Genomic DNA, 68,917 nt, shown 5'->3' with positions numbered 1-68,917 from the left:
CTGGCAGCAGGTACAGTGATGTTTCAGCAGGTGCTGGCAGCAGGTACAGTGATGTTTCTCTAGGTGCTGGCAGTAGGTACAGTGATGTTTCTCTAGGTGCTGGCAGTAGGTACAGTGATGTTTCTCTAGGTGCTGGCAGTAGGTACAGTGATGTTTCTCTAGGTGCTGGCAGCAGGTACAGTGATGTTTCAGCAGGGGCTGGCAGCAGGTTCAGTGATGTTTCTGTAGGTGCTGACAGTAGGTACAGTGATGTTTCAGTAGGTGCTAGCAGCAGGTAGTGATGTTTCTCTAGGTGCTGGCAGTAGGTACAGTGATGTTTCTGTAGGTGCTGGCAACAGGTACAGTGATGTTTCAGTAGGTGCTGGCAGCAGGTAAATTGATGTTTCAGCAGGTGCTGGCTGCAGGTACAGCGATATTCTGTAGGTGCTGGCAGCAGGTACAGTGATTTTTCTCTAGGTGCTGGCAGCAGGTACAGTGATGTTTCTCTAGGTCTGGCAGTAGGTACAGTGATATTTCTGTAGGTGCTGACAGTAGGTACAGTGATGTTTCAGTAGGTGCTAGTAGCAGGTAGTGATGTTTCTCTAGGCTCTGGCATTAGGTACAGTGATGTTTCTGTAGGTGCTGGCAGCAGGTAAAGTGATGTTTCAGCAGGTGCTGGCAGCAGGTACAGTGATGTTTCTCTTGGTGCTGGCAGTAGGTACAGTGATGTTTCTCTAGGTGCTAGCAGCAGGTACAGTGATGTTTCAGCAGGTGCTGGCAGCAGGTACAGCAATATTCTGTAGGTGCTGGCAGCAGGTACAGTGATGTTTCTCTAGGTGCTGGCAGCAGGTACAGTGATGTTTCTCTAGGTCTGGCAGTAGGTACAGTGATGTTTCTGTAGGTGCTGACAGTAGGTACAGTGATGTTTCAGTAGGTGCTAGCAGCAGGTAGTGATGTTTCTCTAGGTGCTGGCAGTAGGTACAGTGATGTTTCTCTAGGTGCTGGCAGCAGGTAAAGTGATGTTTCAGCAGGTGCTGGCAGCAGGTACAGTGATGTTTCTCTTGGTGCTGGCAGTAGGTACAGTGATGTTCTCTAGGTGCTGGCAGTAGGTACAGTGATGTTTCTCTAGGTGCTAGCAGTAGGTACAGTGATGTTTCTGTAGGTGCTGGCAGCAGGTACAGTGATGTTTCAGTAGGTGCTGGCAGCAGGTACAGTGATGTTTCAGTAGGTGCTAGCAGCAGGTACAGTGATGTTTCAGCAGGTGCTGGCAGTAGGTGTAGTGATGTTTCTCTAGGTGCTGGCAGTAGGTACAGTGATGTTTCAGCAGGTGCTAGCAGCAGGTACAGTGATGTTTCTGTAGGTGCTGGCAGCAGGTACAGTGATGTTTCTGTAGGTGCTGGCAGCAGGTGAAGTGATGTTTCAGTAGTGGCTGGCAGCAGGTTCAGTGATGTTTCGGTAGGTGCTGGCAGCAATTACAGTGCTGTTTCAGCAGGTGCTGGCAACAGGTACAGTGATGTTTCAGTAGGTGCTGGCAGCAGGTACAGTGATGTTTAAGCAGGTGCTGGCAGCAGGTAAAGTGATGTTTCAGCAGGTGCTGGCAGCAGGTACAGTGATGTTTCTCTAGGTGCTGGCAGCAGGTACAGTGATGTTTCTCTAGGTGCTGGCAGTAGGTACAGTGATGTTTCTGTAGGTGCTGGCAACAGGTACAGTGATGTTTCAGTAGGTGCTGGCAGCAGGTAAATTGATGTTTCAGCAGGTGCTGGCTGCAGGTACAGCGATATTCTGTAGGTGCTGGCAGCAGGTACAGTGATTTTTCTCTAGGTGCTGGCAGCAGGTACAGTGATGTTTCTCTAGGTCTGGCAGTAGGTACAGTGATATTTCTGTAGGTGCTGACAGTAGGTACAGTGATGTTTCAGTAGGTGCTAGTAGCAGGTAGTGATGTTTCTCTAGGTGCTGGCATTAGGTACAGTGATGTTTCTGTAGGTGCTGGCAGCAGGTAAAGTGATGTTTCAGCAGGTGCTGGCAGCAGGTACAGTGATGTTTCTCTTGGTGCTGGCAGTAGGTACAGTGATGTTTCTCTAGGTACTGGCAGTAGGTACAGTGATGTTTCTCTAGGTCCTGGCAGTAGGTACAGTGATGTTTCTGTAGGTGCTGGCAGCAGGTACAGTGATGTTTCAGTAGGTGCTGGCAGCAGGTACAGTGATGTTTCAGTAGGTGCTAGCAGCAGGTACAGTGATGTTTCAGCAGGTGCTGGCAGCAGGTACAGCAATATTCTGTAGGTGCTGGCAGCAGGTACAGTGATGTTTCTCTAGTTGCTGGCAGCAGGTACAGTGATGTTTCTCTTGGTGCTGGCAGTAGGTACAGTGATGTTTCTCTAGGTGCTGGCAGTAGGTACAGTGATGTTTCTCTAGGTGCTGGCAGTAGGTACAGTTATGTTTCTGTAGGTGCTGGCAGCAGGTACAGTGATGTTTCAGCAGGTGCTGGCAATAGGTGCAGTGATGTTTCTCTAGGTGCTGGCAGTAGGTACAGTGATGTTTCTCTAGGTGCTGGCAGCAGGTACAGTGATGTTTCAGCAGGTGCTAGCAGCAGGTACAGTGATGTTTCTGTAGGTGCTGGCAGCAGGTACAGTGATGTTTCTGTAGGTGCTGGCAGCAGGTAAAGTGATGTTTCAGTAGGGGCTGGCAGCAGGTTCAGTGATGTTTCTGTAGGTGCTGGCAGCAAGTACAGTGATGTTTCTCTAGGTGCTGGCAACAGGTACAGTGATGTTTCAGTAGGTGCTGGCAGCAGGTACAGTGATGTTTAAGCAGGTGCTGGCAGCAGGTACAGTGATGTTTCAGCAGGTGCCGGCAGCAGGTACAGTGATATTCTGTAGGTGCTGGCAGCAGGTACAGTGATGTTTCTGTAGGTGCTGGCAGCAGGTACAGTGATGTTTCTCTAGGTCTGGCAGTAGGTACAGTGATGTTTCTGTAGGTGCTGACAGTAGGTACAGTGATATTTCAGTAGGTGCTAACAGCAGGTAGTGATGTTTCTCTAGGTGCTGGCATTAGGTACAGTGATGTTTCTCTAGCTGCTGGCAGCAGGTACAGTGATGTTTCAGCAGGTGCTGGCAGCAGGTACAGTGATGTTTCTCTAGGTGCTGGCAGTAGGTACAGTGATGTTTCTCTAGGTGCTGGCAGTAGGTACAGTGATGTTTCTCTAGGTGCTGGCAGTAGGTACAGTGATGTTTCTCTAGGTGCTGGCAGCAGGTACAGTGATGTTTCAGCAGGGGCTGGCAGCAGGTTCAGTGATGTTTCTGTAGGTGCTGACAGTAGGTACAGTGATGTTTCAGTAGGTGCTAGCAGCAGGTAGTGATGTTTCTCTAGGTGCTGGCAGTAGGTACAGTGATGTTTCTGTAGGTGCTGGCAACAGGTACAGTGATGTTTCAGTAGGTGCTGGCAGCAGGTAAATTGATGTTTCAGCAGGTGCTGGCTGCAGGTACAGCGATATTCTGTAGGTGCTGGCAGCAGGTACAGTGATTTTTCTCTAGGTGCTGGCAGCAGGTACAGTGATGTTTCTCTAGGTCTGGCAGTAGGTACAGTGATATTTCTGTAGGTGCTGACAGTAGGTACAGTGATGTTTCAGTAGGTGCTAGTAGCAGGTAGTGATGTTTCTCTAGGCTCTGGCATTAGGTACAGTGATGTTTCTGTAGGTGCTGGCAGCAGGTAAAGTGATGTTTCAGCAGGTGCTGGCAGCAGGTACAGTGATGTTTCTCTTGGTGCTGGCAGTAGGTACAGTGATGTTTCTCTAGGTGCTAGCAGCAGGTACAGTGATGTTTCAGCAGGTGCTGGCAGCAGGTACAGCAATATTCTGTAGGTGCTGGCAGCAGGTACAGTGATGTTTCTCTAGGTGCTGGCAGCAGGTACAGTGATGTTTCTCTAGGTCTGGCAGTAGGTACAGTGATGTTTCTGTAGGTGCTGACAGTAGGTACAGTGATGTTTCAGTAGGTGCTAGCAGCAGGTAGTGATGTTTCTCTAGGTGCTGGCAGTAGGTACAGTGATGTTTCTCTAGGTGCTGGCAGCAGGTAAAGTGATGTTTCAGCAGGTGCTGGCAGCAGGTACAGTGATGTTTCTCTTGGTGCTGGCAGTAGGTACAGTGATGTTCTCTAGGTGCTGGCAGTAGGTACAGTGATGTTTCTCTAGGTGCTAGCAGTAGGTACAGTGATGTTTCTGTAGGTGCTGGCAGCAGGTACAGTGATGTTTCAGTAGGTGCTGGCAGCAGGTACAGTGATGTTTCAGTAGGTGCTAGCAGCAGGTACAGTGATGTTTCAGCAGGTGCTGGCAGTAGGTGTAGTGATGTTTCTCTAGGTGCTGGCAGTAGGTACAGTGATGTTTCAGCAGGTGCTAGCAGCAGGTACAGTGATGTTTCTGTAGGTGCTGGCAGCAGGTACAGTGATGTTTCTGTAGGTGCTGGCAGCAGGTGAAGTGATGTTTCAGTAGTGGCTGGCAGCAGGTTCAGTGATGTTTCGGTAGGTGCTGGCAGCAATTACAGTGCTGTTTCAGCAGGTGCTGGCAACAGGTACAGTGATGTTTCAGTAGGTGCTGGCAGCAGGTACAGTGATGTTTAAGCAGGTGCTGGCAGCAGGTAAAGTGATGTTTCAGCAGGTGCTGGCAGCAGGTACAGTGATGTTTCTCTAGGTGCTGGCAGCAGGTACAGTGATGTTTCTCTAGGTGCTGGCAGTAGGTACAGTGATGTTTCTGTAGGTGCTGGCAACAGGTACAGTGATGTTTCAGTAGGTGCTGGCAGCAGGTAAATTGATGTTTCAGCAGGTGCTGGCTGCAGGTACAGCGATATTCTGTAGGTGCTGGCAGCAGGTACAGTGATTTTTCTCTAGGTGCTGGCAGCAGGTACAGTGATGTTTCTCTAGGTCTGGCAGTAGGTACAGTGATATTTCTGTAGGTGCTGACAGTAGGTACAGTGATGTTTCAGTAGGTGCTAGTAGCAGGTAGTGATGTTTCTCTAGGTGCTGGCATTAGGTACAGTGATGTTTCTGTAGGTGCTGGCAGCAGGTAAAGTGATGTTTCAGCAGGTGCTGGCAGCAGGTACAGTGATGTTTCTCTTGGTGCTGGCAGTAGGTACAGTGATGTTTCTCTAGGTACTGGCAGTAGGTACAGTGATGTTTCTCTAGGTCCTGGCAGTAGGTACAGTGATGTTTCTGTAGGTGCTGGCAGCAGGTACAGTGATGTTTCAGTAGGTGCTGGCAGCAGGTACAGTGATGTTTCAGTAGGTGCTAGCAGCAGGTACAGTGATGTTTCAGCAGGTGCTGGCAGCAGGTACAGCAATATTCTGTAGGTGCTGGCAGCAGGTACAGTGATGTTTCTCTAGTTGCTGGCAGCAGGTACAGTGATGTTTCTCTAGGTCTGGCAGTAGGTACAGTGATGTTTCTGTAGGTGCTGACAGTAGGTACAGTGATGTTTCAGTAGGTGCTAGCAGCAGGTAGTGATGTTTCTCTAGGTGCTGGCAGCAGGTACAGTGATGTTTCAGTAGGTGCTGGCAGCAGGTACAGTGATGTTTCAGTAGGTGCTAGCAGCAGGTACAGTGATGTTTCAGCAGGTGCTGGCAGTAGGTGCAGTGATGTTTCTCTAGGTGATGGCAGTAGGTACAGTGATGTTTCAGCAGGTGCTAGCAGCAGGTACAGTGATGTTTGTGTAGGTGCTGGCAGCAGGTACAGTGATGTTTCTGTAGGTGCTGGCAGCAGGTGAAGTGATGTTTCAGTAGTGGCTGGCAGCAGGTTCAGTGATGTTTCGGTAGGTGCTGGCAGCAATTACAGTGATGTTTCTCTAGGTGCTGGCAACAGGTACAGTGATGTTTCAGTAGGTGCTGGCAGCAGGTACAGTGATGTTTATGCAGGTGCTGGCAGCAGGTACAGTGATGTTTCAGCAGGTGCTGGCAGCAGGTACAGTGATGTTTCTCTAGGTGCTGGCAGCAGGTACAGTGATGTTTCAGCAGGTGCTGGCAGTAGGTACAGTGATGTTTCTGTAGGTGCTGGCAACAGGTACAGTGGTGTTTCAGTAGGTGCTGGCAGCAGGTAAATTGATGTTTCAGCAGGTGCTGGCTGCAGGTACAGCGATATTCTGTAGGTGCTGGCAGCAGGTACAGTGATTTTTCTCTAGGTGCTGGCAGCAGGTACAGTGATGTTTCTCTAGGTCTGGCAGTAGGTACAGTGATATTTCTGTAGGTGCTGACAGTAGGTACAGTGATGTTTCAGTAGGTGCTAGTAGCAGGTAGTGATGTTTCTCTAGGTGCTGGCAGCAGGTACAGTGATGTTTCTGTAGGTGCTGGCAGCAGGTAAAGTGATGTTTCAGCAGGTGCTGGCAGCAGGTACAGTGATGTTTCTCTTGGTGCTGGCAGTAGGTACGGTGATGTTTCTCTAGGTGCTGGCAGTAGGTACAGTGATGTTTCTCTAGGTGCTGGCAGTAGGTACAGTGATGTTTCTGTAGGTGCTGGCAGCAGGTACAGTGATGTTTCAGTAGGTGCTGGCAGCAGGTACAGTGATGTTTCAGTAGGTGCTAGCAGCAGGTACAGTGATGTTTCAGCAGGTGCTGGCAGTAGGTGCAGTGATGTTTCTCTAGGTGCTGGCAGTAGGTACAGTGATGTTTCTCTAGGTGCTGGCAGCAGGTACAGTGATGTTTCAGCAGGTGCTAGCAGCAGGTACAGTGATGTTTCTGTAGGTGCTGGCAGCAGGTACAGTGATGTTTCTGTAGGTGCTGGCAGCAGGTTAAGTGATGTTTCAGTAGTGGCTGGCAGCAGGTTCAGTGATGTTTCTGTAGGTGCTGGCAGCAATTACAGTGATGTTTCTCTAGGTGCTGGCAACAGGTACAGTGAGGTTTCAGTAGGTGCTGGCAGCAGGTACAGTGATGTTTAAGCAGGTGCTGGCAGCAGGTAAAGTGATGTTTCAGCAGGTGCTGGCAGCAGGTACAGTGATATTCTGTAGGTGCTGGCAGCAGGTACAGTGATGTTTCTCTAGGTGCTGGCAGTAGGTACAGTTATGTTTCTGTAGGTGCTGGCAACAGGTACAGTGATGTTTCAGTAGGTGCTGGCAGCAGGTACAGTGATATTTCAGTAGGTGCTAGCAGCAGGTACAGTGATGTTTCAGTAGGTGCTAGCAGCAGGTAGTGATGTTTCTCTAGGTGCTGGCATTAGGTACAGGGATGTTTCTCTAGGTGCTGGCAGCAGGTGAAGTGATGTTTCAGTAGTGGCTGGCAGCAGGTTCAGTGATGTTTCGGTAGGTGCTGGCAGCAATTACAGTGATGTTTCTCTAGGTGCTGGCAACAGGTACAGTGATGTTTCAGTAGGTGCTGGCAGCAGGTACAGTGATGTTTATGCAGGTGCTGGCAGCAGGTAAAGTGATGTTTCAGCAGGTGCTGGCAGCAGGTACAGTGATGTTTCTCTAGGTGCTGGCAGCAGGTACAGTGATGTTTCTCTAGGTGCTGGCAGTAGGTACAGTGATGTTTCTGTAGGTGCTGGCAACAGGTACAGTGATGTTTCAGTAGGTGCTGGCAGCAGGTAAATTGATGTTTCAGCAGGTGCTGGCTGCAGGTACAGCGATATTCTGTAGGTGCTGGCAGCAGGTACAGTGATTTTTCTCTAGGTGCTGGCAGCAGGTACAGTGATGTTTCTCTAGGTCTGGCAGTAGGTACAGTGATATTTCTGTAGGTGCTGACAGTAGGTACAGTGATGTTTCAGTAGGTGCTAGTAGCAGGTAGTGATGTTTCTCTAGGTGCTGGCATTAGGTACAGTGATGTTTCTGTAGGTGCTGGTGGCAGGTAAAGTGATGTTTCAGCAGGTGCTGGCAGCAGGTACAGTGATGTTTCTCTTGGTGCTGGCAGTAGGTACGGTGATGTTTCTCTAGGTGCTGGCAGTAGGTACAGTGATGTTTCTCTAGGTGCTGGCAGTAGGTACAGTGATGTTTCTGTAGGTGCTGGCAGCAGGTACAGTGATGTTTCAGTAGGTGCTGGCTGCAGGTACAGTGATGTTTCAGTAGGTGCTAGCAGCAGGTACAGTGATGTTTCAGCAGGTGCTGGCAGTAGGTGCAGTGATGTTTCTCTAGGTGCTGGCAGTAGGTACAGTGATGTTTCTCTAGGTGCTGGCAGCAGGTACAGTGATGTTTCAGCAGGTGCTAGCAGCAGGTACAGTGATGTTTCTGTAGGTGCTGGCAGCAGGTACAGTGATGTTTCTGTAGGTGCTGGCAGCAATTACAGTGATGTTTCTCTAGGTGCTGGCAACAGGTACAGTGATGTTTCTGTAGGTGCTGGCAGCAGGTACAGTGATGTTTAAGCAGGTGCTGGCAGCAGGTAAAGTGATGTTTCAGCAGGTGCTGGCAGCAGGTACAGTGATATTCTGTAGGTGCTGGCAGCAGGTACAGTGATGTTTCTCTAGGTGCTGGCAGTAGGTACAGTTATGTTTCTGTAGGTGCTGGCAACAGGTACAGTGATGTTTCAGTAGGTGCTGGCAGCAGGTACAGTGATATTTCAGTAGGTGCTAGCAGCAGGTACAGTGATGTTTCAGTAGGTGCTAGCAGCAGGTAGTGATGTTTCTCTAGGTGCTGGCATTAGGTACAGGGATGTTTCTCTAGGTGCTGGCAGCAGGTACAGTGATGTTTCAGCAGGTGCTGGCATTAGGTGCAGTGATGTTTCTCTAGGTGCTGGCAGCAGGTACAGTGATGTTTCTCTTGGTGCTGGCAGTAGGTACAGTGATGTTTCTGTAGGTGCTGGCAGCAGGTACAGTGATGTTTCAGTAGGTGCTGGCAGCAGGTACAGTGATGTTTCAGTAGGTGCTAGCAGCAGGTACAGTGATGTTTCAGCAGGTGCTGGCAGTAGGTGCAGTGATGTTTCTCTAGGTGCTGGCAGTAGGTACAGTGATGTTTCTCTAGGTGCTGGCAGCAGGTACAGTGATGTTTCTGTAGGTGCTGGCAGCAGGTACAGTGATGTTTCGGTAGGTGCTGGCAGCAGGTACAGTGATGTTTCAGTAGGTGCTGGCAGTAGGTACAGTGATGTTTCTCTAGGAGCTGGCAGCAGGTACAGTAATGTTTCAGCAGGTGCTGGCAATAGGTACAGTGATGTTTCGGTAGGTGCTGGCAGCAGGTACAGTGATGTTTCAGCAGGTGCTGGCAGCAGGTACAGAGATGTTTCAGAAGGTGCTGGCAGCAGGTACAGTGATGTTTGTGTAGGTGCTGACAGCAGGTACAGTGATGTTTGTGTAGGTGCTGGCAGTAGGTACAGTGATGTTTCAGTAGGTGCTAGCAGCAGTTACAGTGATATATCAGCAGGTGCTGGCAGTAGGTACAGTGATGTTTCAGCAGGTGCTGGCAGTAGGTACAGTGATGTTTCAGTAGGTGCTGTCAGCAGGTACAGTGATGTTTCAGTAGGTGCTGGCAGCAGGTACAGTGATGTTTCAGCAGGTGCTGGCAGCAAGTAAAGTGATGTTTCAGTAGGTGCTGGCAGCAGGTACAGTGATGTTTCAGTAGGTGCTGTCAGCAGGTACAGTGATGTTTCTGTAGGTGCTGGCAGTAGGTACAGTGATGTTTCTTTCGGTGCTGGCAGTAGGTACAGTGATGTTTGTGTAGGTGCTTACAGCAGGTACAGTGATGTTTCTCTAGGTGCTGGCAGCAGGTACAGTGATGTATCTGTAGGAGCTGGCAGTAGGTACAGTGATGTTTCTTTCGGTGCTGGCAGTAGGTACAGTGATGTTTCAGTAGGTGCTGGCAGCAGGTACAGTTATGTTTCAGCAGGTGCTGGCAGTAGGTACAGTGATGTTTCAGTAGGTGCTGGCAGTAGGTACAGTGATGTTTCAGTAGGTGCTGTCATCAGGTACAGTGATGTTTCAGTAGGTGCTGGCAGCAGGTACAGTGATGTCTCTGTAGGTGCTGGCAGCAGGTAAAATGATGTTCTGTAGGTGCTGGCAGCAGGTACAGTGATGTTTCTCTAGGTGCTGGCAGCAGGTACAGTGATGTTTGTGTAGGTGCTGGCAGCAGGTACAGTGATGTTTCAGTAGGTGCTGGCAGCAGGTACAGTGATGTTTCTCTAGGTGCTGACAGCAGGTACAGTGATGTTTCAGTAGGTGCTGGCAGCAGGTACAGTGATGTTTCTCTAGGTGCTGGCAGCAGGTACAGTGAAGTTTCAGTAGGTGCTAGCAGCAGGTACAGTGATATTTCAGCAGGTGCTGGCAGTAGGTACAGTGATGTTTCAGCAGGTGCTGGCAGTAGGTACAGTGATGTTTCAGTAGGTGCTGTCAGCAGGTACAGTGATGTTTCAGTAGGTGCTGGCAGCAGGTACAGTGATGTTTCAGCAGGTGCTGGCAGCAAGTAAAGTGATGTTTCAGCAGGTGCTGGCAGCAGGTTCTGTGAAGTTTCAGTAGGTGCTGGCAGCAGGTAAAGTGATGTTTCAGCAGGTGCTGGCAGTAGGTAAAGTGATGTGTCAGCAGGTGCTGGCAGCAGGTACAGTGATGTTTCGGTAGGTGCTGGCAGCAGGTACAGTGATGTTTCAGTAGGTGCTGGCAGTAGGTACAGTGATGTTTCTCTAGGAGCTGGCAGCAGGTACAGTGATGTTTCAGCAGGTGCTGGCAGTAGGTACAGTGATGTTTCGGTAGGTGCTGGCAGCAGGTACAGTGATGTTTCAGCAGGTGCTGGCAGCAGGTACAGAGATGTTTCTGAAGGTGCTGGCAGCAGGTTCAGTGATGTTTCTGTAGGTGCTGGCAGCAAGTACAGTGATGTTTCTCTAGATGCTGGCAACAGGTACAGTGATGTTTCAGTAGGTGCTTGCAGCAGGTACAGTGATGTTTGTGTAGGTGCTGACAGCAGGTACAGTGATGTTTGTGTAGGTGCTGGCAGTAGGTACAGTGATGTTTCAGTAGGTGCTAGCAGCAGGTACAGTGATATTTCAGCAGGTGCTGGCAGTAGGTACAGTGATGTTTCAGCAGGTGCTGGCAGTAGGTACAGTGATGTTTCAGTAGGTGCTGTCAGCAGGTACAGTGATGTTTCAGTAGGTGCTGGCAGCAGCTACAGTGATGTTTCAGCAGGTGCTGGCAGCAAGTAAAGTGATGTTTCAGCAGGTGCTGGCAGCAGTTTCTGTGATGTTTCAGTAGGTGCTGGCAGCAGGTCCAGTGATGTTTCAGCAGGTGCTGGCAGTAGGTAAAGTGATGTGTCAGCAGGTGCTGGCAGCAGGTACAGTGATGTTTCGGTAGGTGCTGGCAGCAGGTACAGTGATGTTTCAGTAGGTGCTGGCAGCAGGTACAGTGATATTTTAGCAGGTGCTTGCAGCAGGTAAAGTGATGTTTCAGCAGGTGCTGGCAGCAGGTACAGTGATATTCTGTAGGTGCTGGCAGCAGGTACAGTGATGTTTCTGTAGGTGCTGGCAGTAGGTACAGTGATGTTTGTGTAGGTGCTTACAGCAGGTACAGTGATGTTTCTCTAGGTGCTGGTAGCAGGTACAGTGATGTATCTCTAGGTGCTGGCAGCAGGTACAGTGACGTTTCTTTCGGTGCTGGCAGCAGGTTCAGTGATGTTTCTGTAGGTGCTGGCAGCAAGTACAGTGATGTTTCTCTAGATGCTGGCAACAGGTACAGTGATGTTTCAGTAGGTGCTTGCAGCAGGTACAGTGATGTTTGTGTAGGTGCTGACAGCAGGTACAGTGATGTTTGTGTAGGTGCTGGCAGTAGGTACAGTGATGTTTCAGTAGGTGCTAGCAGCAGGTACAGTGATATTTCAGCAGGTGCTGGCAGTAGGTACAGTGATGTTTCAGCAGGTGCTGGCAGTAGGTACAGTGATGTTTCAGTAGGTGCTGTCAGCAGGTACAGTGATGTTTCAGTAGGTGCTGGCAGCAGCTACAGTGATGTTTCAGCAGGTGCTGGCAGCAAGTAAAGTGATGTTTCAGCAGGTGCTGGCAGCAGTTTCTGTGATGTTTCAGTAGGTGCTGGCAGCAGGTCCAGTGATGTTTCAGCAGGTGCTGGCAGTAGGTAAAGTGATGTGTCAGCAGGTGCTGGCAGCAGGTACAGTGATGTTTCGGTAGGTGCTGGCAGCAGGTACAGTGATGTTTCAGTAGGTGCTGGCAGCAGGTACAGTGATATTTAAGCAGGTGCTGGCAGCAGGTAAAGTGATGTTTCAGCAGGTGCTGGCAGCAGGTACAGTGATATTCTGTAGGTGCTGGCAGCAGGTACAGTGATGTTTCTGTAGGTGCTGGCAGTAGGTACAGTGATGTTTGTGTAGGTGCTTACAGCAGGTACAGTGATGTTTCTCTAGGTGCTGGTAGCAGGTACAGTGATGTATCTCTAGGTGCTGGCAGCAGGTACAGTGACGTTTCTTTCGGTGCTGGCAGCATGTACAGTGATTTTTCAGCAGGTGCTGGCAGTAGGTACAGTGATGTTTCAGTAGGTGCTGGCAGCAGGTACAGTGATGTTTCAGCAGGTGCTGGCAGCAGGTACAGAGATGTTTCAGAAGGTGCTGGCAGCAGGTACAGTGATGTTTGTGTAGGTGCTGACAGAAGGTACAGTGATGTTTGTGTAGGTGCTGGCAGTAGGTACAGTGATGTTTCAGTAGGTGCTAGCAGCAGGTACAGTGATATTTCAGCAGGTGCTGGCAGTAGGTACAGTGATGTTTCAGCAGGTGCTGGCAGTAGGTACAGTGATGTTTCAGTAGGTGCTGGCAGCAGGTTCTGTGATGTTTCAGTAGGTGCTGGCAGTAGGTACAGTGATGTTTCAGTAGGTGCTGTCAGCAGGTACAGTGATGTTTCAGTAGGTGCTGGCAGCAGGTACAGTGATGTTTCAGCAGGTGCTGGCAGCAGGTAAAGTGATGTTTCAGCAGTTGCTGGCAGCAGGTACAGTGATGTTTCAGCAGGTACTGGCAGCAGGTACAGTGATGTTTCAGTAGGTGCTGGCAGCAGGTACAGTGATGTCTCTGTAGGTGCTGGCAGCAGGTAAAATGATGTTCTGTAGGTGCTGGCAGCAGGTACAGTGATGTTTCTCTAGGTGCTGGCAGCAGGTACAGTGATGTTTGTGTAGGTGCTGCCAGCAGGTACAGTGATGTTTCAGTAGGTGCTGGCAGCAGGTACAGTGATGTTTCTCTAGGTGCTGACAGCAGGTACAGTGATGTTTCAGTAGGTGCTGGCAGCAGGTACAGTGATGTTTCGGTAGGTGCTGGCAGCAGGTACAGTGATGTTTCAGTAGGTGCTGGCAGCAGGTACAGTGATATTTCAGCAGGTGCTGGCAGCAGGTAAAGTGATGTTTCAGCAGGTGCTGGCAGCAGGTACAGTGATATTCTGTAGGTGCTGGCAGCAGGTACAGTGATGTTTCTGTAGGTGCTGGCAGTAGGTACAGTGATGTTTGTGTAGGTGCTTACAGCAGGTACAGTGATGTTTCTCTAGGTGCTGGTAGCAGGTACAGTGATGTATCTCTAGGTGCTGGCAGCAGGTACAGTGACGTTTCTTTCGGTGCTGGCAGTAGGTACATTGATGTTTCAGTAGGTGCTGGCAGCAGGTACAGTTATGTTTCAGCAGTTGCTGGCAGCATGCACAGTGATGTTTCAGCAGGTGCTGGCAGTAGGTACAGTGATGTTTCAGTAGGTGCTGGCAGCAGGTACAGTGATGTTTCAGCAGGTGCTGGCAGCAGGTACAGAGATGTTTCAGAAGGTGCTGGCAGCAGGTACAGTGATGTTTGTGTAGGTGCTGACAGAAGGTACAGTGATGTTTGTGTAGGTGCTGGCAGTAGGTACAGTGATGTTTCAGTAGGTGCTAGCAGCAGGTACAGTGATATTTCAGCAGGTGCTGGCAGTAGGTACAGTGATGTTTCAGCAGGTGCTGGCAGTAGGTACAGTGATGTTTCAGTAGGTGCTGGCAGCAGGTTCTGTGATGTTTCAGTAGGTGCTGGCAGTAGGTACAGTGATGTTTCAGTAGGTGCTGTCAGCAGGTACAGTGATGTTTCAGTAGGTGCTGGCAGCAGGTACAGTGATGTTTCAGCAGGTGCTGGCAGCAGGTAAAGTGATGTTTCAGCAGTTGCTGGCAGCAGGTACAGTGATGTTTCAGCAGGTACTGGCAGCAGGTACAGTGATGTTTCAGTAGGTGCTGGCAGCAGGTACAGTGATGTCTCTGTAGGTGCTGGCAGCAGGTAAAATGATGTTCTGTAGGTGCTGGCAGCAGGTACAGTGATGTTTCTCTAGGTGCTGGCAGCAGGTACAGTGATGTTTGTGTAGGTGCTGGCAGCAGGTACAGTGATGTTTCAGTAGGTGCTGGCAGCAGGTACAGTGATGTTTCTCTAGGTGCTGACAGCAGGTACAGTGATGTTTCAGTAGGTGCTGGCAGCAGGTACAGTGATGTTTCTCTAGGTGCTGGCAGCAGGTACAGTGAAGTTTCAGTAGGTGCTAGCAGCAGGTACAGTGATATTTCAGCAGGTGCTGGCAGCAAGTAAAGTGATGTTTCAGCAGGTGCTGGCAGCAGGTTCTGTGAAGTTTCAGTAGGTGCTGGCAGCAGGTAAATTGATGTTTCAGCAGGTGCTGGCTGCAGGTACAGTGATATTCTGTAGGTGCTGGCAGCAGGTACAGTGATTTTTCTCTAGGTGCTGGCAGCAGGTACAGTGATGTTTCTCTAGGTCTGGCAGTAGGTACAGTGATATTTCTGTAGGTGCTGACAGTAGGTACAGTGATGTTTCAGTAGGTGCTAGTAGCAGGTAGTGATGTTTCTCTAGGTGCTGGCATTAGGTACAGTGATGTTTCTGTAGGTGCTGGTGGCAGGTAAAGTGATGTTTCAGCAGGTGCTGGCAGCAGGTACAGTGATGTTTCTCTTGGTGCTGGCAGTAGGTACGGTGATGTTTCTCTAGGTGCTGGCAGTAGTTACAGTGATGTTTCTCTAGGTGCTGGCAGTAGGTACAGTGATGTTTCTGTAGGTGCTGGCAGCAGGTACAGTGATGTTTCAGTAGGTGCTGGCAGCAGGTACAGTGATGTTTCAGTAGGTGCTAGCAGCAGGTACAGTGATGTTTCAGCAGGTGCTGGCAGTAGGTGCAGTGATGTTTCTCTAGGTGCTGGCAGTAGGTACAGTGATGTTTCTCTAGGTGCTGGCAGCAGGTACAGTGATGTTTCAGCAGGTGCTAGCAGCAGGTACAGTGATGTTTCTGTAGGTGCTGGCAGCAGGTACAGTGATGTTTCTGTAGGTGCTGGCAGCAATTACAGTGATGTTTCTCTAGGTGCTGGCAACAGGTACAGTGAGGTTTCAGTAGGTGCTGGCAGCAGGTACAGTGATGTTTAAGCAGGTGCTGGCAGCAGGTAAAGTGATGTTTCAGCAGGTGCTGGCAGCAGGTACAGTGATATTCTGTAGGTGCTGGCAGCAGGTACAGTGATGTTTCTCTAGGTGCTGGCAGTAGGTACAGTTATGTTTCTGTAGGTGCTGGCAACAGGTACAGTGATGTTTCAGTAGGTGCTGGCAGCAGGTACAGTGATATTTCAGTAGGTGCTAGCAGCAGGTACAGTGATGTTTCAGTAGGTGCTAGCAGCAGGTAGTGATGTTTCTCTAGGTGCTGGCATTAGGTACAGGGATGTTTCTCTAGGTGCTGGCAGCAGGTACAGTGATGTTTCAGCAGGTGCTGGCATTAGGTGCAGTGATGTTTCTCTAGGTGCTGGCAGCAGGTACAGTGATGTTTCTCTTGGTGCTGGCAGTAGGTACAGTGATGTTTCTGTAGGTGCTGGCAGCAGGTACAGTGATGTTTCAGTAGGTGCTGGCAGCAGGTACAGTGATGTTTCAGTAGGTGCTAGCAGCAGGTACAGTGATGTTTCAGCAGGTGCTGGCAGTAGGTGCAGTGATGTTTCTCTAGGTGCTGGCAGTAGGTACAGTGATGTTTCTCTAGGTGCTGGCAGCAGGTACAGTGATGTTTCTGTAGGTGCTGGCAGCAGGTACAGTGATGTTTCGGTAGGTGCTGGCAGCAGGTACAGTGATGTTTCAGTAGGTGCTGGCAGTAGGTACAGTGATGTTTCTCTAGGAGCTGGCAGCAGGTACAGTAATGTTTCAGCAGGTGCTGGCAATAGGTACAGTGATGTTTCGGTAGGTGCTGGCAGCAGGTACAGTGATGTTTCAGCAGGTGCTGGCAGCAGGTACAGAGATGTTTCAGAAGGTGCTGGCAGCAGGTACAGTGATGTTTGTGTAGGTGCTGACAGCAGGTACAGTGATGTTTGTGTAGGTGCTGGCAGTAGGTACAGTGATGTTTCAGTAGGTGCTAGCAGCAGTTACAGTGATATATCAGCAGGTGCTGGCAGTAGGTACAGTGATGTTTCAGCAGGTGCTGGCAGTAGGTACAGTGATGTTTCAGCAGGTGCTGTCAGCAGGTACAGTGATGTTTCAGTAGGTGCTGGCAGCAGGTACAGTGATGTTTCAGCAGGTGCTGGCAGCAAGTAAAGTGATGTTTCAGTAGGTGCTGGCAGCAGGTACAGTGATGTTTCAGTAGGTGCTGTCAGCAGGTACAGTGATGTTTCTGTAGGTGCTGGCAGTAGGTACAGTGATGTTTGTGTAGGTGCTTACAGCAGGTACAGTGATATTCTGTAGGTGCTGGCAGCAGGTACAGTGATGTTTCTGTAGGTGCTGGCAGTAGGTACAGTGATGTTTGTGTAGGTGCTTACAGCAGGTACAGTGATGTTTCTCTAGGTGCTGGTAGCAGGTACAGTGATGTATCTCTAGGTGCTGGCAGCAGGTACAGTGACGTTTCTTTCGGTGCTGGCAGTAGGTACATTGATGTTTCAGTAGGTGCTGGCAGCAGGTACAGTTATGTTTCAGCAGTTGCTGGCAGCATGCACAGTGATGTTTCAGCAGGTGCTGGCAGTAGGTACAGTGATGTTTCAGTAGGTGCTGGCAGCAGGTACAGTGATGTTTCAGCAGGTGCTGGCAGCAGGTACAGAGATGTTTCAGAAGGTGCTGGCAGCAGGTACAGTGATGTTTGTGTAGGTGCTGACAGAAGGTACAGTGATGTTTGTGTAGGTGCTGGCAGTAGGTACAGTGATGTTTCAGTAGGTGCTAGCAGCAGGTACAGTGATATTTCAGCAGGTGCTGGCAGTAGGTACAGTGATGTTTCAGCAGGTGCTGGCAGTAGGTACAGTGATGTTTCAGTAGGTGCTGGCAGCAGGTTCTGTGATGTTTCAGTAGTTGCTGGCAGTAGGTACAGTGATGTTTCAGCAGGTGCTGTCAGCAGGTACAGTGATGTTTCAGTAGGTGCTGGCAGCAGGTACAGTGATGTTTCAGCAGGTGCTGGCAGCAAGTAAAGTGATGTTTCAGTAGGTGCTGGCAGCAGGTACAGTGATGTTTCAGTAGGTGCTGTCAGCAGGTACAGTGATGTTTCTGTAGGTGCTGGCAGTAGGTACAGTGATGTTTCTTTCGGTGCTGGCAGTAGGTACAGTGATGTTTGTGTAGGTGCTTACAGCAGGTACAGTGATGTTTCTCTAGGTGCTGGCAGCAGGTACAGTGATGTATCTGTAGGAGCTGGCAGTAGGTACAGTGATGTTTCTTTCGGTGCTGGCAGTAGGTACAGTGATGTTTCAGTAGGTGCTGGCAGCAGGTACAGTTATGTTTCAGCAGGTGCTGGCAGTAGGTACAGTGATGTTTCAGTAGGTGCTGGCAGTAGGTACAGTGATGTTTCAGTAGGTGCTGTCATCAGGTACAGTGATGTTTCAGTAGGTGCTGGCAGCAGGTACAGTGATGTTTCAGCAGGTGCTGGCAGCAGGTAGAGTGATGTTTCAGCAGTTACTGGCACCAGGTACAGTGATGTTTCAGCAGGTACTGGCAGCAGGTACAGTGATGTTTCAGTAGGTGCTGGCAGCAGGTACAGTGATGTCTCTGTAGGTGCTGGCAGCAGGTAAAATGATGTTCTGTAGGTGCTGGCAGCAGGTACAGTGATGTTTCTCTAGGTGCTGGCAGCAGGTACAGTGATGTTTGTGTAGGTGCTGGCAGCAGGTACAGTGATGTTTCAGTAGGTGCTGGCAGCAGGTACAGTGATGTTTCTCTAGGTGCTGACAGCAGGTACAGTGATGTTTCAGTAGGTGCTGGCAGCAGGTACAGTGATGTTTCTCTAGGTGCTGGCAGCAGGTACAGTGAAGTTTCAGTAGGTGCTAGCAGCAGGTACAGTGATATTTCAGCAGGTGCTGGCAGTAGGTACAGTGATGTTTCAGCAGGTGCTGGCAGTAGGTACAGTGATGTTTCAGTAGGTGCTGTCAGCAGGTACAGTGATGTTTCAGTAGGTGCTGGCAGCAGGTACAGTGATGTTTCAGCAGGTGCTGGCAGCAAGTAAAGTGATGTTTCAGCAGGTGCTGGCAGCAGGTTCTGTGAAGTTTCAGTAGGTGCTGGCAGCAGGTAAAGTGATGTTTCAGCAGGTGCTGGCAGTAGGTAAAGTGATGTGTCAGCAGGTGCTGGCAGCAGGTACAGTGATGTTTCGGTAGGTGCTGGCAGCAGGTACAGTGATGTTTCAGTAGGTGCTGGCAGTAGGTACAGTGATGTTTCTCTAGGAGCTGGCAGCAGGTACAGTGATGTTTCAGCAGGTGCTGGCAGTAGGTACAGTGATGTTTCGGTAGGTGCTGGCAGCAGGTACAGTGATGTTTCAGCAGGTGCTGGCAGCAGGTACAGAGATGTTTCTGAAGGTGCTGGCAGCAGGTTCAGTGATGTTTCTGTAGGTGCTGGCAGCAAGTACAGTGATGTTTCTCTAGATGCTGGCAACAGGTACAGTGATGTTTCAGTAGGTGCTTGCAGCAGGTACAGTGATGTTTGTGTAGGTGCTGACAGCAGGTACAGTGATGTTTGTGTAGGTGCTGGCAGTAGGTACAGAGATGTTTCTGTAGGTGCTGGCAGTAGGTACAGTGATGTTTGTGTAGGTGCTTACAGCAGGTACAGTGATATTCTGTAGGTGCTGGCAGCAGGTACAGTGATGTTTCTGTAGGTGCTGGCAGTAGGTACAGTGATGTTTGTGTAGGTGCTTACAGCAGGTACAGTGATGTTTCTCTAGGTGCTGGTAGCAGGTACAGTGATGTATCTCTAGGTGCTGGCAGCAGGTACAGTGACGTTTCTTTCGGTGCTGGCAGTAGGTACATTGATGTTTCAGTAGGTGCTGGCAGCAGGTACAGTTATGTTTCAGCAGTTGCTGGCAGCATGCACAGTGATGTTTCAGCAGGTGCTGGCAGTAGGTACAGTGATGTTTCAGTAGGTGCTGGCAGCAGGTACAGTGATGTTTCAGCAGGTGCTGGCAGCAGGTACAGAGATGTTTCAGAAGGTGCTGGCAGCAGGTACAGTGATGTTTGTGTAGGTGCTGACAGAAGGTACAGTGATGTTTGTGTAGGTGCTGGCAGTAGGTACAGTGATGTTTCAGTAGGTGCTAGCAGCAGGTACAGTGATATTTCAGCAGGTGCTAGCAGCAGGTACAGTGATGTTTCAGTAGGTGCTGGCAGCAGGTTCTGTGATGTTTCAGTAGGTGCTGGCAGTAGGTACAGTGATGTTTCAGTAGGTGCTGTCAGCAGGTACAGTGATGTTTCAGTAGGTGCTGGCAGCAGGTACAGTGATGTTTCAGCAGGTGCTGGCAGCAGGTAAAGTGATGTTTCAGCAGTTGCTGGCAGCAGGTACAGTGATGTTTCAGCAGGTACTGGCAGCAGGTACAGTGATGTTTCAGTAGGTGCTGGCAGCAGGTACAGTGATGTCTCTGTAGGTGCTGGCAGCAGGTAAAATGATGTTCTGTAGGTGCTGGCAGCAGGTACAGTGATGTTTCTCTAGGTGCTGGCAGCAGGTACAGTGATGTTTGTGTAGGTGCTGGCAGCAGGTACAGTGATGTTTCAGTAGGTGCTGGCAGCAGGTACAGTGATGTTTCTCTAGGTGCTGACAGCAGGTACAGTGATGTTTCAGTAGGTGCTGGCAGCAGGTACAGTGATGTTTCTCTAGGTGCTGGCAGCAGGTACAGTGAAGTTTCAGTAGGTGCTAGCAGCAGGTACAGTGATATTTCAGCAGGTGCTGGCAGCAAGTAAAGTGATGTTTCAGCAGGTGCTGGCAGCAGGTTCTGTGAAGTTTCAGTAGGTGCTGGCAGCAGGTAAATTGATGTTTCAGCAGGTGCTGGCTGCAGGTACAGTGATATTCTGTAGGTGCTGGCAGCAGGTACAGTGATTTTTCTCTAGGTGCTGGCAGCAGGTACAGTGATGTTTCTCTAGGTCTGGCAGTAGGTACAGTGATATTTCTGTAGGTGCTGACAGTAGGTACAGTGATGTTTCAGTAGGTGCTAGTAGCAGGTAGTGATGTTTCTCTAGGTGCTGGCATTAGGTACAGTGATGTTTCTGTAGGTGCTGGTGGCAGGTAAAGTGATGTTTCAGCAGGTGCTGGCAGCAGGTACAGTGATGTTTCTCTTGGTGCTGGCAGTAGGTACGGTGATGTTTCTCTAGGTGCTGGCAGTAGTTACAGTGATGTTTCTCTAGGTGCTGGCAGTAGGTACAGTGATGTTTCTGTAGGTGCTGGCAGCAGGTACAGTGATGTTTCAGTAGGTGCTGGCAGCAGGTACAGTGATGTTTCAGTAGGTGCTAGCAGCAGGTACAGTGATGTTTCAGCAGGTGCTGGCAGTAGGTGCAGTGATGTTTCTCTAGGTGCTGGCAGTAGGTACAGTGATGTTTCTCTAGGTGCTGGCAGCAGGTACAGTGATGTTTCAGCAGGTGCTAGCAGCAGGTACAGTGATGTTTCTGTAGGTGCTGGCAGCAGGTACAGTGATGTTTCTGTAGGTGCTGGCAGCAATTACAGTGATGTTTCTCTAGGTGCTGGCAACAGGTACAGTGAGGTTTCAGTAGGTGCTGGCAGCAGGTACAGTGATGTTTAAGCAGGTGCTGGCAGCAGGTAAAGTGATGTTTCAGCAGGTGCTGGCAGCAGGTACAGTGATATTCTGTAGGTGCTGGCAGCAGGTACAGTGATGTTTCTCTAGGTGCTGGCAGTAGGTACAGTTATGTTTCTGTAGGTGCTGGCAACAGGTACAGTGATGTTTCAGTAGGTGCTGGCAGCAGGTACAGTGATATTTCAGTAGGTGCTAGCAGCAGGTACAGTGATGTTTCAGTAGGTGCTAGCAGCAGGTAGTGATGTTTCTCTAGGTGCTGGCATTAGGTACAGGGATGTTTCTCTAGGTGCTGGCAGCAGGTACAGTGATGTTTCAGCAGGTGCTGGCATTAGGTGCAGTGATGTTTCTCTAGGTGCTGGCAGCAGGTACAGTGATGTTTCTCTTGGTGCTGGCAGTAGGTACAGTGATGTTTCTGTAGGTGCTGGCAGCAGGTACAGTGATGTTTCAGTAGGTGCTGGCAGCAGGTACAGTGATGTTTCAGTAGGTGCTAGCAGCAGGTACAGTGATGTTTCAGCAGGTGCTGGCAGTAGGTGCAGTGATGTTTCTCTAGGTGCTGGCAGTAGGTACAGTGATGTTTCTCTAGGTGCTGGCAGCAGGTACAGTGATGTTTCTGTAGGTGCTGGCAGCAGGTACAGTGATGTTTCGGTAGGTGCTGGCAGCAGGTACAGTGATGTTTCAGTAGGTGCTGGCAGTAGGTACAGTGATGTTTCTCTAGGAGCTGGCAGCAGGTACAGTAATGTTTCAGCAGGTGCTGGCAATAGGTACAGTGATGTTTCGGTAGGTGCTGGCAGCAGGTACAGTGATGTTTCAGCAGGTGCTGGCAGCAGGTACAGAGATGTTTCAGAAGGTGCTGGCAGCAGGTACAGTGATGTTTGTGTAGGTGCTGACAGCAGGTACAGTGATGTTTGTGTAGGTGCTGGCAGTAGGTACAGTGATGTTTCAGTAGGTGCTAGCAGCAGTTACAGTGATATATCAGCAGGTGCTGGCAGTAGGTACAGTGATGTTTCAGCAGGTGCTGGCAGTAGGTACAGTGATGTTTCAGCAGGTGCTGTCAGCAGGTACAGTGATGTTTCAGTAGGTGCTGGCAGCAGGTACAGTGATGTTTCAGCAGGTGCTGGCAGCAAGTAAAGTGATGTTTCAGTAGGTGCTGGCAGCAGGTACAGTGATGTTTCAGTAGGTGCTGTCAGCAGGTACAGTGATGTTTCTGTAGGTGCTGGCAGTAGGTACAGTGATGTTTCTTTCGGTGCTGGCAGTAGGTACAGTGATGTTTGTGTAGGTGCTTACAGCAGGTACAGTGATGTTTCTCTAGGTGCTGGCAGCAGGTACAGTGATGTATCTGTAGGAGCTGGCAGTAGGTACAGTGATGTTTCTTTCGGTGCTGGCAGTAGGTACAGTGATGTTTCAGTAGGTGCTGGCAGCAGGTACAGTTATGTTTCAGCAGGTGCTGGCAGTAGGTACAGTGATGTTTCAGTAGGTGCTGGCAGTAGGTACAGTGATGTTTCAGTAGGTGCTGTCATCAGGTACAGTGATGTTTCAGTAGGTGCTGGCAGCAGGTACAGTGATGTTTCAGCAGGTGCTGGCAGCAGGTAGAGTGATGTTTCAGCAGTTACTGGCACCAGGTACAGTGATGTTTCAGCAGGTACTGGCAGCAGGTACAGTGATGTTTCAGTAGGTGCTGGCAGCAGGTACAGTGATGTCTCTGTAGGTGCTGGCAGCAGGTAAAATGATGTTCTGTAGGTGCTGGCAGCAGGTACAGTGATGTTTCTCTAGGTGCTGGCAGCAGGTACAGTGATGTTTGTGTAGGTGCTGGCAGCAGGTACAGTGATGTTTCAGTAGGTGCTGGCAGCAGGTACAGTGATGTTTCTCTAGGTGCTGACAGCAGGTACAGTGATGTTTCAGTAGGTGCTGGCAGCAGGTACAGTGATGTTTCTCTAGGTGCTGGCAGCAGGTACAGTGAAGTTTCAGTAGGTGCTAGCAGCAGGTACAGTGATATTTCAGCAGGTGCTGGCAGTAGGTACAGTGATGTTTCAGCAGGTGCTGGCAGTAGGTACAGTGATGTTTCAGTAGGTGCTGTCAGCAGGTACAGTGATGTTTCAGTAGGTGCTGGCAGCAGGTACAGTGATGTTTCAGCAGGTGCTGGCAGCAAGTAAAGTGATGTTTCAGCAGGTGCTGGCAGCAGGTTCTGTGAAGTTTCAGTAGGTGCTGGCAGCAGGTAAAGTGATGTTTCAGCAGGTGCTGGCAGTAGGTAAAGTGATGTGTCAGCAGGTGCTGGCAGCAGGTACAGTGATGTTTCGGTAGGTGCTGGCAGCAGGTACAGTGATGTTTCAGTAGGTGCTGGCAGTAGGTACAGTGATGTTTCTCTAGGAGCTGGCAGCAGGTACAGTGATGTTTCAGCAGGTGCTGGCAGTAGGTACAGTGATGTTTCGGTAGGTGCTGGCAGCAGGTACAGTGATGTTTCAGCAGGTGCTGGCAGCAGGTACAGAGATGTTTCTGAAGGTGCTGGCAGCAGGTTCAGTGATGTTTCTGTAGGTGCTGGCAGCAAGTACAGTGATGTTTCTCTAGATGCTGGCAACAGGTACAGTGATGTTTCAGTAGGTGCTTGCAGCAGGTACAGTGATGTTTGTGTAGGTGCTGACAGCAGGTACAGTGATGTTTGTGTAGGTGCTGGCAGTAGGTACAGTGATGTTTCAGTAGGTGCTAGCAGCAGGTACAGTGATATTTCAGCAGGTGCTGGCAGTAGGTACAGTGATGTTTCAGCAGGTGCTGGCAGTAGGTACAGTGATGTTTCAGTAGGTGCTGTCAGCAGGTACAGTGATGTTTCAGTAGGTGCTGGCAGCAGCTACAGTGATGTTTCAGCAGGTGCTGGCAGCAAGTAAAGTGATGTTTCAGCAGGTGCTGGCAGCAGTTTCTGTGATGTTTCAGTAGGTGCTGGCAGCAGGTCCAGTGATGTTTCAGCAGGTGCTGGCAGTAGGTAAAGTGATGTGTCAGCAGGTGCTGGCAGCAGGTACAGTGATGTTTCGGTAGGTGCTGGCAGCAGGTACAGTGATGTTTCAGTAGGTGCTGGCAGCAGGAACAGTGATATTTAAGCAGGTGCTGGCAGCAGGTACAGTGATGTTTCGGTAGGTGCTGGCAGCAGGTACAGTGATGTTTCAGTAGGTGCTGGCAGCAGGAACAGTGATATTTAAGCAGGTGCTGGCAGCAGGTAAAGTGATGTTTCAGCAGGTGCAGGCAGCAGGTACAGTGATATTCTGTAGGTGCTGGCAGCAGGTACAGTGATGTTTCTGTAGGTGCTGGCAGTAGGTACAGTGATGTTTGTGTAGGTGCTTACAGCAGGTACAGTGATGTTTCTCTAGGTGCTGGTAGCAGGTACAGTGATGTATCTCTAGGTGCTGGCAGCAGGTACAGTGACGTTTCTTTCGGTGCTGGCAGCATGTACAGTGATGTTTCAGCAGGTGCTGGCAGTAGGTACAGTGATGTTTCAGTAGGTGCTGGCAGCAGGTACAGTGATGTTTCAGCAGGTGCTGGCAGCAGGTACAGAGATGTTTCAGAAGGTGCTGGCAGCAGGTACAGTGATGTTTGTGTAGGTGCTGACAGAAGGTACAGTGATGTTTGTGTAGGTGCTGGCAGTAGGTACAGTGATGTTTCAGTAGGTGCTAGCAGCAGGTACAGTGATATTTCAGCAGGTGCTGGCAGTAGGTACAGTGATGTTTCAGCAGGTGCTGGCAGTAGGTACAGTGATGTTTCAGTAGGTGCTGGCAGCAGGTTCTGTGATGTTTCAGTAGGTGCTGGCAGTAGGTACAGTGATGTTTCAGTAGGTGCTGTCAGCAGGTACAGTGATGTTTCAGTAGGTGCTGGCAGCAGGTACAGTGATGTTTCAGCAGGTGCTGGCAGCAGGTAAAGTGATGTTTCAGCAGTTGCTGGCAGCAGGTACAGTGATGTTTCAGCAGGTACTGGCAGCAGGTACAGTGATGTTTCAGTAGGTGCTGGCAGCAGGTACAGTGATGTCTCTGTAGGTGCTGGCAGCAGGTAAAATGATGTTCTGTAGGTGCTGGCAGCAGGTACAGTGATGTTTCTCTAGGTGCTGGCAGCAGGTACAGTGATGTTTGTGTAGGTGCTGCCAGCAGGTACAGTGATGTTTCAGTAGGTGCTGGCAGCAGGTACAGTGATGTTTCTCTAGGTGCTGACAGCAGGTACAGTGATGTTTCAGTAGGTGCTGGCAGCAGGTACAGTGATGTTTCGGTAGGTGCTGGCAGCAGGTACAGTGATGTTTCAGTAGGTGCTGGCAGCAGGTACAGTGATATTTCAGCAGGTGCTGGCAGCAGGTAAAGTGATGTTTCAGCAGGTGCTGGCAGCAGGTACAGTGATATTCTGTAGGTGCTGGCAGCAGGTACAGTGATGTTTCTGTAGGTGCTGGCAGTAGGTACAGTGATGTTTGTGTAGGTGCTTACAGCAGGTACAGTGATGTTTCTCTAGGTGCTGGTAGCAGGTACAGTGATGTATCTCTAGGTGCTGGCAGCAGGTACAGTGACGTTTCTTTCGGTGCTGGCAGTAGGTACATTGATGTTTCAGTAGGTGCTGGCAGCAGGTACAGTTATGTTTCAGCAGTTGCTGGCAGCATGTACAGTGATGTTTCAGCAGGTGCTGGCAGTAGGTACAGTGATGTTTCAGTAGGTGCTGGCAGCAGGTACAGTGATGTTTCAGCAGGTGCTGGCAGCAGGTACAGAGATGTTTCAGAAGGTGCTGGCAGCAGGTACAGTGATGTTTGTGTAGGTGCTGACAGAAGGTACAGTGATGTTTGTGTAGGTGCTGGCAGTAGGTACAGTGATGTTTCAGTAGGTGCTAGCAGCAGGTACAGTGATATTTCAGCAGGTGCTGGCAGTAGGTACAGTGATGTTTCAGCAGGTGCTGGCAGTAGGTACAGTGATGTTTCAGTAGGTGCTGGCAGCAGGTTCTGTGATGTTTCAGTAGGTGCTGGCAGTAGGTACAGTGATGTTTCAGTAGGTGCTGTCAGCAGGTACAGTGATGTTTCAGTAGGTGCTGGCAGCAGGTACAGTGATGTTTCAGCAGGTGCTGGCAGCAGGTAAAGTGATGTTTCAGCAGTTGCTGGCAGCAGGTACAGTGATGTTTCAGCAGGTACTGGCAGCAGGTACAGTGATGTTTCAGTAGGTGCTGGCAGCAGGTACAGTGATGTCTCTGTAGGTGCTGGCAGCAGGTAAAATGATGTTCTGTAGGTGCTGGCAGCAGGTACAGTGATGTTTCTCTAGGTGCTGGCAGCAGGTACAGTGATGTTTGTGTAGGTGCTGGCAGCAGGTACAGTGATGTTTCAGTAGGTGCTGGCAGCAGGTACAGTGATGTTTCTCTAGGTGCTGACAGCAGGTACAGTGATGTTTCAGTAGGTGCTGGCAGCAGGTACAGTGATGTTTCTCTAGGTGCTGGCAGCAGGTACAGTGAAGTTTCAGTAGGTGCTAGCAGCAGGTACAGTGATATTTCAGCAGGTGCTGGCAGTAGGTACAGTGATGTTTCAGCAGGTGCTGGCAGTAGGTACAGTGATGTTTCAGTAGGTGCTGTCAGCAGGTTCAGTGATGTTTCAGTAGGTGCTGGCAGCAGGTACAGTGATGTTTCAGCAGGTGCTGGCAGCAATTAAAGTGATGTTTCAGCAGGTGCTGGCAGCAGGTTCTGTGAAGTTTCAGTAGGTGCTGGCAGCAGGTACAGTGATGTTTCAGCAGGTGCTGGCAGTAGGTAAAGTGATGTGTCAGCAGGTGCTGGCAGCAGGTACAGTGATGTTTCGGTAGGTGCTGGCAGCAGGTACAGTGATGTTTCAGTAGGTGCTGGCAGTAGGTACAGTGATGTTTCTCTAGGAGCTGGCAGCAGGTACAGTAATGTTTCAGCAGGTGCTGGCAATAGGTACAGTGATGTTTCGGTAGGTGCTGGCAGCAGGTACAGTGATGTTTCAGCAGGTGCTGGCAGCAGGTAAAGAGATGTTTCAGAAGGTGCTGGCAGCAGGTACAGTGATGTTTGTGTAGGTGCTGACAGCAGGTACAGTGATGTTTCTCTAGGTGCTGGCAGTAGGTACAGTGATGTTTCAGTAGGTGCTAGCAGCAGTTACAGTGATATATCAGCAGGTGCTGGCAGTAGGTACAGTGATGTTTCAGCAGGTGCTGGCAGTAGGTACAGTGATGTTTCAGTAGGTGCTGTCAGCAGGTACAGTGATGTTTCAGTAGGTGCTGGCAGCAGGTACAGTGATGTTTCAGCAGGTGCTGGCATCAAGTAAAGTGATGTTTCAGTAGGTGCTGGCAGCAGGTACAGTGATGTTTCAGTAGGTGCTGTCAGCAGGTACAGTGATGTTTCTGTAGGTGCTGGCAGTAGGTACAGTGATGTTTCTTTTGGTGCTGGCAGTAGGTACAGTGATGTTTGTGTAGGTGCTTACAGCAGGTACAGTGATGTTTCTCTAGGTGCTGGCAGCAGGTACAGTGATGTATCTGTAGGAGCTGGCAGTAGGTACAGTGATGTTTCTTTCGGTGCTGGCAGTAGGTACAGTGATGTTTCAGTAGGTGCTGGCAGCAGGTACAGTTATGTTTCAGCAGGTGCTGGCAGTAGGTACAGTGATGTTTCAGTAGGTGCTGGCAGTAGGTACAGTGATGTTTCAGTAGGTGCTGTCATCAGGTACAGTGATGTTTCAGTAGGTGCTGGCAGCAGGTACAGTGATGTTTCAGCAGGTGCTGGCAGCAGGTAGAGTGATGTTTCAGCAGTTACTGGCACCAGGTACAGTGATGTTTCAGCAGGTACTGGCAGCAGGTACAGTGATGTTTCAGTGGGTGCTGGCAGCAGGTACAGTGATTTCTCTGTAGGTGCTGGCAGCAGGTAAAATGATGTTCTGTAGGTGCTGGCAGCAGCTACAGTGATGTTTCTCTAGGTGCTGGCAGCAGGTACAGTGATGTTTGTGTAGGTGCTGGCAGCAGGTACAGTGATGTTTCAGTAGGTGCTGGCAGCAGGTACAGTGATGTTTCTCTAGGTGCTGACAGCAGGTACAGTGATGTTTCAGTAGGTGCTGGCAGCAGGTACAGTGATGTTTCTCTAGGTGCTGGCAGCAGGTACAGTGAAGTTTCAGTAGGTGCTAGCAGCAGGTACAGTGATATTTCAGCAGGTGCTGGCAGTAGGTACAGTGATGTTTCAGCAGGTGCTGGCAGTAGGTACAGTGATGTTTCAGTAGGTGCTGTCAGAAGGTACAGTGATTTTTCAGTAGGTGCTGGCAGCAGGTACAGTGATGTTTCAGCAGGTGCTGGCAGCAAGTAAAGTGATGTTTCAGCAGGTGCTGGCAGCAGGTTCTGTGAAGTTTCAGTAGGTGCTGGCAGCAGGTACAGTGATGTTTCAGCAGGTGCTGGCAGTAGGTAAAGTGATGTGTCAGCAGGTGCTGGCAGCAGGTACAGTGATGTTTCGGTAGGTGCTTGCAGCAGGTACAGTGATGTTTCAGTAGGTGCTGGCAGTAGGTACAGTGATGTTTCTCTAGGAGCTGGCAGCAGGTACAGTGATGTTTCAGCAGGTGCTGGCAGTAGGTACAGTGATGTTTCGGTAGGTGCTGGCAGCAGGTACAGTGATGTTTCAGCAGGTGCTGGCAGTAGGTACAGTGATGTTTCTGAAGGTGCTGGCAGCAGGTACAGTGATGTTTGTGTAGGTGCTGACAGCAGGTACAGTGATGTTTGTGTAGGTGCTGGCAGTAGGTACAGTGATGTTTCAGTAGGTGCTAGCAGCAGGTACAGTGATATTTCAGCAGGTGCTGGCAGTAGGTACAGTGATGTTTCAGCAGGTGCTGGCAGTAGGTACAGTGATGTTTCAGTAGGTGCTGTCAGCAGGTACAGTGATGTTTCAGTAGGTGCTGGCAGCAGCTACAGTGATGTTTCAGCAGGTGCTGGCAGCAAGTAAAGTGATGTTTCAGCAGGTGCTGGCAGCAGGTTCTGTGATGTTTCAGTAGGTGCTGGCAGCAGGTCCAGTGATGTTTCAGCAGGTGCTGGCAGTAGGTAAAGTGATGTGTCAGCAGGTGCTGGCAGCAAGTACAGTGATGTTTCGGTAGGTGCTGGCAGCAGGTACAGTGATGTTTCAGTAGGTGCTGGCAGCAGGTACAGTGATATTTAAGCAGGTGCTGGCAGCAGGTAAAGTGATGTTTCAGCAGGTGCTGGCAGCAGGTACAGTGATATTCTGTAGGTGCTGGCAGCAGGTACAGTGATGTTTCTGTAGGTGCTGGCAGTAGGTACAGTGATGTTTGTGTAGGTGCTTACAGCAGGTACAGTGATGTTTCTCTAGGTGCTGGTAGCAGGTACAGTGATGTATCTCTAGGTGCTGGCAGCAGGTACAGTGACGTTTCTTTCGGTGCTGGCAGTAGGTACATTGATGTTTCAGTAGGTGCTGGCAGCAGGTACAGTTATGTTTCAGCAGTTGCTGGCAGCATGTACAGTGATGTTTCAGCAGGTGCTGGCAGTAGGTACAGTGATGTTTCAGTAGGTGCTGGCAGCAGGTACAGTGATGTTTCAGCAGGTGCTGGCAGCAGGTACAGAGATGTTTCAGAAGGTGCTGGCAGCAGGTACAGTGATGTTTGTGTAGGTGCTGACAGAAGGTACAGTGATGTTTGTGTAGGTGCTGGCAGTAGGTACAGTGATGTTTCAGTAGGTGCTAGCAGCAGGTACAGTGATATTTCAGCAGGTGCTGGCAGTAGGTACAGTGATGTTTCAGCAGGTGCTGGCAGTAGGTACAGTGATGTTTCAGTAGGTGCTGGCAGCAGGTTCTGTGATGTTTCAGTAGGTGCTGGCAGCAGGTACAGTGATGTTTCACTAGGTGCTTGCAGCAGGTACAGTGATGTTTCTCTAGGTGCTGGCAGTAGGTACAGTGATGTTTCTCTAGGTGCTGGCAGTAGGTACAGTGATGTTTCTCTAGGTACTGGCAGTAGGTACAGTGATGTTTCTGTAGGTGCTGGCAGCAGGTACAGTGATGTTTCAGTAGGTGCTGGCAGCAGGTACAGTGATGTTTCAGTAGGTGCTAGGAGCAGGTAGTGATGTTTCTCTAGGTGCTGGCATTAGGTACAGTGATGTTTCTGTATGTGCTGGGAGTAGGTACAGTGATGTTTCAGCAGGTGCTGGCAGTAGGTACAGTGACGTTTCAGTAGGTGCTGGCAGCAGGTACATTGATGTTTCAGTATGTGTTGGCAGCAGCTACAGTGATGTTTCAGCAGGTGCTGGCAGCAGGTACAGTGATGTTTCTCTACGTGCTGGCAGTAGGTACAGTGATGTTTCCGTAGGTGCTGGCAGTAGGTACAGTGATGTTTCAGCAGGTGCTGGCAGCAGGTACAGTGATGTTTCTCTACGTGCTGGCAGTAGGTACAGTGATGTTTCCGTAGGTGCTGGCAGTAGGTACAGTGATGTTTCAGCAGGTGCTGGCAGCAGGTACAGTGATGTTTCAGTAGGCGCTGGTAGCAGGTACATTGATGTTTCAGTAGGTGCTGGCAGTAGGTACAGTGATGTTTCAGCAGGTGCTAGCCGCAGGTACAGTGATGTTTCAGCAGGTGCTGGCAGCAGGTAAAGTGATGTTTCAGCAGGTGCTGGCAGCAGCTACAGTGATGTTTCAGCAGGTGCTGGCAGTAGGTACAGTGATGTTTCGGTAGGTGCTGGCAGCAGGTACAGTGATGTTTCAGTAGGTGCTGGCAGCAGGTACAGTGATATTTAAGCAGGTGCTGGCAGCAGGTAAAGTGATGTTTCAACAGGTGCTGGCAGCAGGTACAGTGATATTCTGTAGGTGCTGTTAGCAGGTACAGTGATGTTTCAGTAGGTGCTGGCAGCAGGTACAGTGATGTTTCAGTAGGTGCTAGGAGCAGGTAGTGACGTTTCTCTAGGTGCTGGCATTAGGTACAGTGATGTTTCTGTATGTGCTGGGAGTAGGTACATTGATGTTTCAGCAGGTGCTGGCAGTAGGTACAGTGACGTTTCAGTAGGTGCTAGCAGCAGGTACATTGATGTTTCAGTATGTGTTGGCAGCAGCTACAGTGATGTTTCAGCAGGTGCTGGCAGCAGGTACAGTGATGTTTCTCTACGTGCTGGCAGTAGGTACAGTGATGTTTCCGTAGGTGCTGGCAGTAGGTACAGTGATGTTTCAGCAGGTGCTGGCAGCAGGTACAGTGATGTTTCTCTACGTGCTGGCAGTAGGTACAGTGATGTTTCCGTAGGTGCTGGCAGTAGGTACAGTGATGTTTCAGCAGGTGCTGGCAGCAGGTACAGTGATGTTTCAGTAGGCGCTGGTAGCAGGTACATTGATGTTTCAGTAGGTGCTGGCAGTAGGTACAGTGATGTTTCAGCAGGTGCTAGCCGCAGGTACAGTGATGTTTCAGCAGGTGCTGGCAGCAGGTAAAGTGATGTTTCAGCAGGTGCTGGCAGCAGCTACAGTGATGTTTCAGCAGGTGCTGGCAGTAGGTACAGTGATGTTTCGGTAGGTGCTGGCAGCAGGTACAATGATGTTTCAGTAGGTGCTGGCAGCAGGTACAGTGATATTTAAGCAGGTGCTGGCAGCAGGTACAGTGATGTTTCAACAGGTGCTGGCAGCAGGTACAGTGATATTCTGTAGGTGCTGTTAGCAGGTACAGTGATGTTTCTGTAGGTGCTGGCAGTAGGTACAGTGATGTTTGTGTAGGTGCTTACAGCAGGTACAGTGATGTTTCTCTAGGTGCTGGCAGCAGGTACAGTGATGTATCTCTAGGTGCTGGCAGCAGGTACAGTGATGTTTCTTTCGGTGCTGGCAGTAGGTACATTGATGTTTCAGTAGGTGCTGGCAGCAGGTACAGTGATGTTTCAGTAGGTGCTGGCAGCAGGTACAGTGATATTTAAGCAGGTGCTGGCAGCAGGTAAAGTGATGTTTCAGCAGGTGCTGGCAGCAGGTACAGTGATATTCTGTAGGTGCTGGCAGCAGGTACAGTGATGTTTCTGTAGGTGCTGGCAGTAGGTACAGTGATGTTTGTGTAGGTGCTTACAGCAGGTACAGTGATGTTTCTCTAGGTGCTGGCAGCAGGTACAGTGATGTATCTCTAGGTGCTGGCAGCAGGTACAGTGACGTTTCTTTCGGTGCTGGCAGTAGGTACATTGATGTTTCAGTAGGTGCTGGCAGCAGGTACAGTTATGTTTCAGCAGTTGCTGGCAGCATGTACAGTGATGTTTCAGCAGGTGCTGGCAGTAGGTACAGTGATGTTTCGGTAGGTGCTGGCAGCAGGTACAGTGATGTTTCAGCAGGTGCTGGCAGCAGGTACAGAGATGTTTCAGAAGGTGCTGGAGGCAGGTACAGTGATGTTTGTGTAGGTGCTGACAGCAGGTACAGTGATGTTTGTGTAGGTGCTGGCAGTAGGTACAGTGATGTTTCAGTAGGTGCTAGCAGCAGGTACAGTGATATTTCAGCAGGTGCTGGCAGTAGGTACAGTGATGTTTCAGCAGGTGCTGGCAGTAGGTACAGTGATGTTTCAGTAGGTGCTGTCAGCAGGTACAGTGATGTTTCAGTAGGTGCTGGCAGCAGGTTCTGTGATGTTTCAGTAGGTGCTGGCAGCAGGTCCAGTGATGTTTCAGTAGGTGCTGGCAGCAGGTACAGTGATGTTTCAGTAGGTGCTAGGAGCAGGTAGTGATGTTTCTCTAGGTGCTGGTATTAGGTACAGTGATGTTTCTGTATGTGCTGGGAGTAGGTACAGTGATGTTTCAGCAGGTGCTGGCAGTAGGTACACTGATGTTTCAGTAGGTGCTGGCAGCAGGTACATTGATGTTTCAGTATGTGCTGGCAGCAGCTACAGTGATGTTTCAGCAGGTGCTGGCAGCATGTACAGTGATGTTTCTCTACGTGCTGGCAGTAGGTACAGTGATGTTTCCGTAGGTGCTGGCAGTAGGTACAGTGATGTTTCAGCAGGTGCTGGCAGCAGGTACAGTGATGTTTCTCTACGTGCTGGCAGTAGGTACAGTGATGTTTCCGTAGGTGCTGGCAGTAGGTACAGTGATGTTTCAGCAGGTGCTAGCAGCAGGTACAGTGATGTTTCAGTAGTCGCTGGTAGCAGGTACATTGATGTTTCAGTAGGTGCTGGCAGTAGGTACAGTGATGTTTCAGCAGGTGCTAGCCGCAGGTACAGTGATGTTTCAGCAGGTGCTGGCAGCAGGTAAAGTGATGTTTCAGCAGGTGCTGGCAGCAGCTACAGTGATGTTTCAGCAGGTGCTGGCAGTAGGTACAGTGATGTTTCGGTAGGTGCTGGCAGCAGGTACAGTGATGTTTCAGTAGGTGCTGGCAGCAGGTACAGTGATATTTAAGCAGGTGCTGGCAGCAGGTACAGTGATGTTTCTGTAGGTGCTGGCACTAGGTACAGTGATGTTTGTGTAGGTGCTTACAGCAGGTACAGTGATGTTTCTCTAGGTGCTGGCAGCAGGTACAGTGATGTATCTCTAGGTGCTGGCAGCAGGTACAGTGATGTTTCTCTAGGTGCTGGCAGTAGGTACAGTGATGTTTCTCTAGGTGCTGGCAGTAGGTACAGTGATGTTTCAGTTGGTGCTGGCAGTAGGTACAGTGATGATTCAGTAGGTGCTAGCAGCAGGTTCAGTGATGTTTCAGTAGGTGGTGGCAGCAGGTACAGTGATGTTTCTCTAGGTGCTGGCAGCAGGTACAGTGATGTTTCAGTAGTTGCTGGCAGCAGGTACAGTGATGTTTCATTAGGTGCTGGCAGTGGGTACAGTGATGTTTCTCTAGGTGCTGGCAGCAGGTACAGTGATATTCTCTAGGTGCTGGCAGTAGGTACAGTGATGTTTCAGCAGGTGCAGGTAGCAGGTACAGTGATGTTTCTGTAGGTGCTGGCAGTAGGTACAGTGATGTTTCAGCAGGTGCTGGCAGTAGGTACAGTGATGATTCAGTAGGTGCCATCAGCAGGTACAGTGATGTTTCAGTAGGTGCTGGCAGAAGGTACAGTGATGTTTCTCTAGGTGCTTGCAGCAGGTACATTGATATTCTCTAGGTGCTGGTAGTAGGTACAGTGATGTTTCAGTAGGTGCTGGCAGCAGGTACAGTGATGTTTCAGTAGGTGCTTGCAGTAGGTACAGTGATGATTCAGCAGGTGCAGGCAGCAGGTACAGTGATGTTTCAGTAGGTGCTGGCAGCAGGTACAGTGATGTTTCTGTAGGTGCTGGCAGGAGGTACAGTGATGTTTCTCTAGGTGCTGGCAGCAGGTACAGTGATGTTTCTCTAGGTGCTGGCAGCAGGTACAGTGTTGTTTCAGTAGGTGCTGGCAGCAGGTACAGTGATGTTTCTCTAGGTGCTGGCAGCAGGTACAGTGATGTTTCTCTAGGTGCTGGCAGCAGGTACAGTGATGTTTCTGTAGGTGCTGGCAGTAGGTACAGTGATGTTTCAGTAGGTGATGGCAGCAGGTACAGTGATGTTTCTGTAGGTGCTGGCAGCAGGTACAGTGATGTTTCTCTAGGTGTTGGCAGCAGGTACAGTGATGTTTCTGTAGGTGCTGGCAGCAGGTACAGTGATGTTTCAGTAGGTGATGGCAGCAGGTACAGTGATGTTTCTGTAGGTGTTTGGCAGCAGGTACAGTGATGTTTCTGTAGGTGCTGGCAGCAGGTACAGTGATGTTTCAGCAGGGGCTGGCAGCAGGTTCAGTGATGTTTCTGTAGGTGCTGGCAGCAGGTACAGTGATGTTTCAGCAGGTACTGGCAGCAGGTACAGTGATGTTTCTGTAGGTGCTGGCAGTAGGTACAGTGATGTTTGTGTAGGTGCTTACAGCAGGTACAGTGATGTTTCTCTAGGTGCTGGCAGCAGGTACAGTGATGTATATCTAGGTGCTGGCAGCAGGTACAGTGATGTTTCTCTAGGTGCTGGCAGTAGGTACAGTGATGTTTCTCTAGGTGCTGGCAGTAGGTACAGTGATGTTTCAGTTGGTGCTGGCAGTAGGTACAGTGATGATTCAGTAGGTGCTAGCAGCAGGTTCAGTGATGTTTCAGTAGGTGGTGGCAGCAGGTACAGTGATGTTTCTCTAGGTGCTGGCAGCAGGTACAGTGATGTTTCAGTAGTTGCTGGCAGCAGGTACAGTGATGTTTCAGTAGGTGCTGGCAGTGGGTACAGTGATGTTTCTCTAGGTGCTGGCAGCAGGTACAGTGATATTCTCTAGGTGCTGGCAGTAGGTACAGTGATGTTTCAGCAGGTGCAGGCAGCAGGTACAGTGATGTTTCTGTAGGTGCTGGCAGTAGGTACAGTGATGTTTCAGCAGGTGCTGGCAGTAGGTACAGTGATGATTCAGTAGGTGCCATCAGCAGGTACAGTGATGTTTCAGTAGGTGCTGGCAGAAGGTACAGTGATGTTTCTCTAGGTGCTGGCAGCAGGTACATTGATATTCTCTAGGTGCTGGTAGTAGGTACAGTGATGTTTCAGTAGGTGCTGGCAGCAGGTACAGTGATGTTTCAGTAGGTGCTTGCAGTAGGTACAGTGATGATTCAGTAGATGCTAGCAGCAGGTACAGTGATGTTTCAGTAGGTGCTGGCAGCAGGTACAGTGATGTTTCTCTAGGTGCTGGCAGCAGGTACAGTGATGTTTCAGTAGGTGCTGGCAGCAGGTACAATGATGTTTCAGTAGGTGCTGGCAGCAGGTACAGTGATGTTTCTCTAGTTGCTGGCAGCAGGTACAGTGATATTCTCTAGGTGCTCGCAGTAGGTACAGTGATGTTTCAGCAGGTGCAGGCAGCAGGTACAGTGATGTTTCAGTAGGTGCTGGCAGCAGGTACAGTGATGTTTCTGTAGGTGCTGGCAGGAGGTACAGTGATGTTTCTCTAGGTGCTGGCAGCAGGTACAGTGATGTTTCTCTAGGTGCTGGCAGCAGGTACAGTGTTGTTTCAGTAGGTGCTGGCAGCAGGTACAGTGATGTTTCTCTAGGTGCTGGCAGCAGGTACAGTGATGTTTCTCTAGGTGCTGGCAGCAGGTACAGTGATGTTTCTGTAGGTGCTGGCAGTAGGTACAGTGATGTTTCAGTAGGTGATGGCAGCAGGTACAGTGATGTTTCTGTAGGTGCTGGCAGCAGGTACAGTGATGTTTCTCTAGGTGTTGGCAGCAGGTACAGTGATGTTTCTGTAGGTGCTGGCAGCAGGTACAGTGATGTTTCAGTAGGTGATGGCAGCAGGTACAGTGATGTTTCTGTAGGTGTTTGGCAGCAGGTACAGTGATGTTTCTGTAGGTGCTGGCAGCAGGTACAGTGATGTTTCAGCAGGGGCTGGCAGCAGGTTCAGTGATGTTTCTGTAGGTGCTGGCAGCAGGTACAGTGATGTTTCAGCAGGTACTGGCAGCAGGTACAGTGATGTTTCTGTAGGTGCTGGCAGTAGGTACAGTGATGTTTGTGTAGGTGCTTACAGCAGGTACAGTGATGTTTCTCTAGGTGCTGGCAGCAGGTACAGTGATGTATATCTAGGTGCTGGCAGCAGGTACAGTGATGTTTCTCTAGGTGCTGGCAGTAGGTACAGTGATGTTTCTCTAGGTGCTGGCAGTAGGTACGGTGATGTTTCAGTTGGTGCTGGCAGTAGGTACAGTGATGATTCAGTAGGTGCTAGCAGCAGGTTCAGTGATGTTTCAGTAGGTGGTGGCAGCAGGTACAGTGATGTTTCTCTAGGTGCTGGCAGCAGGTACAGTGATGTTTCAGTAGTTGCTGGCAGCAGGTACAGTGATGTTTCAGTAGGTGCTGGCAGTGGGTACAGTGATGTTTCTCTAGGTGCTGGCAGCAGGTACAGTGATATTCTCTAGGTGCTGGCAGTAGGTACAGTGATGTTTCAGCAGGTGCAGGCAGCAGGTACAGTGATGTTTCTGTAGGTGCTGGCAGTAGGTACAGTGATGTTTCAGCAGGTGCTGGCAGTAGGTACAGTGATGATTCAGTAGGTGCCATCAGCAGGTACAGTGATGTTTCAGTAGGTGCTGGCAGAAGGTACAGTGATGTTTCTCTAGGTGCTGGCAGCAGGTACATTGATATTCTCTAGGTGCTGGTAGTAGGTACAGTGATGTTTCAGTAGGTGCTGGCAGCAGGTACAGTGATGTTTCAGTAGGTGCTTGCAGTAGGTACAGTGATGATTCAGTAGATGCTAGCAGCAGGTACAGTGATGTTTCAGTAGGTGCTGGCAGCAGGTACAGTGATGTTTCTCTAGGTGCTGGCAGCAGGTACAGTGATGTTTCAGTAGGTGCTGGCAGCAGGTACAATGATGTTTCAGTAGGTGCTGGCAGCAGGTACAGTGATGTTTCTCTAGTTGCTGGCAGCAGGTACAGTGATATTCTCTAGGTGCTCGCAGTAGGTACAGTGATGTTTCAGCAGGTGCAGGCAGCAGGTACAGTGATGTTTCTTTAGGTGCTGGCAGTAGGTACAGTGATGTTTCAGCAGGTGCTGGCAGTAGGTACAGTGATGTTTCTCTAGGTGCTGGCAGCAGGTACAGTGATGTTTCTCTAGGTGCTGGCAGCAGGTACAGTGTTGTTTCAGTAGGTGCTGGCAGCAGGTACAGTGATGTTTCTCTAGTTGCTGGTAGCAGGTACAGTGATGTTTCTCTAGGTGCTGGCAGCAGGTACAGTGATGTTTCTGTAGGTGCTGGCAGCAGGTACAGTGATGTTTCAGTAGGTGATGGCAGCAGGTACAGTGATGTTTCTGTAGGTGCTGGCAGCAGGTACAGTGATGTTTCTGTAGGTGCTGGCAGCAGGTACAGTGATGTTTCTCTAGGTGCTGGCAGCAGGTACAGTGATGTTTCTGTAGGTGCTGGCAGCAGGTACAGTGATGTTTCAGTAGGTGATGGCAGCAGGTACAGTGATGTTTCTGTAGGTGTTTGGCAGCAGGTACAGTGATGTTTCTGTAGGTGCTGGCAGCAGGTACAGTGATGTTTCAGCAGGGGCTGGCAGCAGGTTCAGTGATGTTTCTGTAGGTGCTGGCAGCAGGTACAGTGATGTTTCAGCAGGTACTGGCAGCAGGTACAGTGATGTTTCAGTAGGTGCTGGCAGTAGGTACAGTGATGTCTCTGTAGGTGCTGGCAGCAGGTAAAATGATGTTCTGTAGGTGCTGGCAGAAGGTACAGTGATGTTTGTGTAGGTGCTGGCAGCAGGTACAGTGATGTTTCAGCAGGGGCTGGCAGCAGGTTCAGTGATGTTTCTGTAGGTGCTGGCAGCAGGTACATTGATGTTTCAGTAGGTGCTGGCAGTAGGTACAGTGATGTTTCAGCAGGTGCTAGCCGCAGGTACAGTGATGTTTCAGCAGGTGCTGGCAGCAGGTAAAGTGATGTTTCAGCAGGTGCTGGCAGCAGCTACAGTGATGTTTCAGCAGGTGCTGGCAGTAGGTACAGTGATGTTTCGGTAGGTGCTGGCAGCAGGTACAGTGATGTTTCAGTAGGTGCTGGCAGCAGGTACAGTGATATTTAAGCAGGTGCTGGCAGCAGGTAAAGTGATGTTTCAGCAGGTGCTGGCAGCAGGTACAGTGATATTCTGTAGGTGCTGGCAGCAGGTACAGTGATGTTTCTGTAGGTGCTGGCACCAGGTACAGTGATGTTTGTGTAGGTGCTTACAGCAGGTACAGTGATGTTTCTCTAGGTGCTGGCAGCAGGTACAGTGATGTATCTCTAGGTGCTGGCAGCAGGTACAGTGATGTTTCTCTAGGTGCTGGCAGTAGGTACAGTGATGTTTCTCTAGGTGCTGGCAGTAGGTACAGTGATGTTTCAGTTGGTGCTGGCAGTAGGTACAGTGATGATTCAGTAGGTGCTAGCAGCAGGTTCAGTGATGTTTCAGTAGGTGGTGGCAGCAGGTACAGTGATGTTTCTCTAGGTGCTGGCAGCAGGTACAGTGATGTTTCAGTAGTTGCTGGCAGCAGGTACAGTGATGTTTCAGTAGGTGCTGGCAGTGGGTACAGTGATGTTTCTCTAGGTGCTGGCAGCAGGTACAGTGATATTCTCTAGGTGCTGGCAGTAGGTACAGTGATGTTTCAGCAGGTGCAGGTAGCAGGTACAGTGATGTTTCTGTAGGTGCTGGCAGTAGGTACAGTGATGTTTCAGCAGGTGCTGGCAGTAGGTACAGTGATGATTCAGTAGGTGCTGGCAGCAGGTACAGTGATGTTTCTCTAGGTGTTGGCAGCAGGTACAGTGATGTTTCTGTAGGTGCTGGCAGCAGGTACAGTGATGTTTCAGTAGGTGATGGCAGCAGGTACAGTGATGTTTCTGTAGGTGTTTGGCAGCAGGTACAGTGATGTTTCTGTAGGTGCTGGCAGCAGGTACAGTGATGTTTCAGCAGGGGCTGGCAGCAGGTTCAGTGATGTTTCTGTAGGTGCTGGCAGCAGGTACAGTGATGTTTCAGCAGGTACTGGCAGCAGGTACAGTGATGTTTCTGTAGGTGCTGGCAGTAGGTACAGTGATGTTTGTGTAGGTGCTGGCAGCAGGTACAGTGATGTTTCTCTAGGTGCTGGCAGCAGGTACAGTGATGTATCTCTAGGTGCTGGCAGCAGGTACAGTGATGTTTCTCTAGGTGCTGGCAGTAGGTACAGTGATGTTTCTCTAGGTGCTGGCAGTAGGTACAGTGATGTTTCAGTTGGTGCTGGCAGTAGGTACAGTGATGATTCAGTAGGTGCTAGCAGCAGGTTCAGTGATGTTTCAGTAGGTGGTGGCAGCAGGTACAGTGATGTTTCTCTAGGTGCTGGCAGCAGGTACAGTGATGTTTCAGTAGTTGCTGGCAGCAGGTACAGTGATGTTTCAGTAGGTGCTGGCAGTGGGTACAGTGATGTTTCTCTAGGTGCTGGCAGCAGGTACAGTGATATTCTCTAGGTGCTGGCAGTAGGTACAGTGATGTTTCAGCAGGTGCAGGCAGCAGGTACAGTGATGTTTCTGTAGGTGCTGGCAGTAGGTACAGTGATGTTTCAGCAGGTGCTGGCAGTAGGTACAGTGATGATTCAGTAGGTGCCATCAGCAGGTACAGTGATGTTTCAGTAGGTGCTGGCAGAAGGTACAGTGATGTTTCTCTAGGTGCTTGCAGCAGGTACATTGATATTCTCTAGGTGCTGGTAGTAGGTACAGTGATGTTTCAGTAGGTGCTGGCAGCAGGTACAGTGATGTTTCAGTAGGTGCTTGCAGTAGGTACAGTGATGATTCAGTAGATGCTAGCAGCAGGTACAGTGATGTTTCAGTAGGTGCTGGCAGCAGGTACAGTGATGTTTCTCTAGGTGCTGGCAGCAGGTACAGTGATGTTTCAGTAGGTGCTGGCAGCAGGTACAATGATGTTTCAGTAGGTGCTGGCAGCAGGTACAGTGATGTTTCTCTAGTTGCTGGCAGCAGGTACAGTGATATTCTCTAGGTGCTCGCAGTAGGTACAGTGATGTTTCAGCAGGTGCAGGCAGCAGGTACAGTGATGTTTCTTTAGGTGCTGGCAGTAGGTACAGTGATGTTTCAGCAGGTGCTGGCAGTAGGTACAGTGATGTTTCTCTAGGTGCTGGCAGCAGGTACAGTGATGTTTCTCTAGGTGCTGGCAGCAGGTACAGTGTTGTTTCAGTAGGTGCTGGCAGCAGGTACAGTGATGTTTCTCTAGATGCTGGTAGCAGGTACAGTGATGTTTCTCTAGGTGCTGGCAGCAGGTACAGTGATGTTTCTGTAGGTGCTGGCAGCAGGTACAGTGATGTTTCAGTAGGTGATGGCAGCAGGTACAGTGATGTTTCTGTAGGTGCTGGCAGCAGGTACAGTGATGTTTCTGTAGGTGCTGGCAGCAGGTACAGTGATGTTTCTCTAGGTGCTGGCAGCAGGTACAGTGATGTTTCTGTAGGTGCTGGCAGCAGGTACAGTGATGTTTCAGTAGGTGATGGCAGCAGGTACAGTGATGTTTCTGTAGGTGTTTGGCAGCAGGTACAGTGATGTTTCTGTAGGTGCTGGCAGCAGGTACAGTGATGTTTCAGCAGGGGCTGGCAGCAGGTTCAGTGATGTTTCTGTAGGTGCTGGCAGCAGGTACAGTGATGTTTCAGCAGGTACTGGCAGCAGGTACAGTGATGTTTTAGTAGGTGCTGGCAGCAGGTACAGTGATGTCTCTGTAGGTGCTGGCAGCAGGTAAAATGATGTTCTGTAGGTGCTGGCAGAAGGTACAGTGATGTTTGTGTAGGTGCTGGCAGCAGGTACAGTGATGTTTCAGCAGGGGCTGGCAGCAGGTTCAGTGATGTTTCTGTAGGTGCTGGCAGCAGGTACATTGATGTTTCAGTAGGTGCTGGCAGTAGGTACAGTGATGTTTCAGCAGGTGCTAGCCGCAGGTACAGTGATGTTTCAGCAGGTGCTGGCAGCAGGTAAAGTGATGTTTCAGCAGGTGCTGGCAGCAGCTACAGTGATGTTTCAGCAGGTGCTGGCAGTAGGTACAGTGATGTTTCGGTAGGTGCTGGCAGCAGGTACAGTGATGTTTCAGTAGGTGCTGGCAGCAGGTACAGTGATATTTAAGCAGGTGCTGGCAGCAGGTAAAGTGATGTTTCAGCAGGTGCTGGCAGCAGGTACAGTGATATTCTGTAGGTGCTGGCAGCAGGTACAGTGATGTTTCTGTAGGTGCTGGCACTAGGTACAGTGATGTTTGTGTAGGTGCTTACAGCAGGTACAGTGATGTTTCTCTAGGTGCTGGCAGCAGGTACAGTGATGTATCTCTAGGTGCTGGCAGCAGGTACAGTGATGTTTCTCTAGGTGCTGGCAGTAGGTACAGTGATGTTTCTCTAGGTGCTGGCAGTAGGTACAGTGATGTTTCAGTTGGTGCTGGCAGTAGGTACAGTGATGATTCAGTAGGTGCTAGCAGCAGGTTCAGTGATGTTTCAGTAGGTGGTGGCAGCAGGTACAGTGATGTTTCTCTAGGTGCTGGCAGCAGGTACAGTGATGTTTCAGTAGTTGCTGGCAGCAGGTACAGTGATGTTTCAGTAGGTGCTGGCAGTGGGTACAGTGATGTTTCTCTAGGTGCTGGCAGCAGGTACAGTGATATTCTCTAGGTGCTGGCAGTAGGTACAGTGATGTTTCAGCAGGTGCAGGTAGCAGGTACAGTGATGTTTCTGTAGGTGCTGGCAGTAGGTACAGTGATGTTTCAGCAGGTGCTGGCAGTAGGTACAGTGATGATTCAGTAGGTGCCATCAGGAGGTACAGTGATGTTTCAGTAGGTGCTGGCAGAAGGTACAGTGATGTTTCTCTAGGTGCTTGCAGCAGGTACATTGATATTCTCTTGGTGCTGGTAGTAGGTACAGTGATGTTTCAGTAGGTGCTGGCAGCAGGTACAGTGATGTTTGTGTAGGTGCTTACAGCAGGTACAGTGATGTTTCTCTAGGTGCTGGCAGCAGGTACAGTGATGTATCTCTAGGTGCTGGCAGCAGGTACAGTGATGTTTCTCTAGGTGCTGGCAGTAGGTACAGTGATGTTTCTCTAGGTGCTGGCAGTAGGTACAGTGATGTTTCAGTTGGTGCTGGCAGTAGGTACAGTGATGATTCAGTAGGTGCTAGCAGCAGGTTCAGTGATGTTTCAGTAGGTGGTGGCAGCAGGTACAGTGATGTTTCTCTAGGTGCTGGCAGCAGGTACAGTGATGTTTCAGTAGTTGCTGGCAGCAGGTACAGTGATGTTTCAGTAGGTGCTGGCAGTGGGTACAGTGATGTTTCTCTAGGTGCTGGCAGCAGGTACAGTGATATTCTCTAGGTGCTGGCAGTAGGTACAGTGATGTTTCAGCAGGTGCAGGCAGCAGGTACAGTGATGTTTCTGTAGGTGCTGGCAGTAGGTACAGTGATGTTTCAGCAGGTGCTGGCAGTAGGTACAGTGATGATTCAGTAGGTGCCATCAGCAGGTACAGTGATGTTTCAGTAGGTGCTGGCAGAAGGTACAGTGATGTTTCTCTAGGTGCTTGCAGCAGGTACATTGATATTCTCTAGGTGCTGGTAGTAGGTACAGTGATGTTTCAGTAGGTGCTGGCAGCAGGTACAGTGATGTTTCAGTAGGTGCTTGCAGTAGGTACAGTGATGATTCAGTAGATGCTAGCAGCAGGTACAGTGATGTTTCAGTAGGTGCTGGCAGCAGGTACAGTGATGTTTCTCTAGGTGCTGGCAGCAGGTACAGTGATGTTTCAGTAGGTGCTGGCAGCAGGTACAATGATGTTTCAGTAGGTGCTGGCAGCAGGTACAGTGATGTTTCTCTAGTTGCTGGCAGCAGGTACAGTGATATTCTCTAGGTGCTCGCAGTAGGTACAGTGATGTTTCAGCAGGTGCAGGCAGCAGGTACAGAGATGTTTCTTTAGGTGCTGGCAGTAGGTACAGTGATGTTTCAGCAGGTGCTGGCAGTAGGTACAGTGATGTTTCTCTAGGTGCTGGCAGGAGGTACAGTGATGTTTCTCTAGGTGCTGGCAGCAGGTACAGTGTTGTTTCAGTAGGTGCTGGCAGCAGGTACAGTGATGTTTCTCTAGATGCTGGTAGCAGGTACAGTGATGTTTCTCTAGGTGCTGGCAGCAGGTACAGTGATGCTTCTGTAGGTGCTGGCAGCAGGTACAGTGATGTTTCAGTAGGTGATGGCAGCAGGTACAGTGATGTTTCTGTAGGTGCTGGCAGCAGGTACAGTGATGTTTCTGTAGGTGCTGGCAGCAGGTACAGTGATGTTTCTCTAGGTGCTGGCAGCAGGTACAGTGATGTTTCTGTAGGTGCTGGCAGCAGGTACAGTGATGTTTCAGTAGGTGATGGCAGCAGGTACAGTGATGTTTCTGTAGGTGTTTGGCAGCAGGTACAGTGATGTTTCTGTAGGTGCTGGCAGCAGGTACAGTGATGTTTCAGCAGGGGCTGGCAGCAGGTTCAGTGATGTTTCTGTAGGTGCTGGCAGCAGGTACAGTGATGTTTCAGCAGGTACTGGAAGCAGGTACAGTGATGTTTCAGTAGGTGCTGGCAGCAGGTACAGTGATGTCTTTGTAGGTGCTGGCAGCAGGTAAAATGATGTTCTGTAGGTGCTGGCAGAAGGTACAGTGATGTTTGTGTAGGTGCTGGCAGCAGGTACAGTGATGTTTCAGCAGGGGCTGGCAGCAGGTTCAGTGATGTTTCTGTAGGTGCTGGCAGCAGGTACATTGATGTTTCAGTAGGTGCTGGCAGTAGGTACAGTGATGTTTCAGCAGGTGCTAGCCGCAGGTACAGTGATGTTTCAGCAGGTGCTGGCAGCAGGTAAAGTGATGTTTCAGCAGGTGCTGGCAGCAGCTACAGTGATGTTTCAGCAGGTGCTGGCAGTAGGTACAGTGATGTTTCGGTAGGTGCTGGCAGCAGGTACAGTGATGTTTCAGCAGGGGCTGGCAGCAGGTACAGTGATATTTAAGCAGGTGCTGGCAGCAGGTAAAGTGATGTTTCAGCAGGTGCTGGCAGCAGGTACAGTGATATTCTGTAGGTGCTGGCAGCAGGTACAGTGATGTTTCTGTAGGTGCTGGCACTAGGTACAGTGATGTTTGTGTAGGTGCTTACAGCAGGTACAGTGATGTTTCTCTAGGTGCTGGCAGCAGGTACAGTGATGTATCTCTAGGTGCTGGCAGCAGGTACAGTGATGTTTCTCTAGGTGCTGGCAGTAGGTACAGTGATGTTTCTCTAGGTGCTGGCAGTAGGTACAGTGATGTTTCAGTTGGTGCTGGCAGTAGGTACAGTGATGATTCAGTAGGTGCTAGCAGCAGGATCAGTGATGTTTCAGTAGGTGGTGGCAGCAGGTACAGTGATGTTTCTCTAGGTGCTGGCAGCAGGTACAGTGATGTTTCAGTAGTTGCTGGCAGCAGGTACAGTGATGTTTCAGTAGGTGGTCGCAGCAGGTACAGTGATGTTTCTCTAGGTGCTGGCAGCAGGTACAGTGATGTTTCTCTAGGTGCTGGCAGCAGGTACAGTGATATTCTCTAGGTGCTGGCAGTAGGTACAGTGATGTTTCAGCAGGTGCAGGTAGCAGGTACAGTGATGTTTCTGTAGGTGCTGGCAGTAGGTACAGTGATGTTTCAGCAGGTGCTGGCAGTAGGTACAGTGATGATTCAGTAGGTGCCATCAGCAGGTACAGTGATGTTTCAGTAGGTGCTGGCAGAAGGTACAGTGATGTTTCTCTAGGTGCTTGCAGCAGGTACATTGATATTCTCTAGGTGCTGGTAGTAGGTACAGTGATGTTTCAGTAGGTGCTGGCAGCAGGTACAGTGATGTTTCAGTAGGTGCTTGCAGTAGGTACAGTGATGATTCAGTAGATGCTAGCAGCAGGTACAGTGATGTTTCAGTAGGTGCTGGCAGCAGGTACAGTGATGTTTCTGTAGGTGCTGGCAGGAGGTACAGTGATGTTTCAGTAGGTGCTGGCAGCAGGTACAATGATGTTTCAGTAGGTGCTGGCAGCAGGTACAGTGATGTTTCTCTAGTTGCTGGCAGCAGGTACAGTGATATTCTCTAGGTGCTCGCAGTAGGTACAGTGATGTTTCAGCAGGTGCAGGCAGCAGGTACAGTGATGTTTCTTTAGGTGCTGGCAGTAGGTACAGTGATGTTTCAGCAGGTGCTGGCAGTAGGTACAGTGATGTTTCTCTAGGTGCTGGCAGCAGGTACAGTGATGTTTCTCTAGGTGCTGGCAGCAGGTAAAGTGTTGTTTCAGTAGGTGCTGGCAGCAGGTACAGTGATGTTTCTCTAGATGCTGGTAGCAGGTACAGTGATGTTTCTCTAGGTGCTGGCAGCAGGTACAGTGATGTTTCTGTAGGTGCTGGCAGCAGGTACAGTGATGTTTCAGTAGGTGATGGCAGCAGGTACAGTGATGTTTCTGTAGGTGCTGGCAGCAGGTACAGTGATGTTTCTGTAGGTGCTGGCAGCAGGTACAGTGATGTTTCTCTAGGTGCTGGCAGCAGGTACAGTGATGTTTCTGTAGGTGCTGGCAGCAGGTACAGTGATGTTTCAGTAGGTGATGGCAGCAGGTACAGTGATGTTTCTGTAGGTGTTTGGCAGCAGGTACAGTGATGTTTCTGTAGGTGCTGGCAGCAGGTACAGTGATGTTTCAGCAGGGGCTGGCAGCAGGTTCAGTGATGTTTCTGTAGGTGTTTGGCAGCAGGTACAGTGATGTTTCTGTAGGTGCTGGCAGCAGGTACAGTGATGTTTCAGCAGGGGCTGGCAGCAGGTTCAGTGATGTTTCTGTAGGTGCTGGCAGCAGGTACAGTGATGTTTCAGCAGGTACTGGCAGCAGGTACAGTGATGTTTCAGTAGGTGCTGGCAGCAGGTACAGTGATGTCTCTGTAGGTGCTGGCAGCAGGTAAAATGATGTTCTGTAGGTGCTGGCAGAAGGTACAGTGATGTTTGTGTAGGTGCTGGCAGCAGGTACAGTGATGTTTCAGCAGGGGCTGGCAGCAGGTTCAGTGATGTTTCTGTAGGTGCTGGCAGCAGGTACATTGATGTTTCAGTAGGTGCTGGCAGTAGGTACAGTGATGTTTCAGCAGGTGCTAGCCGCAGGTACAGTGATGTTTCAGCAGGTGCTGGCAGCAGGTAAAGTGATGTTTCAGCAGGTGCTGGCAGCAGCTACAGTGATGTTTCAGCAGGTGCTGGCAGTAGGTACAGTGATGTTTCGGTAGGTGCTGGCAGCAGGTACAGTGATGTTTCAGCAGGGGCTGGCAGCAGGTACAGTGATATTTAAGCAGGTGCTGGCAGCAGGTAAAGTGATGTTTCAGCAGGTGCTGGCAGCAGGTACAGTGATATTCTGTAGGTGCTGGCAGCAGGTACAGTGATGTTTCTGTAGGTGCTGGCACTAGGTACAGTGATGTTTGTGTAGGTGCTTACAGCAGGTACAGTGATGTTTCTCTAGGTGCTGGCAGCAGGTACAGTGATGTATCTCTAGGTGCTGGCAGCAGGTACAGTGATGTTTCTCTAGGTGCTGGCAGTAGGTACAGTGATGTTTCTCTAGGTGCTGGCAGTAGGTACAGTGATGTTTCAGTTGGTGCTGGCAGTAGGTACAGTGATGATTCAGTAGGTGCTAGCAGCAGGATCAGTGATGTTTCAGTAGGTGGTGGCAGCAGGTACAGTGATGTTTCTCTAGGTGCTGGCAGCAGATACAGTGATGTCTCAGTAGTTGCTGGCAGCAGGTACAGTGATGTTTCAGTAGGTGCTGGCAGTGGGTACAGTGATGTTTCTCTAGGTGCTGGCAGCAGGTACAGTGATATTCTCTAGGTGCTGGCAGTAGGTACAGTGATGTTTCAGCAGGTGCAGGTAGCAGGTACAGTGATGTTTCTGTAGGTGCTGGCAGTAGGTACAGTGATGTTTCAGCAGGTGCTGGCAGTAGGTACAGTGATGATTCAGTAGGTGCCATCAGCAGGTACAGTGATGTTTCAGTAGGTGCTGGCAGAAGGTACAGTGATGTTTCTCTAGGTGCTTGCAGCAGGTACAGTGATGTTTCTCTAGGTGTTGGCAGCAGGTACAGTGATGTTTCTGTAGGTGCTGGCAGCAGGTACAGTGATGTTTCAGTAGGTGCTGGCAGCAGGTACAGTGATGTTTCTCTAGGTGCTGGCAGCAGGTACAGTGATGTTTCTCTAGGTGCTGGCAGCAGGTACAGTGATGTTTCTGTAGGTGCTGGCAGTAGGTACAGTGATGTTTCAGTAGGTGATGGCAGCAGGTACAGTGATGTTTCTGTAGGTGCTGGCAGCAGGTACAGTGATGTTTCTCTAGGTGTTGGCAGCAGGTACAGTGATGTTTCTGTAGGTGCTGGCAGCAGGTACAGTGATGTTTCAGTAGGTGCTGGCAGCAGGTACAGTGATGTTTCTCTAGGTGCTGGCAGCAGGTACAGTGATATTCTCTAGGTGCTGGCAGTAGGTACAGTGATGTTTCAGCAGGTGCAGGTAGCAGGTACAGTGATGTTTCTGAAGGTGCTGGCAGTAGGTACAGTGATGTTTCAGCAGGTGCTGGCAGTAGGTACAGTGATGATTCAGTAGGTGCCATCAGCAGGTACAGTGATGTTTCAGTAGGTCCTGGCAGAAGGTACAGTGATGTTTCTCTAGGTGCTTGCAGCAGGTACAGTGATGTTTCTCTAGGTGTTGGCAGCAGGTACAGTGATGTTTCTGTAGGTGCTGGCAGCAGGTACAGTGATGTTTCAGTAGGTGCTGGCAGCAGGTACAGTGATGTTTCTCTAGGTGCTGGCAGCAGGTACAGTGATGTTTCTCTAGGTGCTGGCAGCAGGTACAGTGATGTTTCTGTAGGTGCTGGCAGTAGGTGCAGTGATGTTTCAGTAGGTGATGGCAGCAGGTACAGTGATGTTTCTGTAGGTGCTGGCAGCAGGTACAGTGATGTTTCTCTAGGTGTTGGCAGCAGGTACAGTGATGTTTCTGTAGGTGCTGGCAGCAGGTACAGTGATGTTTCAGTAGGTGATGGCAGCAGGTACAGTGATGTTTCTGTAGGTGTTTGGCAGCAGGTACAGTGATGTTTCTGTAGGTGCTGGCAGCAGGTACAGTGATGTTTCAGCAGGGGCTGGCAGCAGGTTCAGTGATGTTTCTGTAGGTGCTGGCAGCAGGTACAGTGATGTTTCAGCAGGTACTGGCAGCAGGTACAGTGATGTTTCTGTAGGTGCTGGCAGTAGGTACAGTGATGTTTGTGTAGGTGCTTACAGCAGGTACAGTGATGTTTCTCTAGGTGCTGGCAGCAGGTACAGTGATGTATCTCTAGGTGCTGGCAGCAGGTACAGTGATGTTTCTCTAGGTGCTGGCAGTAGGTACAGTGATGTTTCTCTAGGTGCTGGCAGTAGGTACAGTGATGTTTCAGTTGGTGCTGGCAGTAGGTACAGTGATGATTCAGTAGGTGCTAGCAGCAGGTTCAGTGATGTTTCAGTAGGTGGTGGCAGCAGGTACAGTGATGTTTCTCTAGGTGCTGGCAGCAGGTACAGTGATGTTTCAGTAGTTGCTGGCAGCAGGTACAGTGTTGTTTCAGTAGGTGCTGGCAGTGGGTACAGTGATGTTTCTCTAGGTGCTGGCAGCAGGTACAGTGATATTCTCTAGGTGCTGGCAGTAGGTACAGTGATGTTTCAGCAGGTGCAGGCAGCAGGTACAGTGATGTTTCTGTAGGTGCTGGCAGTAGGTACAGTGATGTTTCAGCAGGTGCTGGCAGTAGGTACAGTGATGATTCAGTAGGTGCCATCAGCAGGTACAGTGATGTTTCAGTAGGTGCTGGCAGAAGGTACAGTGATGTTTCTCTAGGTGCTGGCAGCAGGTACATTGATATTCTCTAGGTGCTGGTAGTAGGTACAGTGATGTTTCAGTAGGTGCTGGCAGCAGGTACAGTGATGTTTCAGTAGGTGCTTGCAGTAGGTACAGTGATGATTCAGTAGATGCTAGCAGCAGGTACAGTGATGTTTCAGTAGGTGCTGGCAGCAGGTACAGTGATGTTTCTCTAGGTGCTGGCAGCAGGTACAGTGATGTTTCAGTAGGTGCTGGCAGCAGGTACAATGATGTTTCAGTAGGTGCTGGCAGCAGGTACAGTGTTGTTTCAGTAGGTGCTGGCAGCAGGTACAGTGATGTTTCTCTAGATGCTGGTAGCAGGTACAGTGATGTTTCTCTAGGTGCTGGCAGCAGGTACAGTGATGTTTCTGTAGGTGCTGGCAGCAGGTACAGTGATGTTTCAGTAGGTGATGGCAGCAGGTACAGTGATGTTTCTGTAGGTGCTGGCAGCAGGTACAGTGATGTTTCTGTAGGTGCTGGCAGCAGGTACAGTGATGTTTCTCTAGGTGCTGGCAGCAGGTACAGTGATGTTTCTGTAGGTGCTGGCAGCAGGTACAGTGATGTTTCAGTAGGTGATGGCAGCAGGTACAGTGATGTTTCTGTCGGTGTTTGGCAGCAGGTACAGTGATGTTTCTGTAGGTGCTGGCAGCAGGTACAGTGATGTTTCAGCAGGGGCTGGCAGCAGGTTCAGTGATGTTTCTGTAGGTGCTGGCAGCAGGTACAGTGATGTTTCAGCAGGTACTGGCAGCAGGTACAGTGATGTTTCAGTAGGTGCTGGCAGCAGGTACAGTGATGTCTCTGTAGGTGCTGGCAGCAGGTAAAATGATGTTCTGTAGGTGCTGGCAGTAGGTACAGTGATGTTTCTCTAGGTGCTGGCAGCAGGTACAGTGATGTTTCTCTAGGTGCTGGCAGCAGGTACAGTGATGTTTCTGTAGGTGCTGGCAGTAGGTACAGTGATGTTTCAGTAGGTGATGGCAGCAGGTACAGTGATGTTTCTGTAGGTGCTGGCAGCAGGTACAGTGATGTTTCTCTAGGTGTTGGCAGCAGGTACAGTGATGTTTCTGTAGGTGCTGGCAGCAGGTACAGTGATGTTTCAGTAGGTGCTGGCAGCAGGTACAGTGATGTTTCTCTAGGTGCTGGCAGCAGGTACAGTGATATTCTCTAGGTGCTGGCAGTAGGTACAGTGATGTTTCAGCAGGTGCAGGTAGCAGGTACAGTGATGTTTCTGAAGGTGTTGGCAGTAGGTACAGTGATGTTTCAGCAGGTGCTGGCAGTACGTACAGTGATGATTCAGTAGGTGCCATCAGCAGGTACAGTGATGTTTCAGTAGGTGCTGGCAGAAGGTACAGTGATGTTTCTCTAGGTGCTTGCAGCAGGTACAGTGATGTTTCTCTAGGTGTTGGCAGCAGGTACAGTGATGTTTCTGTAGGTGCTGGCAGCAGGTACAGTGATGTTTCAGTAGGTGCTGGCAGCAGGTACAGTGATGTTTCTCTAGGTGCTGGCAGCAGGTACAGTGATGTTTCTCTAGGTGCTGGCAGCAGGTACAGTGATGTTTCTGTAGGTGCTGGCAGTAGGTACAGTGATGTTTCAGTAGGTGATGGCAGCAGGTACAGTGATGTTTCTGTAGGTGCTGGCAGCAGGTACAGTGATGTTTCTCTAGGTGTTGGCAGCAGGTACAGTGATGTTTCTGTAGGTGCTGGCAGCAGGTACAGTGATGTTTCAGTAGGTGATGGCAGCAGGTACAGTGATGTTTCTGTAGGTGTTTGGCAGCAGGTACAGTGATGTTTCTGTAGGTGCTGGCAGCAGGTACAGTGATGTTTCAGCAGGGGCTGGCAGCAGGTTCAGTGATGTTTCTGTAGGTGCTGGCAGCAGGTACAGTGATGTTTCAGCAGGTACTGGCAGCAGGTACAGTGATGTTTCTGTAGGTGCTGGCAGTAGGTACAGTGATGTTTGTGTAGGTGCTTACAGCAGGTACAGTGATGTTTCTCTAGGTGCTGGCAGCAGGTACAGTGATGTATCTCTAGGTGCTGGCAGCAGGTACAGTGATGATTCTCTAGGTGCTGGCAGTAGGTACAGTGATGTTTCTCTAGGTGCTGGCAGTAGGTACAGTGATGTTTCAGTTGGTGCTGGCAGTAGGTACAGTGATGATTCAGTAGGTGCTAGCAGCAGGTTCAGTGATGTTTCAGTAGGTGGTGGCAGCAGGTACAGTGATGTTTCTCTAGGTGCTGGCAGCAGGTACAGTGATGTTTCAGTAGTTGCTGGCAGCAGGTACAGTGATGTTTCAGTAGGTGCTGGCAGTGGGTACAGTGATGTTTCTCTAGGTGCTGGCAGCAGGTACAGTGATATTCTCTAGGTGCTGGCAGTAGGTACAGTGATGTTTCAGCAGGTGCAGGCAGCAGGTACAGTGATGTTTCTGTAGGTGCTGGCAGTAGGTACAGTGATGTTTCAGCAGGTGCTGGCAGTAGGTACAGTGATGATTCAGTAGGTGCCATCAGCAGGTACAGTGATGTTTCAGTAGGTGCTAGCAGAAGGTACAGTGATGTTTCTCTAGGTGCTTGCAGCAGGTACATTGATATTCTCTAGGTGCTGGTAGTAGGTACAGTGATGTTTCAGTAGGTGCTGGCAGCAGGTACAGTGATGTTTCAGTAGGTGCTTGCAGTAGGTACAGTGATGATTCAGTAGATGCTAGCAGCAGGTACAGTGATGTTTCAGTAGGTGCTGGCAGCAGGTACAGTGATGTTTCAGTAGGTGCTGGCAGCAGGTACAATGATGTTTCTCTAGGTGCTGGCAGCAGGTACAGTGATGTTTCAGTAGGTGCTGGCAGCAGGTACAATGATGTTTCAGTAGGTGCTGGCAGCAGGTACAGTGATGTTTCTCTAGTTGCTGGCAGCAGGTACAGTGATATTCTCTAGGTGCTCGCAGTAGGTACAGTGATGTTTCAGCAGGTGCAGGCAGCAGGTACAGTGATGTTTCTTTAGGTGCTGGCAGTAGGTACAGTGATGTTTCAGCAGGTGCTGGCAGTAGGTACAGTGATGTTTCTCTAGGTGCTGGCAGCAGGTACAGTGATGTTTCTCTAGGTGCTGGCAGCAGGTACAGTGTTGTTTCAGTAGGTGCTGGCAGCAGGTACAGTGATGTTTCTCTAGATGCTGGTAGCAGGTACAGTGATGTTTCTCTAGGTGCTGGCAGCAGGTACAGTGATGTTTCTGTAGGTGCTGGGAGCAGGTACAGTGATGTTTCAGTAGGTGATGGCAGCAGGTACAGTGATGTTTCTGTAGGTGCTGGCAGCAGGTACAGTGATGTTTCTGTAGGTGCTGGCAGCAGGTACAGTGATGTTTCTCTAGGTGCTGGCAGCAGGTACAGTGATGTTTCTGTAGGTGCTGGCAGCAGGTACAGTGATGTTTCAGTAGGTTATGGCAGCAGGTACAGTGATGTTTCTGTCGGTGTTTGGCAGCAGGTACAGTGATGTTTCTGTAGGTGCTGGCAGCAGGTACAGTGATGTTTCAGCAGGGGCTGGCAGCAGGTTCAGTGATGTTTCTGTAGGTGCTGGCAGCAGGTACAGTGATGTTTCAGCAGGTACTGGCAGCAGGTACAGTGATGTTTCAGTAGGTGCTGGCAGCAGGTACAGTGATGTCTCTGTAGGTGCTGGCAGCAGGTAAAATGATGTTCTGTAGGTGCTGGCAGAAGGTACAGTGATGTTTGTGTAGGTGCTGGCAGCAGGTACAGTGATGTTTCAGCAGGGGCTGGCAGCAGGTTCAGTGATGTTTCTGTAGGTGCTGGCAGCAGGTACATTGATGTTTCAGTAGGTGCTGGCAGTAGGTACAGTGATGTTTCAGCAGGTGTTAGCCGCAGGTACAGTGATGTTTCAGCAGGTGCTGGCAGCAGGTAAAGTGATGTTTCAGCAGGTGCTGGCAGCAGCTACAGTGATGTTTCAGCAGGTGCTGGCAGTAGGTACAGTGATGTTTCGGTAGGTGCTGGCAGCAGGTACAGTGATGTTTCAGTAGGTGCTGGCAGCAGGTACAGTGATATTTAAGCAGGTGCTGGCAGCAGGTAAAGTGATGTTTCAGCAGGTGCTGGCAGCAGGTACAGTGATATTCTGTAGGTGCTGGCAGCAGGTACAGTGATGTTTCTGTAGGTGCTGGCACTAGGTACAGTGATGTTTGTGTAGGTGCTTACAGCAGGTACAGTGATGTTTCTCTAGGTGCTGGCAGCAGGTACAGTGATGTATCTCTAGGTGCTGGCAGCAGGTACAGTGATGTTTCTCTAGGTGCTGGCAGTAGGCACAGTGATGTTTCTCTAGGTGCTGGCAGTAGGTACAGTGATGTTTCAGTTGGTGCTGGCAGTAGGTACAGTGATGATTCAGTAGGTGCTAGCAGCAGGTTCAGTGATGTTTCAGTAGGTGGTGGCAGCAGGTACAGTGATGTTTCTCTAGGTGCTGGCAGCAGGTACAGTGATGTTTCAGTAGTTGCTGGCAGCAGGTACAGTGATGTTTCAGTAGGTGCTGGCAGTGGGTACAGTGATGTTTCTCTAGGTGCTGGCAGCAGGTACAGTGATATTCTCTAGGTGCTGGCAGTAGGTACGGTGATGTTTCAGCAGGTGCAGGTAGCAGGTACAGTGATGTTTCTGTAGGTGCTGGCAGTAGGTACAGTGATGTTTCAGCAGGTGCTGGCAGTAGGTACAGTGATGATTCAGTAGGTGCCATCAGCAGGTACAGTGATGTTTCAGTAGGTGCTTGCAGTAGGTACAGTGATGATTCAGCAGGTACTGGCAGCAGGTACAGTGATGTTTCTGTAGGTGCTGGCAGTAGGTACAGTGATGTTTGTGTAGGTGCTTACAGCAGGTACAGTGATGTTTCTCTAGGTGCTGGCAGCAGGTACAGTGATGTATCTCTAGGTGCTGGCAGCAGGTACAGTGATGTTTCTCTAGGTGCTGGCAGTAGGTACAGTGATGTTTCTCTAGGTGCTGGCAGTAGGTACAGTGATGTTTCAGTTGGTGCTGGCAGTAGGTACAGTGATGATTCAGTAGGTGCTAGCAGCAGGTTCAGTGATGTTTCAGTAGGTGGTGGCAGCAGGTACAGTGATGTTTCTCTAGGTGCTGGCAGCAGGTACAGTGATGTTTCAGTAGTTGCTGGCAGCAGGTACAGTGATGTTTCAGTAGGTGCTGGCAGTGGGTACAGTGATGTTTCTCTAGGTGCTGGCAGCAGGTACGGTGATGTTTCAGCAGGTGCAGGTAGCAGGTACAGTGATGTTTCTGTAGGTGCTGGCAGTAGGTACAGTGATGTTTCAGCAGGTGCTGGCAGTAGGTACAGTGATGATTCAGTAGGTGCCATCAGCAGGTACAGTGATGTTTCAGTAGGTGCTGGCAGAAGGTACAGTGATGTTTCTCTAGGTGCTTGCAGCAGGTACATTGATATTCTCTAGGTGCTGGTAGTAGGTACAGTGATGTTTCAGTAGGTGCTGGCAGCAGGTACAGTGATGTTTCAGTAGGTGCTTGCAGTAGGTACAGTGATGATTCAGTAGGTGCTAGCAGCAGGTACAGTGATGTTTCAGTAGGTGCTGGCAGCAGGTACAGTGATGTTTCTCTAGGTGCTGGCAGCAGGTACAGTGATGTTTCAGTAGGTGCTGGCAGCAGGTACAATGATGTTTCAGTAGGTGCTGGCAGCAGGTACAGTGATGTTTCTCTAGTTGCTGGCAGCAGGTACAGTGATATTCTCTAGGTGCTCGCAGTAGGTACAGTGATGTTTCAGCAGGTGCAGGCAGCAGGTACAGAGATGTTTCTTTAGGTGCTGGCAGTAGGTACAGTGATGTTTCAGCAGGTGCTGGCAGTAGGTACAGTGATGTTTCTCTAGGTGCTGGCAGCAGGTACAGTGATGTTTCTCTAGGTGCTGGCAGCAGGTACAGTGTTGTTTCAGTAGGTGCTGGCAGCAGGTACAGTGATGTTTCTCTAGATGCTTGTAGCAGGTACAGTGATGTTTCTCTAGGTGCTGGCAGCAGGTACAGTGATGTTTCTGTAGGTGCTGGCAGCAGGTACAGTGATGTTTCAGTAGGTGATGGCAGCAGGTACAGTGATGTTTCTGTAGGTGCTGGCAGCAGGTACAGTGATGTTTCTGTAGGTGCTGGCAGCAGGTACAGTGATGTTTCTCTAGGTGCTGGCAGCAGGTACAGTGATGTTTCTGTAGGTGCTGGCAGCAGGTACAGTGATGTTTCAGTAGGTGATGGCAGCAGGTACAGTGATGTTTCTGTAGGTGTTTGGCAGCAGGTACAGTGATGTTTCTGTAGGTGCTGGCAGCAGGTACAGTGATGTTTCAGCAGGGGCTGGCAGCAGGTTCAGTGATGTTTCTGTAGGTGCTGGCAGCAGGTACAGTGATGTTTCAGCAGGTACCGGCAGCAGGTACAGTGATGTTTCAGTAGGTGCTGGCAGCAGGTACAGTGATGTCTCTGTAGGTGCTGGCAGCAGGTAAAATGATGTTCTGTAGGTGCTGGCAGAAGGTACAGTGATGTTTCTCTAGGTGCTGGCAGCAGGTACAGTGATGTTTCAGCAGGGGCTGGCAGCAGGTTCAGTGATGTTTCTGTAGGTGCTGGCAGCAGGTACATTGATGTTTCAGTAGGTGCTGGCAGTAGGTACAGTGATGTTTCAGCAGGTGCTAGCCGCAGGTACAGTGATGTTTCAGCAGGTGCTGGCAGCAGGTAAAGTGATGTTTCAGCAGGTGCTGGCAGCAGCTACAGTGATGTTTCAGCAGGTGCTGGCAGTAGGTACAGTGATGTTTCGGTAGGTGCTGGCAGCAGGTACAGTGATGTTTCAGCAGGGGCTGGCAGCAGGTACAGTGATATTTAAGCAGGTGCTGGCAGCAGGTAAAGTGATGTTTCAGCAGGTGCTGGCAGCAGGTACAGTGATATTCTGTAGGTGCTGGCAGCAGGTACAGTGATGTTTCTGTAGGTGCTGGCACTAGGTACAGTGATGTTTGTGTAGGTGCTTACAGCAGGTACAGTGATGTTTCTCTAGGTGCTGGCAGCAGGTACAGTGATGTATCTCTAGGTGCTGGCAGCAGGTACAGTGATGTTTCTCTAGGTGCTGGCAGTAGGTACAGTGATGTTTCTCTAGGTGCTGGCAGTAGGTACAGTGATGTTTCAGTTGGTGCTGGCAGTAGGTACAGTGATGATTCAGTAGGTGCTAGCAGCAGGATCAGTGATGTTTCAGTAGGTGGTGGCAGCAGGTACAGTGATGTTTCTCTAGGTGCTGGCAGCAGGTACAGTGATGTTTCAGTAGTTGCTGGCAGCAGGTACAGTGATGTTTCAGTAGGTGCTGGCAGTGGGTACAGTGATGTTTCTCTAGGTGCTGGCAGCAGGTACAGTGATATTCTCTAAGTGCTGGCAGTAGGTACAGTGATGTTTCAGCAGGTGCAGGTAGCAGGTACAGTGATGTTTCTGTAGGTGCTGGCAGTAGGTACAGTGATGTTTCAGCAGGTGCTGGCAGTAGGTACAGTGATGATTCAGTAGGTGCCATCAGCAGGTACAGTGATGTTTCAGTAGGTGCTGGCAGAAGGTACAGTGATGTTTCTCTAGGTGCTTGCAGCAGGTACATTGATATTCTCTAGGTGCTGGTAGTAGGTACAGTGATGTTTCAGTAGGTGCTGGCAGCAGGTACAGTGATGTTTCAGTAGTTGCTTGCAGTAGGTACAGTGATGATTCAGTAGATGCTAGCAGCAGGTACAGTGATGTTTCTGTAGGTGCTGGCAGGAGGTACAGTGATGTTTCAGTAGGTGCTGGCAGCAGGTACAATGATGTCTCTGTAGGTGCTGGCAGCAGGTAAAATGATGTTCTGTAGGTGCTGGCAGAAGGTACAGTGATGTTTGTGTAGGTGCTGGCAGCAGGTACAGTGATGTTTCAGCAGGTGCTGGCAGCAGGTACAGTGATGTTTCTGTAGGTGCTGGCAGGAGGTACAGTGATGTTTCTGTAGGTGCTTGCAGCAGGTACATTGATATTCTCTAGGTGCTGGTAGTAGGTACAGTGATGTTTCAGTAGGTGCTGGCAGCAGGTACAGTGATGTTTCAGTAGGTGCTTGCAGTAGGTACAGTGATGATTCAGTAGGTGCTGGCAGCAGGTACAGTGATGTTTCTGTAGGTGCTGGCAGGAGGTACAGTGATGTTTCAGTAGGTGCTGGCAGCAGGTACAATGATGTTTCAGTAGGTGCTGGCAGCAGGTACAGTGATGTTTCTCTAGTTGCTGGCAGCAGGTACAGTGATATTCTCTAGGTGCTCGCAGTAGGTACAGTGATGTTTCAGCAGGTGCAGGCAGCAGGTACAGTGATGTTTCTTTAGGTGCTGGCAGTAGGTACAGTGATGTTTCAGCAGGTGCTGGCAGTAGGTACAGTGATGTTTCTCTAGGTGCTGGCAGCAGGTACAGTGATGTTTCTCTAGGTGCTGGCAGCAGGTAAAGTGTTGTTTCAGTAGGTGCTGGCAGCAGGTACAGTGATGTTTCTCTAGATGCTGGTAGCAGGTACAGTGATGTTTCTCTAGGTGCTGGCAGCAGGTACAGTGATGTTTCAGTAGGTGATGGCAGCAGGTACAGTGATGTTTCTGTAGGTGCTGGCAGCAGGTACAGTGATGTTTCTGTAGGTGCTGGCAGCAGGTACAGTGATGTTTCTCTAGGTGCTGGCAGCAGGTACAGTGATGTTTCTGTAGGTGCTGGCAGCAGGTACAGTGATGTTTCAGTAGGTGATGGCAGCAGGTACAGTGATGTTTCTGTAGGTGTTTGGCAGCAGGTACAGTGATGTTTCTGTAGGTGCTGGCAGCAGGTACAGTGATGTTTCAGCAGGGGCTGGCAGCAGGTTCAGTGATGTTTCTGTAGGTGTTTGGCAGCAGGTACAGTGATGTTTCTGTAGGTGCTGGCAGCAGGTACAGTGATGTTTCAGCAGGGGCTGGCAGCAGGTTCAGTGATGTTTCTGTAGGTGCTGGCAGCAGGTACAGTGATGTTTCAGCAGGTACTGGCAGCAGGTACAGTGATGTTTCAGTAGGTGCTGGCAGCAGGTACAGTGATGTCTCTGTAGGTGCTGGCAGCAGGTAAAATGATGTTCTGTAGGTGCTGGCAGAAGGTACAGTGATGTTTGTGTAGGTGCTGGCAGCAGGTACAGTGATGTTTCAGCAGGGGCTGGCAGCAGGTTCAGTGATGTCTCTGTAGGTGCTGGCAGCAGGTACATTGATGTTTCAGTAGGTGCTGGAAGTAGGTACAGTGATGTTTCAGCAGGTGCTAGCCGCAGGTACAGTGATGTTTCAGCAGGTGCTGGCAGCAGGTAAAGTGATGTTTCAGCAGGTGCTGGCAGCAGCTACAGTGATGTTTCAGCAGGTGCTGGCAGTAGGTACAGTGATGTTTCGGTAGGTGCTGGCAGCAGGTACAGTGATGTTTCAGCAGGGGCTGGCAGCAGGTACAGTGATATTTAAGCAGGTGCTGGCAGCAGGTAAAGTGATGTTTCAGCAGGTGCTGGCAGCAGGTACAGTGATATTCTGTAGGTGCTGGCAGCAGGTACAGTGATGTTTCTGTAGGTGCTGGCAGTAGGTACAGTGATGTTTGTGTAGGTGTTGGCAGCAGGTACAGTGATGTTTCTCTAGGTGCTGGCAGCAGGTACAGTGATGTATCTCTAGGTGCTGGCAGCAGGTACAGTGATGTTTCTCTAGGTGCTGGCAGTAGGTACAGTGATGTTTCTCTAGGTGCTGGCAGTAGGTACAGTGATGTTTCACTTGGTGCTGGCAGTAGGTACAGTGATGATTCAGTAGGTGCTAGCAGCAGGTTCAGTGATGTTTCAGTAGGTGGTGGCAGCAGGTACAGTGATGTTTCTCTAGGTGCTGGCAGCAGGTACAGTGATGTTTCAGTAGTTGCTGGCAGCAGGTACAGTGATGTTTCAGTAGGTGCTGGCAGTGGGTACAGTGATGTTTCTCTAGGTGCTGGCAGCAGGTACAGTGATATTCTCTAGGTGCTGGCAGTAGGTACAGTGATGTTTCAGCAGGTGCAGGCAGCAGGTACAGTGATGTTTCTGTAGGTGCTGGCAGTAGGTACAGTGATGTTTCAGCAGGTGCTGGCAGTAGGTACAGTGATGATTCAGTAGGTGCCATCAGCAGGTACAGTGATGTTTCAGTAGGTGCTGGCAGAAGGTACAGTGATGTTTCTCTAGGTGCTTGCAGCAGGTACATTGATATTCTCTAGGTGCTGGTAGTAGGTACAGTGATGTTTCAGTAGGTGCTGGCAGCAGGTTCAGTGATGTTTCTCTAGGTGCTGGCAGCAGGTACAGTGATGTTTCTCTAGGTGCTGGCAGCAGGTACAGTGATGTTTCTGTAGGTGCTGGCAGCAGGTACAGTGATGTTTCAGTAGGTGATGGCAGCAGGTACAGTGATGTTTCTGTAGGTGCTGGCAGCAGGTACAGTGATGTTTCTGTAGGTGCTGGCAGCAGGTACAGTGATGTTTCTGTAGGTGTTTGGCAGCAGGTACAGTGATGTTTCTGTAGGTGCTGGCAGCAGGTACAGTGATGTTTCAGCAGGGGCTGGCAGCAGGTTCAGTGATGTTTCTGTAGGTGCTGGCAGCAGGTACAGTGATGTTTCAGCAGGTACTGGCAGCAGGTACAGTGATGTTTCAGTAGGTGCTGGCAGCAGGTACAGTGATGTCTCTGTAGGTGCTGGCAGCAGGTAAAATGATGTTCTGTAGGTGCTGGCAGAAGGTACAGTGATGTTTGTGTAGGTGCTGGCAGCAGGTACAGTGATGTTTCAGTAGGTGCTGGCAGCAGGTACAGTGATGTTTCAGCAGTTGCTGGCAGCAGGTACAGTGATGTTTCAGCAGGTACTGGCAGCAGGTACAGTGATGTTTCTCTAGGTGCTGGCAGCAGGTACAGTGATGTCTCTGTAGGTGCTGGCAGCAGGTAAAATGATGTTCTGTAGGTGCTGGCAGCAGGTACAGTGATGTTTCTCTAGGTGCTGGCAGCAGGTACAGTGATGTTTGTGTAGGTGCTGGCAGCAGGTACAGTGATGTTTCAGTAGGTGCTGACAGCAGGTACAGTGATGTTTCAGTAGGTGCTGGCAGCAGGTACAGTGATGTTTCTCTAGGTGCTGGCAGCAGGTACAGTGCAGTTTCAGTAGGTGCTAGCAGCAGGTACAGTGATATTTCAGCAGGTGCTGGCAGTAGGTACAGTGATGTTTCAGCAGGTGCTGGCAGTAGGTACAGTGATGTTTCAGTAGGTGCTGTCAGCAGGTACAGTGATGTTTCAGTAGGTGCTGGCAGCAGGTACAGTGATGTTTCAGCAGGTGCTGGCAGCAAGTAAAGTGATGTTTCAGCAGGTGCTGGCAGCAGGTTCTGTGAAGTTTCAGTAGGTGCTGGCAGCAGGTACAGTGATGTTTCAGCAGGTGCTGGCAGTAGGTAAAGTGATGTGTCAGCAGGTGCTGGCAGCAGGTACAGTGATGTTTCGGTAGGTGCTGGCAGCAGGTACAGTGATGTTTCAGTAGGTGCTGGCAGTAGGTACAGTGATGTTTCTCTAGGAGCTGGCAGCAGGTACAGTGATGTTTCAGCAGGTGCTGGCAGTAGGTACAGTGATGTTTCGGTAGGTGCTGGCAGCAGGTACAGTGATGTTTCAGCAGGTGCTGGCAGCAGGTACAGAGATGTTTCAGAAGGTGCTGGCAGCAGGTACAGTGATGTTTGTGTAGGTGCTGGCAGCAGGTACAGTGATGTTTCAGCAGGGGCTGGCAGCAGGTTCAGTGATGTTTCTGTAGGTGCTGGCAGCAGGTACATTGATGTTTCAGTAGGTGCTGGCAGTAGGTACAGTGATGTTTCAGCAGGTGCTAGCCGCAGGTACAGTGATGTTTCAGCAGGTGCTGGCAGCAGGTAAAGTGATGTTTCAGCAGGTGCTGGCAGCAGCTACAGTGATGTTTCAGCAGGTGCTGGCAGTAGGTACAGTGATGTTTCGGTAGGTGCTGGCAGCAGGTACAGTGATGTTTCAGCAGGGGCTGGCAGCAGGTACAGTGATATTTAAGCAGGTGCTGGCAGCAGGTAAAGTGATGTTTCAGCAGGTGCTGGCAGCAGGTACAGTGATATTCTGTAGGTGCTGGCAGCAGGTACAGTGATGTTTCTGTAGGTGCTGGCACTAGGTACAGTGATGTTTGTGTAGGTGCTTACAGCAGGTACAGTGATGTTTCTCTAGGTGCTGGCAGCAGGTACAGTGATGTATCTCTAGGTGCTGGCAGCAGGTACAGTGATGTTTCTCTAGGTGCTGGCAGTAGGTACAGTGATGTTTCTCTAGGTGCTGGCAGTAGGTACAGTGATGTTTCAGTTGGTGCTGGCAGTAGGTACAGTGATGATTCAGTAGGTGCTAGCAGCAGGATCAGTGATGTTTCAGTAGGTGGTGGCAGCAGGTACAGTGATGTTTCTCTAGGTGCTGGCAGCAGGTACAGTGATGTTTCAGTAGTTGCTGGCAGCAGGTACAGTGATGTTTCAGTAGGTGCTGGCAGTGGGTACAGTGATGTTTCTCTAGGTGCTGGCAGCAGGTACAGTGATATTCTCTAAGTGCTGGCAGTAGGTACAGTGATGTTTCAGCAGGTGCAGGTAGCAGGTACAGTGATGTTTCTGTAGGTGCTGGCAGTAGGTACAGTGATGTTTCAGCAGGTGCTGGCAGTAGGTACAGTGATGATTCAGTAGGTGCCATCAGCAGGTACAGTGATGTTTCAGTAGGTGCTGGCAGAAGGTACAGTGATGTTTCTCTAGGTGCTTGCAGCAGGTACATTGATATTCTCTAGGTGCTGGTAGTAGGTACAGTGATGTTTCAGTAGGTGCTGGCAGCAGGTACAGTGATGTTTCAGTAGTTGCTTGCAGTAGGTACAGTGATGATTCAGTAGATGCTAGCAGCAGGTACAGTGATGTTTCTGTAGGTGCTGGCAGGAGGTACAGTGATGTTTCAGTAGGTGCTGGCAGCAGGTACAATGATGTCTCTGTAGGTGCTGGCAGCAGGTAAAATGATGTTCTGTAGGTGCTGGCAGAAGGTACAGTGATGTTTGTGTAGGTGCTGGCAGCAGGTACAGTGATGTTTCAGCAGGTGCTGGCAGCAGGTACAGTGATGTTTCTGTAGGTGCTGGCAGGAGGTACAGTGATGTTTCTGTAGGTGCTTGCAGCAGGTACATTGATATTCTCTAGGTGCTGGTAGTAGGTACAGTGATGTTTCAGTAGGTGCTGGCAGCAGGTACAGTGATGTTTCAGTAGGTGCTTGCAGTAGGTACAGTGATGATTCAGTAGGTGCTGGCAGCAGGTACAGTGATGTTTCTGTAGGTGCTGGCAGGAGGTACAGTGATGTTTCAGTAGGTGCTGGCAGCAGGTACAATGATGTTTCAGTAGGTGCTGGCAGCAGGTACAGTGATGTTTCTCTAGTTGCTGGCAGCAGGTACAGTGATATTCTCTAGGTGCTCGCAGTAGGTACAGTGATGTTTCAGCAGGTGCAGGCAGCAGGTACAGTGATGTTTCTTTAGGTGCTGGCAGTAGGTACAGTGATGTTTCAGCAGGTGCTGGCAGTAGGTACAGTGATGTTTCTCTAGGTGCTGGCAGCAGGTACAGTGATGTTTCTCTAGGTGCTGGCAGCAGGTAAAGTGTTGTTTCAGTAGGTGCTGGCAGCAGGTACAGTGATGTTTCTCTAGATGCTGGTAGCAGGTACAGTGATGTTTCTCTAGGTGCTGGCAGCAGGTACAGTGATGTTTCAGTAGGTGATGGCAGCAGGTACAGTGATGTTTCTGTAGGTGCTGGCAGCAGGTACAGTGATGTTTCTGTAGGTGCTGGCAGCAGGTACAGTGATGTTTCTCTAGGTGCTGGCAGCAGGTACAGTGATGTTTCTGTAGGTGCTGGCAGCAGGTACAGTGATGTTTCAGTAGGTGATGGCAGCAGGTACAGTGATGTTTCTGTAGGTGTTTGGCAGCAGGTACAGTGATGTTTCTGTAGGTGCTGGCAGCAGGTACAGTGATGTTTCAGCAGGGGCTGGCAGCAGGTTCAGTGATGTTTCTGTAGGTGTTTGGCAGCAGGTACAGTGATGTTTCTGTAGGTGCTGGCAGCAGGTACAGTGATGTTTCAGCAGGGGCTGGCAGCAGGTTCAGTGATGTTTCTGTAGGTGCTGGCAGCAGGTACAGTGATGTTTCAGCAGGTACTGGCAGCAGGTACAGTGATGTTTCAGTAGGTGCTGGCAGCAGGTACAGTGATGTCTCTGTAGGTGCTGGCAGCAGGTAAAATGATGTTCTGTAGGTGCTGGCAGAAGGTACAGTGATGTTTGTGTAGGTGCTGGCAGCAGGTACAGTGATGTTTCAGCAGGGGCTGGCAGCAGGTTCAGTGATGTCTCTGTAGGTGCTGGCAGCAGGTACATTGATGTTTCAGTAGGTGCTGGAAGTAGGTACAGTGATGTTTCAGCAGGTGCTAGCCGCAGGTACAGTGATGTTTCAGCAGGTGCTGGCAGCAGGTAAAGTGATGTTTCAGCAGGTGCTGGCAGCAGCTACAGTGATGTTTCAGCAGGTGCTGGCAGTAGGTACAGTGATGTTTCGGTAGGTGCTGGCAGCAGGTACAGTGATGTTTCAGCAGGGGCTGGCAGCAGGTACAGTGATATTTAAGCAGGTGCTGGCAGCAGGTAAAGTGATGTTTCAGCAGGTGCTGGCAGCAGGTACAGTGATATTCTGTAGGTGCTGGCAGCAGGTACAGTGATGTTTCTGTAGGTGCTGGCAGTAGGTACAGTGATGTTTGTGTAGGTGTTGGCAGCAGGTACAGTGATGTTTCTCTAGGTGCTGGCAGCAGGTACAGTGATGTATCTCTAGGTGCTGGCAGCAGGTACAGTGATGTTTCTCTAGGTGCTGGCAGTAGGTACAGTGATGTTTCTCTAGGTGCTGGCAGTAGGTACAGTGATGTTTCACTTGGTGCTGGCAGTAGGTACAGTGATGATTCAGTAGGTGCTAGCAGCAGGTTCAGTGATGTTTCAGTAGGTGGTGGCAGCAGGTACAGTGATGTTTCTCTAGGTGCTGGCAGCAGGTAAAGTGTTGTTTCAGTAGGTGCTGGCAGCAGGTACAGTGATGTTTCTCTAGATGCTGGTAGCAGGTACAGTGATGTTTCTCTAGGTGCTGGCAGCAGGTACAGTGATGTTTCAGTAGGTGATGGCAGCAGGTACAGTGATGTTTCTGTAGGTGCTGGCAGCAGGTACAGTGATGTTTCTGTAGGTGCTGGCAGCAGGTACAGTGATGTTTCTCTAGGTGCTGGCAGCAGGTACAGTGATGTTTCTGTAGGTGCTGGCAGCAGGTACAGTGATGTTTCAGTAGGTGATGGCAGCAGGTACAGTGATGTTTCTGTAGGTGTTTGGCAGCAGGTACAGTGATGTTTCTGTAGGTGCTGGCAGCAGGTACAGTGATGTTTCAGCAGGGGCTGGCAGCAGGTTCAGTGATGTTTCTGTAGGTGTTTGGCAGCAGGTACAGTGATGTTTCTGTAGGTGCTGGCAGCAGGTACAGTGATGTTTCAGCAGGGGCTGGCAGCAGGTTCAGTGATGTTTCTGTAGGTGCTGGCAGCAGGTACAGTGATGTTTCAGCAGGTACTGGCAGCAGGTACAGTGATGTTTCAGTAGGTGCTGGCAGCAGGTACAGTGATGTCTCTGTAGGTGCTGGCAGCAGGTAAAATGATGTTCTGTAGGTGCTGGCAGAAGGTACAGTGATGTTTGTGTAGGTGCTGGCAGCAGGTACAGTGATGTTTCAGCAGGGGCTGGCAGCAGGTTCAGTGATGTCTCTGTAGGTGCTGGCAGCAGGTACATTGATGTTTCAGTAGGTGCTGGAAGTAGGTACAGTGATGTTTCAGCAGGTGCTAGCCGCAGGTACAGTGATGTTTCAGCAGGTGCTGGCAGCAGGTAAAGTGATGTTTCAGCAGGTGCTGGCAGCAGCTACAGTGATGTTTCAGCAGGTGCTGGCAGTAGGTACAGTGATGTTTCGGTAGGTGCTGGCAGCAGGTACAGTGATGTTTCAGCAGGGGCTGGCAGCAGGTACAGTGATATTTAAGCAGGTGCTGGCAGCAGGTAAAGTGATGTTTCAGCAGGTGCTGGCAGCAGGTACAGTGATATTCTGTAGGTGCTGGCAGCAGGTACAGTGATGTTTCTGTAGGTGCTGGCAGTAGGTACAGTGATGTTTGTGTAGGTGTTGGCAGCAGGTACAGTGATGTTTCTCTAGGTGCTGGCAGCAGGTACAGTGATGTATCTCTAGGTGCTGGCAGCAGGTACAGTGATGTTTCTCTAGGTGCTGGCAGTAGGTACAGTGATGTTTCTCTAGGTGCTGGCAGTAGGTACAGTGATGTTTCACTTGGTGCTGGCAGTAGGTACAGTGATGATTCAGTAGGTGCTAGCAGCAGGTTCAGTGATGTTTCAGTAGGTGGTGGCAGCAGGTACAGTGATGTTTCTCTAGGTGCTGGCAGCAGGTACAGTGATGTTTCAGTAGTTGCTGGCAGCAGGTACAGTGATGTTTCAGTAGGTGCTGGCAGTGGGTACAGTGATGTTTCTCTAGGTGCTGGCAGCAGGTACAGTGATATTCTCTAGGTGCTGGCAGTAGGTACAGTGATGTTTCAGCAGGTGCAGGCAGCAGGTACAGTGATGTTTCTGTAGGTGCTGGCAGTAGGTACAGTGATGTTTCAGCAGGTGCTGGCAGTAGGTACAGTGATGATTCAGTAGGTGCCATCAGCAGGTACAGTGATGTTTCAGTAGGTGCTGGCAGAAGGTACAGTGATGTTTCTCTAGGTGCTTGCAGCAGGTACATTGATATTCTCTAGGTGCTGGTAGTAGGTACAGTGATGTTTCAGTAGGTGCTGGCAGCAGGTTCAGTGATGTTTCTCTAGGTGCTGGCAGCAGGTACAGTGATGTTTCTCTAGGTGCTGGCAGCAGGTACAGTGATGTTTCTGTAGGTGCTGGCAGCAGGTACAGTGATGTTTCAGTAGGTGATGGCAGCAGGTACAGTGATGTTTCTGTAGGTGCTGGCAGCAGGTACAGTGATGTTTCTGTAGGTGCTGGCAGCAGGTACAGTGATGTTTCTGTAGGTGTTTGGCAGCAGGTACAGTGATGTTTCTGTAGGTGCTGGCAGCAGGTACAGTGATGTTTCAGCAGGGGCTGGCAGCAGGTTCAGTGATGTTTCTGTAGGTGCTGGCAGCAGGTACAGTGATGTTTCAGCAGGTACTGGCAGCAGGTACAGTGATGTTTCAGTAGGTGCTGGCAGCAGGTACAGTGATGTCTCTGTAGGTGCTGGCAGCAGGTAAAATGATGTTCTGTAGGTGCTGGCAGAAGGTACAGTGATGTTTGTGTAGGTGCTGGCAGCAGGTACAGTGATGTTTCAGTAGGTGCTGGCAGCAGGTACAGTGATGTTTCAGCAGTTGCTGGCAGCAGGTACAGTGATGTTTCAGCAGGTACTGGCAGCAGGTACAGTGATGTTTCTCTAGGTGCTGGCAGCAGGTACAGTGATGTCTCTGTAGGTGCTGGCAGCAGGTAAAATGATGTTCTGTAGGTGCTGGCAGCAGGTACAGTGATGTTTCTCTAGGTGCTGGCAGCAGGTACAGTGATGTTTGTGTAGGTGCTGGCAGCAGGTACAGTGATGTTTCAGTAGGTGCTGACAGCAGGTACAGTGATGTTTCAGTAGGTGCTGGCAGCAGGTACAGTGATGTTTCTCTAGGTGCTGGCAGCAGGTACAGTGCAGTTTCAGTAGGTGCTAGCAGCAGGTACAGTGATATTTCAGCAGGTGCTGGCAGTAGGTACAGTGATGTTTCAGCAGGTGCTGGCAGTAGGTACAGTGATGTTTCAGTAGGTGCTGTCAGCAGGTACAGTGATGTTTCAGTAGGTGCTGGCAGCAGGTACAGTGATGTTTCAGCAGGTGCTGGCAGCAAGTAAAGTGATGTTTCAGCAGGTGCTGGCAGCAGGTTCTGTGAAGTTTCAGTAGGTGCTGGCAGCAGGTACAGTGATGTTTCAGCAGGTGCTGGCAGTAGGTAAAGTGATGTGTCAGCAGGTGCTGGCAGCAGGTACAGTGATGTTTCGGTAGGTGCTGGCAGCAGGTACAGTGATGTTTCAGTAGGTGCTGGCAGTAGGTACAGTGATGTTTCTCTAGGAGCTGGCAGCAGGTACAGTGATGTTTCAGCAGGTGCTGGCAGTAGGTACAGTGATGTTTCGGTAGGTGCTGGCAGCAGGTACAGTGATGTTTCAGCAGGTGCTGGCAGCAGGTACAGAGATGTTTCAGAAGGTGCTGGCAGCAGGTACAGTGATGTTTGTGTAGGTGCTGGCAGCAGGTACAGTGATGTTTCAGCAGGGGCTGGCAGCAGGTTCAGTGATGTTTCTGTAGGTGCTGGCAGCAGGTACATTGATGTTTCAGTAGGTGCTGGCAGTAGGTACAGTGATGTTTCAGCAGGTGCTAGCCGCAGGTACAGTGATGTTTCAGCAGGTGCTGGCAGCAGGTAAAGTGATGTTTCAGCAGGTGCTGGCAGCAGCTACAGTGATGTTTCAGCAGGTGCTGGCAGTAGGTACAGTGATGTTTCGGTAGGTGCTGGCAGCAGGTACAGTGATGTTTCAGCAGGGGCTGGCAGCAGGTACAGTGATATTTAAGCAGGTGCTGGCAGCAGGTAAAGTGATGTTTCAGCAGGTGCTGGCAGCAGGTACAGTGATATTCTGTAGGTGCTGGCAGCAGGTACAGTGATGTTTCTGTAGGTGCTGGCACTAGGTACAGTGATGTTTGTGTAGGTGCTTACAGCAGGTACAGTGATGTTTCTCTAGGTGCTGGCAGCAGGTACAGTGATGTATCTCTAGGTGCTGGCAGCAGGTACAGTGATGTTTCTCTAGGTGCTGGCAGTAGGTACAGTGATGTTTCTCTAGGTGCTGGCAGTAGGTACAGTGATGTTTCAGTTGGTGCTGGCAGTAGGTACAGTGATGATTCAGTAGGTGCTAGCAGCAGGATCAGTGATGTTTCAGTAGGTGGTGGCAGCAGGTACAGTGATGTTTCTCTAGGTGCTGGCAGCAGGTACAGTGATGTTTCAGTAGTTGCTGGCAGCAGGTACAGTGATGTTTCAGTAGGTGCTGGCAGTGGGTACAGTGATGTTTCTCTAGGTGCTGGCAGCAGGTACAGTGATATTCTCTAAGTGCTGGCAGTAGGTACAGTGATGTTTCAGCAGGTGCAGGTAGCAGGTACAGTGATGTTTCTGTAGGTGCTGGCAGTAGGTACAGTGATGTTTCAGCAGGTGCTGGCAGTAGGTACAGTGATGATTCAGTAGGTGCCATCAGCAGGTACAGTGATGTTTCAGTAGGTGCTGGCAGAAGGTACAGTGATGTTTCTCTAGGTGCTTGCAGCAGGTACATTGATATTCTCTAGGTGCTGGTAGTAGGTACAGTGATGTTTCAGTAGGTGCTGGCAGCAGGTACAGTGATGTTTCAGTAGTTGCTTGCAGTAGGTACAGTGATGATTCAGTAGATGCTAGCAGCAGGTACAGTGATGTTTCTGTAGGTGCTGGCAGGAGGTACAGTGATGTTTCAGTAGGTGCTGGCAGCAGGTACAATGATGTCTAAGTAGGTGCTGGCAGCAGGTAAAATGATGTTCTGTAGGTGCTGGCAGAAGGTACAGTGATGTTTGTGTAGGTGCTGGCAGCAGGTACAGTGATGTTTCAGCAGGTGCTGGCAGCAGGTACAGTGATGTTTCTGTAGGTGCTGGCAGGAGGTACAGTGATGTTTCTGTAGGTGCTTGCAGCAGGTACATTGATATTCTCTAGGTGCTGGTAGTAGGTACAGTGATGTTTCAGTAGGTGCTGGCAGCAGGTACAGTGATGTTTCAGTAGGTGCTTGCAGTAGGTACAGTGATGATTCAGTAGGTGCTGGCAGCAGGTACAGTGATGTTTCTGTAGGTGCTGGCAGGAGGTACAGTGATGTTTCAG

This window comes from Lampris incognitus, chromosome 1 (assembly GCF_029633865.1).
Source record: "Lampris incognitus isolate fLamInc1 chromosome 1, fLamInc1.hap2, whole genome shotgun sequence".
NCBI lineage: Eukaryota > Metazoa > Chordata > Actinopteri > Lampriformes > Lampridae > Lampris > Lampris incognitus.
Note: the sequence above shows the minus strand (reverse complement) of the source record.